We start from the raw sequence: 72,089 nt of genomic DNA on the forward strand, positions 1-72,089 counted from the left end.
CAGAGCAGTGCAGTCAACTCAGCACAGAAAAGATAGGAGACAGATGTGAAACTGAATATTCGTGGATACATTTTAGATGATGCTGTAATTTCACTACAACTTACCAGGTATCTATTTTGAACCTACTTTATTTCAAGCGCAATTTTTTTTGAAGCTTTTGACAAATAATTTAAGCCAAATTAATATTCATTGCAAATGTCAGGAGCAGTTGAGTTTTCTTTTCATAGAGCCTTTGAACCTCTTTGTTTATGGGAAAGATCAAGTGTTATCATGCCATTAGTTCTAATTTTTAATACAGGATAAAGTTGTATATGTCACTGTTATCTAATTACTAATAACTGTAAATACCAGTTAATTAAATAATGCAGGAATAGAATAAATTTACTATTCCATGTTTGTCATTGCTCTCAATCAAGTATTTTTAGAAGATTTTCATATTACCTGTTTTCAGTTTTAATTGCCTCTTAAGAGGACAGAATTGCTTCTGGTATACCTGAAGCAGCCAAGGGGATGGAATTGTTAATGTGTAATGCAACTTGCAGGCATTTGGTTCAGTGTGGAGTCTTGGAGGGTGAAGGTGTAGAATGCCAGATCAAGATTTCAAGCCATGAACTAAGTGTTTGGAAAAGAGCTGGGGAGGGGTATGTTGTGGATGAATCGAGGTATTATAAATAGGAGTGCAGGTTGCAGATTACTGGGAAACCACTGAATAGAACTGTTTGAAGCTATCGTACCTACTCAGTAGCCAGGACAGCTTTTTCAGGCCCATTCAGAGTAGGTTTTGGTCTGGTAATACTGCTTTCACTTGACTTTTTGCTGCTGACTATCATACTGAATTATTTCTCCATTTCTAAGATCATAAGGCCAATATCAAGAGCTATTGCTTTCAGCTCCTAGTCACTAATCACTTCAGTTTTATCATCAGAGATTTTGTTTCTATACTTCCCATGGATTAGTTCAGTTTCTACCTAGGCAGACTATCATGGACCAAAATGTAGGTCCAAATACTGTTCTTCTCTAAGAATGCATGTTAGAAAACATTCTCGTGGTCCTTTTGGTGTTCACCAGCTTCTTTGGAATAATAATTTAAATTGTGTTGATCACTCCACACATCATGTTTTCAGTTAATATAGAAATTATGCTCTAAAATAGTCAATTTCTAAGGTTTGGTTTAATTTCTTTGTGTCTTAAGAGCCTAGGTTGATTTGAATGGTGATATTATCATTATTAGCTATCCTTACATAAGACCACCCAATAAAATTTTTGGTATCTGTAATAAAGTTTGATTTTAATTTTTGCCAAAATATGTGACATAATTCTGGAGTTGAAGACATCCTAAAAAAGAGTCTCAACTTAGATTACTCTATGCCCCAACAAAATTAATGCTTCATGATCACCTATTTCCACCTCTAGACAATTTCATTTATAACCTTGACTTCAAACCTACTTCAAATCTGTTTAGCTCAGAACGTTTTTCTAAATTCAAACTTGCATATACACTTTTTATTTTAGGTACCCCACCCAGCAGTTTAATTAGCACCTCATCTCTAATATGTGCAAATCTGAAATTATTAGTCTTTTTTCACTTCACCAGAACTTCTTTGCCTTCTATATTTCCTGGCAAAGGGATTGATGCCAGCTAGTTGTCCAAGTTCAATATCTGAACATATCCTAGACTTCTACCTCTTCTCCATAACCAATCATGTGCTAAGACCAGCTTCCTAAATACATATTTCCCCTTCTTCGCTATCCTTTTTTTGCTGAAGCATTCATGATGTTTCAGCTGGAACTGCTGCAGTAACTTGCTTACTAACCATTGTCTTAGGGCAGCTTCCACAGAAATGAAACCCTAAGAGGAATTTTTGTGCACAAGTAATTTATGAAGAAATTGCTCCCAGGAGAGACTCCTGGGGAGTGAGAGAAAGTAGGACGGGGGAGGAAGAGAAGTCAAGCAAGGATGAGAACTTGGGCAAATTTCTGCAGAGGGTGGCTTCCATCTTATCCTGCAGGCAGGGCGACATTATGACTTTAGTAGAGTCCTTCCTCAATCAGTCAGTTGCAACTTGGAGTTTCCTGAATACGCTATGCTGCTTCAAGACTCCTGCCTTTTCACCTGCTGGTCCCCAGGCCTGAAATCTTCTTCTGTTCCCTCCTCACTTGACCTCTGGACTAAAGATGACTACAAAGTTTTTATCCTCTCCTTTTGTGACTGTGCCAAGAAGTCTTGAGGTCGTTCTTCTGTTTTGCGAAAACGCCATATATGCAAAGTGAACCCCAAATACAAAAGGAGCTGAGAAACCAAAGAGTAGGGCAAATAAATCCAGTTTGTCAGTAGAGGGTGGTTTATTGGGGAACTCATGGGTAGAAGCATGGTCTTGGGCAGCCATAAGACAGGTAGATCTCCGTACTACTACCCCTGTACCCAGAAAAAGGGTGTATGTGCTTTAGCTCTAGAGGGAATGTGCAGGACAATTAAAGTTGTCATGAAAAGACAAGAACGCTTTGTGCATCATAGCCTGTAATTTGCCAAAGGGCAGAATTTATGGTAAGTATGTGTTTATGATGATAACATCAAGATTGTCCTGGTTTACAAAAGGAACAGTAAATAAAGCAGAAATATTAGAGGCACTTGTGGGGTTGGGGTTAATCTGAAGATGGCGGATTAGCATCCAAGATGGAGTTACTTTAACCTCCTCTTACCCCATGGTGAGCTTCTCCTGGGCTGCCACAGTTCTGTATATTGGCTTGGTTATTTTATTTCATTGCAACTGTTATTTGCATGATTACCTTTCCCTCATGGGGGATGGAAGAGACAAAATCTTTTCATTTTTATCCCTTTGATGTTTAGCCCCACACTTACTAAGCCAATGAAGGAAGTAAAGAAGTGAAAAAAATTGATGAAAGGACTGTGACTCCAGTTATATGTATTAGATCATAAATAATTTAGTTTCTGAGGAGCTTGAGATTCCATTAGAATATGTGATGTAAATAAAACTTATTTTGGATTATTACCTTTTTACTATTGAGTATGATGAGACCTCATGGTAAAAGTTGTATCAATTTTAGAGTCTTTTTGATGTAGCTGTAAGATTTTACATTTCTTTTATGATTCACTGTGTAATGTTTCAAATATGTAGTAGAGAGATTTAAAATGAGCATGAAGTGATGACTAACATGTAAATTTGAGAATTTCAGTGTTAAAATGATAGATTTGTTTTCTCACTTACAAATATTATATTCTTAAATATTAGATAGAACTGATTCTAAAGGAAGTAATCACATTAGCCATATTTTAAAAATTAAACTTGCCCATGAAAGAAAAGCAAAGCTTACATGACACTTTAACTTTTACAACATTTTATTTAAAAGATAAATGTCATTACTCAGTTCACTAAAATGACCTTTAAAAGCCATGATTTTCAAAAAAGAAATGGTTTTCTTTTAAGGGAAACACATTGCACCAATTTGCAAGTTAATGGTTGTATTTTTGCCTTAACAGTGAAGAGAAAGCAGAAATTGAGGCACAAATGATACAAATAGCATGTTTCAATCTTGAAAGACAATATTATTCTTTTTATTCCTTAAATAAGCTTTTACAGAAGCATTCTGACTGATGCTGTATGCAAGAGATTTATGTACATACTTCCATTATATGAGGATATGTCATTAAAATATATGAACATAATAGACATTGTGCACACAGAATGAAACAAAACTATGCTTAGGGCATCTGGAAAATTTCTCCTTATGAAATAAATGAACAATAGCTTTATTTAAATCTATCTAAAACCAAGCTCTGATTTACAATATAGGGCTTAATTTGGATCATTGAATTTCCTTTGCATTGGTTTCTTATGCATGCATTTTGTAGTAATTCTAAATATGTAAACTCATCAGCACAGTTTGTGTGTATGTGTGTGTCTGTATTCTAGGGATCCTTTAGGCTAAATAAATGCAATATGTAAAAGTTTTAGATCACCAATTATTGATTAAGACGTAAATTTCCTATATACAGTCATACCTACCTGCATTTACAGTGTGAACCTGCTTTGTCTTTCCTTGAATAAAATTAAAGTTATTGGATCTTTCCAAGTATCATATTTACAACCAACTTCTCCCTCTGGAGGCTCCCTCCCTTCCCCACCTCCAGCCTGGATTGAACATACAGAAGATGGGGTGTGGTTTTATGATAGAAATCAATGGAAAGGCTGGTCCACCTCACTGGGAGCAGCTTTTTAGATCAGCCTCTTTTGTGCATATTAAAATATATTTATATGTACATAACAACAGAGAAACATTTATGTGGCTTTACTTATTAAATATTTATTTCTAGACAAAAAGATTTTGAATTATTGCTTTATAAAGTAGACCCCAATTTACTACATCGCGTTTTTTCCTTGTCATCATCTATTGTTCTTTTGGATCCTAATTTTTCATTTTTCTCATGTTTTAAACTTCTTATATACAAGGCTTATTTATACTTGTCACTCTCCCATGCCTGTCATAGTCTATATTTATATTTCACTTATTTTAAGAAAATGCACAGAAATCCATGTTAAACAACTAACCACACAAAAACTACATTCTCCTTCAAGATTAAACCCCTGCCTTACTTTGCCCATTCTCTTCCCAGCCTGTCTTTTTGAAAGAGTTACCTGCTTTACTATCTTTACTTCTTCACCTTTTTGTCACCTCTAGGTTTCCGTGAACTTAAAATGCTTCTTGGTATTAAGAACTACTTGGTTGTCCCCTGTGCTCATGTATTTTTAAATGAAATAGGTTGAATTCTGCTTTTAGATTTTACTTTTGCTCTGAATGAAGCACATGGGGGGCTTATTAAAATGCAGTTGCTAATAATTATTGAGCACATACTATAGTCCAGACAGCATGCTAAACTCTACCGGGATTGTCTAATGTATGCATCACAATCACACTGTGAGGTAGGAGTTTTGCCCACCGCCATACTCTGCAGAATAATAATATAGGTCACCCTAAAGTCACCCCAACATTGAATAACTATACATTGCTGAAAATACATCCCCTAAGGTTGGAGTTCTGAAATCAAAAGTCCAGTAGCAGGTGGCGTGGTTCAGGAGATTGATTTCTGAATGTTCTTATATTATTCCTAATAGAATTTAAGTCTAGGCAATAAAGATATATTCAATGACAGTAGAAATGGGGATAAGAAAAACGATAAATCTAAGATGAAATTAGCATATAAAATGTATGCTAGAAATCCTCTACCCTTGGCAACAGGAGCCTAAAACTTGAACTCTGGGTCAAAACGAAGATGAAAACACCATCAGTGACATCATTAACTTTTTCTAAAATCAGAAAACAAACCACTTGTTCAGGAAAAGTTCAGTTCATCTAACAATGAGATTCAGGTCCTCATAGCAATGATCATAAAACATTACACATACATCCCTTTAAAATAGATGTGTCTTTCCAAAATACATTTTTAGATCAATTACGTAATTTTCTTGACTCATATTTTCGTGTAAAAATGAGCAGCCTTTTCTATTGGTTCACCTAAATCCTCCTTGCTTCCATTTTAGTTTACTTAGCTTATGATTCAGTAGGTGTGGAATCTATTAAGTTGGTGCAAAAGTTATTGCGGTTTTTGCCAATTACAAAACCAATGGCAAAAACTGCAGTTACTTTTGCACCAACCTAATATGTGAATGTCCTGTCTTTTTACCTTGCATGTCATCAATAGAAAGTGGCTCCACAGTAGTTAAAATGAGTGACTGCTTCTGAAATGGTCCTTCATCTATTAAATATCTCAGTACTTATAAGAACACTTTCATTTCTCCTTGTTTCTTTTTGGAAGTATTTAAATGTGGTTTATAGAATAGTAGAAATATCCCAAAGAGCCATTTGTTTATTAAGCAAATTTTGTGTCAGAGGGAAATATTGTATAATGAAAGATGTGTCCCAAGTTTGTTTTTTTCCCATCTTTAAACCTTTTTGCTTGCTTTGTTATTCCTCACAAGCTCAAAACAGTTTTAAAATTGCAGTGTGTTTTAGTTGCTGATAAATCCTTTATCAGGGAGAAGATGATGTGGGTGGATAAAAATTAAGACTATTGTGATATGGAATAAATTTGCAGAGCTGGAAAGCAAGGAAAAACTAAAAAAAAAACTTTTACGGAGATCTGTTTAGTGAAAAAACGTAAGTGATAGGACTTCTCTTTGTTAGAAAGGACGATATTCTTTACATTATTTTCTTATACAAATCTCAAGGTTTATTTAGATGAAATAACTATTTAATATATGGTTTTGGAACATCTACAGAAGTGTATTTGGGACCATACAACTTGGAGAGAGGGAGGAAGGCAGGGAGGGAGGGAAGGGGAGAGAGAGAGAGAGAGAGAGAGAGAGGAGAAAGTGAAAAATGCAGACATAATTGAGACAAAGACTTTCTTTCAAGAAGTGTCATTCAGGTAGATGAAATGTGCACAATAAACCTGTATTTGTGTTTGACGATTCCTCAGAAAGCATCCTTAAACATGGTATTACCATATGACCCTGCAATTCCACTTCTAGGTATATACCCCAAGTAATTGAAAACAGATATTCAGACAAATACATGTATACACTACATGTTCATAGCAGCTCTATTCACAATGACCAAAAGGTAGAAACAGTCCAAATGTCCATCAGTGGATGAATGGATAAACAAATGTGGTATATGTAAACAATGGAGTGTTGTGCAGTCATAGAAATGAAGCACTGATACATGCTACAGTATGATGAAGCCCGAAAACATCGTAATTGGAAGAAGCCTAGGCCAGGTGCTGTGGCTCATGCCTGTAATCCCAACACTTTGAGAGGCCAAGGAGGGGTGGATCACCTGAGGCCAGGCATTCAAGACCAGCCTGGGCAACATAGTGAGACGCTGTCTCTACAAAAAATACGAAAATTAGCTAGGTGTGGTGGCACACACCTATAGTCCCAGCTACTCAGGAGGTTGAGATGGGAGGATCGTTTGAGACCAGGAGGTCAAGGCTGCAGTGAGCCAGGATCATGCCACTGCACTCCAGCCTGGGTGACAAAGTGAGACCCCCTTCTCAAAAATAAATTAATAAATAAGAAAAAAGAAGAAGAAAAAGCTGGACATAAAAGGCTATATCTATATGTATCACGCCTGTAATCCCAGCACTTTGGGAGGCCAAGGCAGGCAGATCACAAGGTTAAGAGATCGAGACCATCCTGGCCAACATGGTGAAACCCCATCTCCTCTAAAAATACAAAAAATTAGCTGGGAGTAGTGTTGCATGCCTGTAGTTCCAGCTACTCAGGAGGCTGAGGAGGATTGCTTGAACCTGGGAGGTGGAGGTTGCAGTGAGCTGAGATCGCGCCAATGTACTCCAGCCTGGCGACAGAGTGAGACGCTGCCTCAAATAAACAAAAAGGCTATATAGTGTATGATTACATTTATACGAAATATTCAGAATAGTTTAATCCTAGAGATCAAATGAAGATTGGTGATTGCCAGGGCCTGGGAAGAAGTTGGGGGAAGAATTGCTTAATAGGTAGGGGATTTGAATTTAGTATGATGGAAATATTTTGCAACTAGATAGAGATAGTGGTTGCACAACATTGTGAATGTACTAAATGCCACTGAATTGTATAATTAAAAATGGTTAATTTTATGTGATATGGTTTCCACCACAATAAATTATTTTAGAAGTAAGTGTTTGCCTCCAGGACTGAAGAATGGGGAGTTGGAGAGAGGGGTAGGGAATTGTCATAATATTTTGGTTTTAAACTTTGCAATAACATCTAAATTGTAAAACTATGTGTATCACTTGATAAAATTCATTTAAAATTTTTACTAAATGTTGAGAAAAAAACAATGAAATGTCTAAGTTCAGATAGTATTGAGGGTTTTTTTGAAAAAATCATTTTGTGGGTATTAGTTTTGAGCTGGACTTTTGAGGCTGAGCTGAATAGATTGATAGAATGAATGAGGGTTTGGGAGTGAGTGGCAGAAGAGGCGGGATATGAAGGGGACTGGGAGGTACAGCCTTATAAAAAGACTTCCCCAAAGACGAAAGTAGAGGTCATGGGAATCCAACAATTGGTTACTTCCCCTCCATCTTGTTTATTACATGCATCAAACACTTTGTCTCTCTCTGCTTCAATTTATAATTAAACAAAAAAGACATTGGAATCCCTGTATCATGGAACTACTGTTAAGAATAGTCTGTCCTGGTATAGGAAAAAAATTCTCCTAAATTTTATCGATAAAAATTCAATGTAAGTATATTAACTACTTTAAGCTTAGAATTATTCCACTAGTGTTCACAGGTCACCCATAGGGAAGTGGCTCTTTTTCCCTAAGGGATGAAAAATCTGAGTCTTGGTTTTGCTTAGAAAATTAACATGAAAAGGTATGAATTCCACTGACACCTTTGTAACTTAACAAAAACCTTAAGGATCTTTTTGGATTCATGGCATTCGTAATAGCTTCTACTTACCCAATCCTGTAGAGGCCTTAGTAGTCTTCAAGTCCTGTTTCTTAAAGCCTATTAAAAAAACCATTTTCAGAATATGACGTGTAAGAACTTCATAAAACATTAGGGAAATTAGCCAGTTTCCCTGAGTGTGTGGCCTTGAAAAATCAGATGTAACTTCCAAAGTGACTCTAGGAATTTCAAATTGCCCCTCACAGTGAGAACCCACTCCTTCATCCATCCTGACACTTCTGCCCAAGAAGAGCAACCGCTGGGCATATTTCGGAAAGTGATTTAGGGCTTCTTGCTCCTAGTATTATTTTAATTTAGTGTATTAGAGCTGTCAGCTTTCACCTGACTCTGATGGACCCCATGCATTGCACAATGTATGGGTAAAATAATAGATAAGACATAATTTTTTGAAGTCAAGGTTAAATACTAATGACTACTAATAAATACTAATAACTACTAATAAATACTAATAACATTTTTTCCTTTTTAAAAAAAATCATAAACTTCTACAATTGCTTTCACTGCTGGTGGCATTCCTTTTCAGTGCTTATCAAAGTGTAAGTAAACAAATAACCCATGTTCTTGGTGACATAAACCAACCTAAACTAATAAAGAAAATTAAAGATAGTCTCTGAGTATGGTTACCTTGAATATAAATAAATTGTTAAAAATTTCCAGAAAGTTTTTCTAAGAAAATTTCCCTCATTTAGGAATCATATTTTTTGTCTTCTAAGACAATGAAATAAATTAACATAAGCACACTGGTTCTGAGTTTAAAAGAAATCAACCCAAAAGCCTAACGCACAGAAAGTGAGTACTTCTAATAAAATGTTTGAAATTTCACTGTTCCAGGTACAGAGTTTCCTGTATTTTATCATTTCCTTGTTCCTATCTAGATTTCCTATCTTTCTTGCTTTTACGAGTATTTCCTTATTGCAATCCAAGTGTCCCACTGACAGATGCATGGATAAACAAAATGTGATGTAGACATACAATGGAATATTATTCAGCCCTAAAAAGTAAGGATATACTGACACATATTACAACATGAATGAACCTCAGAAAACTTATGCAAAGTAAAATAAGCCAGGCACAGAAAGACAAATACTGTATGAATCCAATTATATGAGTTACTTAGAATAGTCAAAATCAAAAAGAAAGTAGAATGGTGGTTCCCTGAGGCTGGGGGAAGGGGAAATGTGGAGTTATTGTTTAATGTGTTTAATATGTATAATGAGTTTCAGTTTTGCAATTCAGTTGTGCAAGATGAAGAGTTCCGTGAATGGGTGGGGGTGATGGGAGCATGACAATAAGAATGTACTTGAAGCAATTGAACTGTACAGTTAAAAATGGTTAAGATGGTGAGTTTTATGTATATTTACTACAATTTTTAAAATTAAAAACTTTAAAATAGATATGAAAAGAATGGTTTTAGTAGTTTTCCATTAAGTCTATCGTCAGCTCTTCGATTAGGATAAACACTCAGTGTCTTGTTAAATAAAAAACCTTGCCTTTATTTTTATTTGTAAACTCAAATGATGTTGGTTACAAATATTTTCCATATATATTTAGCTTCTTAAATATAGTCTGTTTTCACTCTTGGTTTTGAAGATGTGCCATCCTTTGAAGGAACAGAGAAAATGGGATATAATATGCTTTATGTCTGTTATTTCATTAAATCCCCACAATTATTGTGAGGAAACTCTTACCAGTGAGGAAACTGATGCTCAAAGAAGTACTTTGCTCCAGGTCACGTAGTGCTAAGTCAGGATTTGGGCTTAGTCTGTGCAATAAGAAGCTCTGGACTGCATGTAACAGAAATCCCACTTCAGACTGCCTTCAGCGAGGAGATAATACAGTTCTCATATTCCAGTTCCTGAGAAGTAGGCTTCAGGTCTGGAACCCTGGGTCCAGCTGTTCCTCTGTTTCTCCCTTGATTCTGCCATATCCTGAGTGTTGGCCTCACTCTCAGATTGGTGGCAAAAAGTAGCCAAAGCCATTCGTGAGTGTCATCAGACAGCCCTTCAATAAGTTTCGTCACGTACCTCATTGGCCAGGCTTGGTCACATCCATTCTTTGACCAGTCACTGGCCAGCAGAAAGTGATGAACTAACATTAGAATTTGGGGCCACATGGATATTGAGAAGCTCATCGCTGTGACCACTTTAGCCTGCTTGACTCTCCTATAGTATGCCCCTTCCTGCAGGGGCCATTAGAAATAATATGCTAAGAATACATAAGGCTCAAGGACAGTATCTCTAGCTAGTTGCACTTTCAATGAACTCCAGTAGTCAAGGACAGTATCTCTAGTTGAACTTTTAATGAACTCTAGTAGGCGCCAAGAAGGCAGACAAAATAAGAAAGAACTGAGAGACAAGGAACTAAGCAGAAGGTTATATCTAGGTGCAGAAAGTTTGTTTTGCATTGTGTTATTTTTGCTGACGTGGGATTTATGGAGTATAAATAAAGTGAGGCGGAGGCTCTAGGCGCGGCCGCCATGTTCTCTGTCTGTCTTTGTCTCTTGTGTCTGTTCATTCTCCACCACCCCCGGCACGGTCCCCAATAAGTGGCACAGCGAGCAGGGTGCACAGGATGAGTAGTGGGGAACAGGAAGGGGAACCCCCTAGGAGCGGGTAAAACCTGGGAATTGTTAAGGGGAACCTTCTTAAGCTTTCATTATGGGGAATTCCAGTTCCTTGGCCTCAGAATATTTAAGATTATTACAAGGGCTTTTACTTTCGATTGGGGTTGATGCAAAAGAGAGAACTTTGTGGAAATTGTTTGCTCATGTGGAACAACATTGCTCTTGGTTTCAATATCAAACTGAAGTACAATTAAATAAGTGAGAGTGGCAACAGGTTGTTAAGACCCTTCGTCAAGCGCATCAGCACGGCGATGTAATGTCAGCACCTTTGTGGGCCCTTTGTGCCTCTATTACTCAGGCTTTGGAGCTCTAGAGACAGACTCTGAAAAGGAGGAAGGCGGGGATGAGGAGTCTTTGAAGTCTCCAATAGCCATTTCCCCTCCTTTAGATAATTCTGTAACTGAAGGAGAAGGTCCTTTGTGTGATAATGTGTCTCAAGAAAAGGAATAAGAAATTCAAAAGGAGCTTCAGCCGGTTGTTCAATTGTTACAACAAATTTTATAATTGCAATTATCTCCCCCTCAACCTTCTCCTCCACCCACTCCTGTTTTTGCTTTTCCCGTGGTTCATCCACCCCTATTAGTACCTAAGGCGGAGGAGGAGGATAGTTTTCCACCACCACCACCACCGGTGGAAATGCTGCCTCGTTCAGGCACGGTTTTTGCTGTTCCCGCTTCTACTGCTAAAGCGGTAATTAAGGTATTGGATTCTCAAGAGGATGAGGATCCTCTACAATTGTTCCCCATTATTAGGCAACCTTTTGGTCCTAATGACCAATTTCCTCAAGGGGGTATAAATGTGCAGTATAATGTTCTTCAATTTAAATTTCTTAAAGAAATGAAGGCAGCTGTTGCTAATTATGGCCCTCAATCTCCTTTTGTCATGGGGCTTCTAGATTCTTTCTCCTCTGAGAATTTGTTTTTGCCTCTTGATTGGGAGACTTTGGGGAAGGCTGTTTTGGACCACTCTCAGTGGCTTCAGCTACGCAGTTGGTGGCTGGAAGATGCCAAAGAGCAGGCCTGCTGCAATGCCGCTAGAAATCCTCCAGGACCAACAGAGGAGCAATTAACAGGCACTGGTCAGTTTGCTACCGTAGCGACTCAATCTGGACTTGAGGACGTGGCATTATCACAAGTTAAAGCACTTTTTTTAAAGGCTTGGTGTAAAGTAGAACCATCAGGAAAAACTGCCTTGTCTTTTGTTAAGATTTTGCAGGGTGCAAACGAACCTTATCCTGACTTTGTGGCTCAGCTCCAAGATGCTATAATAAAGACTGTGGGTAGTGGGGCTGCAGGCCAAATCCTGGTAACCACACTAGCTTTTGAGAATGCTAATCAGGAATGTCAGAGGTTGTTGCATCCTCTAAAGGCTGCTGAAAACTTACAAATAGAAGATTTTATTAGAGCCTGTGCAGGAGTGGGAGGGGCTGCCTACAACGCTCAGTTGTTTACTGGAGCTTTATCTAAGGCATTCATGGGAAAAAAGGGAGTTTGCTTCCAATGTGGAAAGACCAGTCATTTTAAAAAGGAGTGCCGTAAGTTATCTAATAGGAGTGACTCCTCCAAAGTAGAATTTAAAAAGTTTCCTACTGAGCCCTGTCGTCGTTGCGGCAAAGGGCAACACTGGACTAATGAATGTCACTCTAAAGTGGACAAAAACGGTAATTCTCTCACCTCCGGATCGGGAAACTTGCAGAGGGGCCCTTCAGCTTGCGGCCCCAACAACAATTCAAGCTCTCTTCATTTGCAATTTCCAGTCAGCTCAGGGGTCCAGCATCAGCAGGCCAGTCAGCCAATGTTAACCCCCAATTTTCATTAGCTCAGCTTTTCTCTGCTACTTCCGGTAGCGCCGCTGCTGATGTGGCGATTTTACAGGCTGTTGAACTCACCCCAGAAATGGGAGTTGTTAAATTGGCTACAGGTGTTTTGGGGCCATTACCTCCACATACTGTTGGATTGCTTATGGGACGCAGTAGTAGCATTTTACAGGGTTTACAAGTTCATTTGGGTGTTATAGATTCTGATTATAAAGGGGAAATTCAAATTGTGGCTCAGGCTCATAAACCTATATCCCTGAAAGAGGGGCAGCGAATTGCACAACTCCTTGTACTACCCTATTTTCAGTTTCCTTCACAGAGGCAAGAAAGAACCGAAGGTTTTGGAAGCACGGGTAAACATATTTTTTGGGAAACTTTAGTAACTCAACAAAAACCCTTGTTTCCCCTCGAAGTAGAGGGACAAAATTTTCAGGGCTTGGTCGACACTGGAGCTGACATTTCCATTATTGCCTCTAATCAATGGCCTTTGCAATGGCCTAAACAGCCTGTTGCTGTTTCTCTTACAGGATTAGGTTCCGCCTCTGAGGTGTATCAAAGTTCTCAATCCTTAAATTGTCGAGGGCCAGATGGTCAAATGGCCCAAGTTCAGTTTTATATTGTTCCTATTGCCCTAAATTTATGGGGACAAGATTTATTGCAACAATTTGGAGCTTTTGTTCCTATTCCTCATGTCTCTAATTCTGCCAAGACTATGATGTTCCGCATGGGCTACAATCCCCTTGAAAAATCTTTAAACATGTAGCCACTGTTCAGCAGCCTCAAGCCCTTCCCTTGACATGGAAAACTAATATTCCTGTATGGGTTGAACAGTGGCCTTTAATATGTGAGAAGCTTGAGGCCTTGGAAAACTTAGTTCAGGAACAATTATCCCTAGGTCATATAAAACCTAGTACTTCTCCATGGAATTCCCCTGTCTTTGTGATTAAGAAAAAAAACGGTAAATGGAGACTATTGACAGATCTTCATGCTATTAATGCATGTATTCAACCCATGGAATCCTTACAACCTGGCCTTCCTAACCCTTCTATGATTCCTCAAGATTGGTTACTTATGGTTATTGATTTAAAAGATTGTTTTTTTTCTATTCCTTTGGATCAAAAGGATTGTGAGCGTTTTGCCTTCTCTGTCCCTGTTTTTAATAATTCTCAGCCACTTTCTCGATATCAGTGGAAGGTTTTACCTCAAGGTATGTTAAACAGCCCTACCTTGTGTCAAGAATTTGTCCATCGAGCTCTGAATCCTGTTCGAAAATGTCATCCTTCTGTTCTTTTATATCATTATATGGATGACATTCTTCTTGCCGCACCCACCAAAAAAGAGCAGCAAGATGCTTTTACATCCTTACAAACGCAGCTCTCTTTATACTCACTTAATATTGCCCCAGAAAAAATTCAAATAGATTTTCCTATTCAATATTTAGGTTATACAAACAAATCGGCTGTTAGAATGGATTTTTTTATCCAACAAAACATCTAAACGCTTGACTACTTATATCAATCATTTAGCTTAATTGATCATCAAAGGACGACATCGCTGTTGACAACACCGGGGAGGAGATCCTTCCTTCATTATCTCTCAATTCACTCATAGTCAGATTACTTATCTTCTTGCCACTTCTGATTCTTGGCAAGTTGCTTGTGCCTCATTTGTTGGACAGTTTTCTACCCAATATCCTAAGTCTCCGATCTTTTCATTTTTTAGACAACATTCTGTGTTGCCTTTCTCACCAATATCTTTATTTCCTGTTCAAGGCCCTACCTTTTTTACTAATGCTAATAACAATGGTAAAGCTGGATATTGGAGTGTTCATCAATCTTGAGTTACAGTTTATCCTTATCCCTCAGTGCAACAGAGAGAACTGTTTGCTATTCTCATGGTCTTACTTGATTTCCCTTCCACCAGTTGTAACATTGTTAGTGATTCTCAATACGCCGTGTATGTTACTTCTTATATTTCTCAAGCCACTCTACCTCTTTGTGCTACTTCTTCTCTTCAAAAACTCTTTTCTTTGTTGTCTTCTACTTTGAGCCAACGTTGAGCTCCTTTATTCATCACTCATCTTCGTTCTCATTCTCAACTTCCTAGACCATTAGTTCATGATAATGCTCAGATTAATTCGCTTTTAATCAGCCACCTACAGGCTGCAGAACAAGAACATGCTCTACATCACACTAATAGTTCTGGCCTTCAAGGACGATTTCATTTAACTCGTAAACAAGCTCGTTCTCTTATTCGAGCTTGTCCTTCTTGTGCTCCTTTAAACATTCCATCTTTCCATCCTGGAGTTAATCCGCGAGGTACTCAGGTTAATCAAATTTGGCAAATGGACGTCACACACGTTCCTTCTTTTAGACAATTAAAGTATGTTCATCATACCATTGATACTTTCTCTCATTTTCAATGGGCAACTCCTTTGCCATCTGAAAAAGCTGATTCTGTTATTACTCATCTCTTAGCTTGTTTTGCCATCATGGGCATTCCTCTAATACTTAAAACTGATAATGCCCCTGCCTATGTTTCTCGTAAGTTACAAGTTTTCTTACAACAATACAATATTCAACATCTCACCGGTATCCCGGGCACAGTCAAAGTCAAGCCATCATTGAACGTGCAAATTTAACCTTAAAAACTCAATTGCTAAAACAAAAAGGGGGAAATGAGTCCCCCAGAAATCAGATTTTAAAGGTTTTGTTTACCTTAAATTTTTTGAATCAGTGGAGACAATTGCAGGACTCCGCTGCTGTAACTCATCTTTCCTCACCTCCCTCGGCGATAGTCCCCGCCGACAATTTAAAGGTTTGGTATCCTAATGAAGAAGATAAGTATGCTCAGAGACAAGTTCTAAAACAGGGACGGGGCTATGCTGTTGTCCTTACAGGGAGCAGACCTGAGTGGTTTCCTATAAGGCGATTGAAACCCTGTTGAAAAGAAAACTGGACTCAGCATGCATTTCTTCTTTTGTTGGATGTGCCTCAGCAGGGGACTTATTTCCCTTAGTGAAACTTTGTATGAATATTGGACTTATATTCCCTTTCCACCCTTGTATCAGGGAGTTGCCTGGGGGGAGGCGGAAGTTAAGGTTTTCACCAATGACACTACTTGGATGCCATCCCCCTATATGGACAAGGACAACATAGAATGGGAAACGGGAATAATAAACAGCACATACCAATTTGGAGTGGAAGGACTTCCGATTTGCATGAGAAATATTCCTCATTGTCTCCGGAAATCGCATGAAGCTTGGGCTGTTCACTATAATCATAGCCATGTGGCTACCAATACTGTTATTATTATAACTAGAAGTTTTCATTATAATCATACTGTATATATTAATGAGACTATTCCTAGTTCCTTACCTTTTTGTCCTATTCCAGAGGTTTCCCCTAATATTGAGATATTGGAGTGGCAACATTGTTGGAGAACTAAGCCCCGAATTTTATTAGAATATAATGGGCTGCAAGTAATTGATTAGAGTGTGCACGGTGATTTTCAAACAAAATTTAGTCACATACCTTTGAAATGGCACCGGGTAAATAAAAGTATTGCTGCTGACGGTAATGAAACTTTGGTATGGCGTGAAGGAGGCTTGTCGCCACCTATGCCTCATCTTAGATACTCTTTACAAGTACAAAGTCATCTTTGGAAGTTATTAGCTACAGGTGATGCCATTAGTACTTCTGTGGGGAATATGTCCCTTAATCTTTCTAACCTGAATAACCCCTTTCATATTCAATTTCATCGGAATATCTCCCGATATATTATTGCTTGTGTCCGAAAGCCTTGCCTATTGTTAGCGGGGAATTTAACATGGGATAATGATACAGGAATTGTTAATTGTACAGATACGTGTACATTTTTGTCTTGCCTCAATCATTCCTGGTGGCACAACTTTACTGGGGATATTTATATCCTCAGGACTCGTAAGGAAATTTGGCTACCTGTCAACCTTATGTGACCGTGGGGGACATCACCTCTTGAAACTTATATTTGGACTTCCCTCCAGTGGACCCGTCGTGCCCTTGGACTTATAGTCGCCTCGGTAATGGGCCTTGTCGCCATCGCCTCCACTGCAGCCGTGGCAGGACTCGCTCTACATCAAAGCATGCAAAATGCTGAATTTGTGTAGCAATGACATGAGCAATCTCATCAGTTGTGGCTTCAACAATGGAACATTGACTCTCAACTCGCTGAAAGATTGGACAACGTGAAACAAACCTTAACGTGGCTTGGAGATCAGCTCACTGTCCTCAATACTCGAATAACATTGCAGTGTGATTAGAACTCCACTCAATTTTGCGTAACACCTGTGCCTTTTAATGTTTCTCAGAATTAGACCGAAATCTGATTATTAATAGGCCATAAAAATATTAGTTTGGACATCCAAGAACTCACTCAAAACATTTCCGAAGCATTTCGACAACAATTCCATGTGTTGCCTGGGGCCACTACCTTGCAGGAGCTGGGTCAAAATTTTGCTGCCCTTAACCCATGAACCCAGACAAAAACATGAATTTCTACCATCTCTGGAAATATCTTGCTTTGGGCGCTTGGATTGGGTTTACTTCTCAGGGTGATCCGATGCTCCCTCCGTCGCATCCAAAAACAAAGAAAAACACCAAAACAAGTATGGGCTACCTTTCTAGGATTGAGGCAAAACAAAAAGGGGGAAATGCAGGGGCCATTAAAAATAATATGCTAAGAATAGATAAGGCTCAAGGACAGTATCTCTAGCTAGTTGCACTTTCAATGAACTCCAGTAGTCAAGGACAGTATCTCTAGTTGAACTTTTAATAAACTCGAGTAGGCGCCAAGAAGGCAGACAAAATAAGAAAGAACTTAGAGACAACTAAGCAGAAGGTTATATCTAGGTGCAGAAAGTTTGTTTTACATTGTGTTATTTTTGCTGACGTGGGATTTATGGAGTATAAATAAAGTGAGGCGGAGGCTCTAGGCGCGGCCGCCATGTTCTCTGTTTGTCTTTGTCTCTGGTGTCTGTTCATTCTCCACCACCCCCGGCACGGGCCCCAATACCTTCCTTATGGGTATTGATGCTTTTCTTTTCTTTCTTTCTTTTTTTTTTTGAATCAATTAGAAGTTTATTTTGCCAAGGCTGAGAAAATACCCAGGAAAAACAAATATAGCCCATAGTAGAATTTGTGACCTGTGCTTTTTCCAAAGAGAGTTTTGGGAACTTCGGTATTTAAAAGGGAAAGAGCAAGCAAGAGGGAAGAGAAAAAAGTAGGCAATGAGGCAAGTGGTTACATTCTTGTGAGTTTCTGATTAGTGCGTGGTAAATCTACATTTTACACGTGAGTAGAGGAAAAGTCAATTAAGGATTCATCTGGGGCTCAGTAAATCTACATTTTACATCAGCTAAAGTAAGCATGTGAAATTACAGCTATTTGTTTGGGAACAAAAGGAAGGCAGTTTTTATATGACTCAATTTCCAAGCTTAACTTTCTCTTTGGCATAGTGAGTTTGGGATCCCGGGATTCTACTTTCCTTTAACAACAGTTTTGTCCTTCAGTTTTCTACCTGTTTTATAAAGAGCTCTGTCTGTTAGGGAAGCAGATGTCACAGGCAAACTGGCGTGATTTTGCAAGGGTTTATTTACAGAGTGACTTCTTGGGGAGGTATGGACATACAGGAGGCATAAGAGATGGTGCAGTATCCCAGGGCAAATATCAGCAGAGCTACTGTCATCCCTGGAGCTTTAGGGAAGGAAACAGCTACCAGAACCTGGAAGGAGAGTCACATAAAGGAGGCTGCCTTAAGAGAAGATGCTTTTCATCTCTTTCTGCACTGACTGGCCCTATGCTCCTGTGCTTTTGGGATGGTTGTATCTGGCTTGTTACAGTTTCTCTAACTCTCTTTGTCACTATGAGTTGCTTCTTCTGGTTTCTATTAGTGCACTTGTTCCCAGCAATATTCCCATTCCTTCTCTGATTGCTTAACTGTCTGTTGCTTAGCTGCTGTGCCCTGGGAAAAGGAAAAAACATCACCTTATTAGAGATTTTTATAAAAATTTAAAAATAGACTAATAAGAATGGCATAGTGGTCTCTTCTAAGAAAAAAACAAGTGAGTCTTAGTGCATGTATCTTGGAGCACCATTTTTTTGCTGTTCAGATTCATTTTTGCACATTTACTGCTTCAGCTCTAGTTTCCTAATAGTTAAAACTGGTTCATAAGTCATTTCTAATTGTGAGTATTTCATGTTACATAAAAGAGTATATAACTCTTTTATGCTTTTCAAAGCTATTATGAAATTAGCAGAATGAGAATTTTTATCATTTTTAAAGAGATCCTTGCTAAGCAAGTCTTGTAGTTGTGCGTACTAGGTTTGCTGTTGGCTGATTTTTAAAAAAATGTTTTTAAAATTCATATGTGACAATAAATACATTGTGTATTAGGCCTTTGTCACATTGCTATAAAAATATCTGAGACTGGTAATTTATAAAGAAAAGAGGTTTAGTTGGCTCATGGCTCTGCAGCCTGTACAGGAAGTACAGTGGCTTCTGCTTTTGGGGAAGCCCCAGGAAGTTTCCAATCATGACAGAAGATAAAACGGGAGCAGGCATCTTACATGGCAGGAGCAGGGACAAGAGAAAGCAAGCAGGGAGATGCTACACACTTTAAAATGATCACTTCTCCTGAGAACTCACTCACTATCATGAGAATGGCACCAACGGGATGGTGCTGAACCATTCATGAGAAATTTACCCCCACGATACAATCGCCTCCCACCAGGCCCCACCTCCAACACTGAGGGTTACAATTAGACATGAGATTTGGGCAGGGATATAGATCCAAACTGTATCACCTTGGTAGGCCTAAACTTTGCTTCTTATATATATATTTTTAGAAGACTTGATCATTCCTATGTGCTTTCTCTTTCCAAAATGGTAAAAATTCTATCATCTAAATGTTTAACTTTGCATGTTATTTCTGTATATATTTTTCATTGTGTTATTAATTTTAATTTTTCCTTCTGTGAATTTTACATTCTATTTAATTAACAATTTTCTATATTTCTTATGCTTAACTTTTAAATCATGCATTGCCTATCTTTTATCTTTTTAAATAGATATTATCCAAGGTATTTTTTACAATGGTATTAGATGTATCAATAGTGGGAGACAATGTTAAAAGATGGCCAAGATTTTGATGGGCAGACTGGATAACTTAACAGATTCTCTAAAATTTTATCCCTAAATATCCCTAAAGCCAAAAGAGAATGAAGGCTTAATTCTATAATTTGGGTGGCTAGCCCTAAATGGTTCCAGAAAGTCCACCAAAATCTCTTTGAGCTGTTCTGTTTGAACTGAAAGCTTCCTGTACATTTTTTTATTTCTCTCCATAAAAGGTGTGTAATTATTTTAATGTGAGTTATGCTTTGTCATTGAGTTAACTGATATACCAGGAAGACATGGCATGTGTATTTCTGGACTTTGCCTTCATATTGTCCCATTTGCAGGAGGACTTGTATATCTGGTCTGTGACTCTGGCTTTCTCTTAAGCCCTCCCAGTCCCAGTCTATCAGCTGCTTGAAGTCATTGGTTCTATGTCAATTCTACACAGAGGGAGACTCCCTATATCCAAAACTTTATGACTGTGTTTCATACAAGGTGCCCGCCCTCTGGTCTGCCTATATCATGGGTTCTCTTTCCTTCTTATGTCTTCAACTACACCACTTCTCTCTTTTTAGCAGTTTTCTTCCCTTCTAAACCACATTTGGACTCTTGCCATCCTGCCTTCAGCACCCTGGTATAGTTGGCTCAGCTCATTCTGTGGAGCAGGACCTGAAAACGGAAGATTTTAATAAAATAGTGTGACTGATTCAGAGTCTTAATGGAAGTTTGCTCCAAGAGTAGTCTGTGAGAAAAGTTTAAGTGGGAACTACGGAGACAAGCCTACCAGTTAGAATGCACATAGAAGGCGGTTTCTGTAGGAAGACTGGCATGATTTGATGTTATTGTTTAAGGAATACACAGAAACCATGACCTAGGTCTTAAATTATACTTCCCCCACCCTTTACAGGCTGTGATGTGGGTGAACACTGATTCATGTGAAATTTCAGTTATTTTCCTAAGGGTAACATTATGATTGCATTCATGTATCAGATCTATGAGAACATGAAATAATTAAATATAACACAGAAAATGAGCTACTTGCCCCCTTCCTTCCAAGTAGAATAAAATACAGAACGCTGTAGTTAATGGAATAATTAATGTTCCCTGCTGATGAGAGTGAATTCTTTGGCGCAGAACAACACATGTCATTTTGCTTACATGCATGGCTTGTTTATTCCTTGAACTTTTGACTTATGGAAACTAGCATTTTACTGTAATAAACACTTGCTTACATCTGTTATAAATTGAGCACAATTGGTTTTTCCAAGAATAGTAGCGTTCCAATTCTAGACCAAAATTATAAGCAGCTGTCTGCTAATAGATACGTATACCAACGTCCACCCTTGTGCCCTCTTGTTTAAAAATGTTGTCTATACCTTAAAAATCGAGTTAAACTTGATGTAATTTCTTAATTGGAAAACTATGCTTTATGATTTTGTGTTCTTTCCTTTCCTCACTCAAAGAAGGAACCATTCTGTGTGGAAAGAAAATAGTGTTTTATGGTGCTTGCAACTTTTTTCTTCCCATTATCCATTTATATGATTTTAAGGAAGTATTTCTCTTAATTTTTTCTACCATTTGACTCAAATTTAACTTTCAATCTTTCTAAGTACTCATGGGGTTTTAAATTCATCTTTTTACAGTTTTCTTAGTGCTTGCTTTTCTGTCGTATTAACCTGTATAAAGTTTCTAGGATTTGGGGGAGAGTAAAACTAATTTGTAAAAAGCCTAGTATTGGAGCATGAGTTTTGCATTTTCTTACTAACTCTCTTAAATTACAAAGGAAATGTAATTCACATATGAAAATCTTGGCATATATAGAAAAGTAAAGAATTTATTGTAAGCTTACCAAAATCTCAAAACTACTATGATAATTTAAGGGTATTTAATTCCATGCCACTTGTATAGGCCTTTTTTTTTTTGAAGCAGAGTCTTGCTCTGTTGCCCAGGCTGGAGTGCAATGGCGCAATCTTGGCTCACTGCAAGCTCTGCCTCCTGGGTTCACGGCATTCTCCTGCCTCAGCCTCCCAAATAGCTGGGACTACAGGTGCCTACCACCATGCCTGGCTGTTTTTTGTGTGTGTGTTTTTTAGTAGAGACAGGGTTTCACCGTGTTAGTCAGGATGATCTCGATCTCCTAACCTCGCAATCCACCCGCCTCGGCCTCCCAGTCCTCTTTTAAAAAATAAAATTGTTAAACCAGGTGTGGTGGCTCACACCTGTAATCCCAGCACTTTGGGAGGCCGAGGTGGGTGGATCACCTGAGGTCAGGAGTTCAAGAGCAGCCTGGCCAACATGGTGAAACCCTGTCTCTACCAAAAATACAAAAATTACCTGGGTGTGGTGGTGCATACCTATAATCCCAGCTACTTGGGAGGCTGAGACAGGCGAATCACTTGAACCTGGGAGGCGGAGGTTGTAGTGAGCCGAGATCACACCACTGCACTCCAGCCTGGGTGACAGAATTAGACTCGGTCTCAACAAATTAAAAAAAAAAATTGTTGTGATGCATATACATAGTTGTTTTTTTTTTTGTTTGTTTAATATTTATTAATGTTGCTTTTCAAAACATAGACATTTTAAAATTACACTTTAAGTTCTGGAGATACATGTGCAGAATGTGCAGGTTTGCTACGTAGGTATACATGTGCCGTGGTGGTTCGCTGCACTCATCAACCTGTCATCTACATTAGGTATTTCTCCTAATGCCATCCCTCCTCTAGACCCCCCAACTCCCAATAGGCCCTGGTGTGTGATGTTCCCCTTTCTGTGTCCATGTGTTCTCATTGTTGAACTCCCACTTATGAGTGAGAACATGCAGTGTTTGGTTTTCTGATCCTGTGTTACTTTGTGGATAATGATGGTTTCCAGCTTCATCCATGTCCCTGCAAAGGACATGAACTCATCCGTTTTTATGGCTGCATAGTACTCCATGTTGTATATGTGCCACATTTTCTTTATCCAGTCTATCATTGATGGGCATTTGGGTTGGTTCCAAGTCTTTGCTATTGTGAATAGTGCTGCAATAAACATATGTGTGCATGTATCTTTATAGTAGAATGTCTTTATAGCAGATGATATTATAATCCTTTGGGTATATACCCAGTAATGGGATTGCTAGCTCAAATGGCATTTTTAGTTCTAGATCCTTGAGGAATTGCCACACTGTCTTCCAAAATGGTTGAACTAATTTACACTCCTACCAAAAGTGTAAAAGTGTTCCTATTTCTCCACATCCTCTCTAGCATCTGTTGTTTACTGACTTTTTAATGATCGCTATTCTAACTGGCATGAGATGGTATCTCACTGTGGTTCTGATTTGCATTTCTCTAATGACCAGTGATGATGAGCTTTTTTCCATATGTTTGTGGGCCATGTAAGTGTGTTTTTTTTGAGAAATGTCTGTTCATATTCTCCGTCCACTTTTTGATGGGGTTGCTTTTTTCTTGTAAATTTGTTTAAGTTCCTCGCAGATTCTGGATATTAGCCCTTTGTCAGATGGATAGATTGCAAAAGTTTTCTCCCATTCTTTAGGTTGCCTGTTCACTCTTGTGATAGTTTCTTTTGCCGTGCAGAAGCTCTTTAATTTCTCATTTCCCATTTCTCAATACCATTCAGGACACAGGCATGGGCAAAGACTTCATGACTAAAACACCAAAAGCAATGGCAAAATTAGATTTTTTTTAGAGCAGTCTTAAGCTCACAGCAAAACTGAGTGGAATTATACAAAGATTTCCCATATCCTGCCTGCCCTAAGACAAGCACAGCCTCTGCAGTCCTCAATATCGCACACAAATGTATGATGACATGTATCCACCATTTGTGGTACCACACAGAACAGCTTTGCTGCCCTAAAAAATCCTCTGTGCTACATTTATTCATCCCTTCCCCCACTCTCAACCCAACTGACCTTTTTACTATCTCCGTAGTTTTGGTTTCTTTTCAGAATGTCATACAGTTCGAATAGCCTCTTCAGATTGTCTTCTTTTATCTACTCACATGCCATTAAGGTTTCTCCATGTCTTTTCATGGCTTCATAGCTCATTTGTTTTTAGTGGTGAATAATATTCCATTCTCTGGATGTACCACAGTTTGTTTATTCATCCACCTACTGAGGGACATCTGGTTGTTTCCAAGGCTTGGCAATTACGTATAAAGCTGCTATAAACATCTGGATAGAGGTTTTTGTGTGAATGTAAGTTTTCATTTCCATTTGATAAATACTAACGGGCATGATTGCTGGATCATATAGTTAGAATATGTTTTGTTTTATAAGAAACTGCCAAACTGTCTTCCAAAATGACTACACCACTTTGCATTCCCACCAACAATGAATGAGAGTTCCTGTTACTCCACATCCTTGCTAGCATTTGGTGTTGTCAGAGTTCTAGATTTTGGCCATTTTAATAGGTGTGTATTAGTATCTCATTTTTGTTTTAATTTGCATTTATCTGAGGACATATGATGTAGAAAATCTTTTCATATATCTATATTACTTGTTTAGTAGGGTATCTGTTAAAGTCTTCGGTCCATTTTTGAATTGGATTGTTTGCTTTCTTATTGTGGAGTTTTTTTTTTTTTTTTTTTTGAGACGGAGTCTTGCTCTGTCACCCAGGCTGGAGTGCAGTGGCTGGATCTCAGCTCACTGAAAGCTCTGCCTCCCAGGTTTATGCCATTCTCCTGCCTCAACCTCCCGAGTAGCTGGGACTACAGGCACCCGCCACCTCGCCCGGCTAGTTTTTTGTATTTTTTAGTAGAGACGGAGTTTCACCATGTTAGCCAGGATGGTCTTGATCTCCTGACCTCGTGATCCGCCCGTCTCGGCCTCCCAAAGTGCTGGGATTACAGGCTTGAGCCACCGCGCCCGGCCTATTGTGGAGTTTTAAGAGTTTTTGTGTATTTTGGATAAGCTGCCTTATCAGACATGTCTTTTGCAAATTTTTTTTTCAGTCTGTGGCTTGTCTTTTAAATTTCTTGACAGTGTCTTTCAAAGAAGAGAAAGTTTTAATTTTAATGAAATCCAGTTTATTCTTTCTTTCATGGATCATTCCTTTGGCATTGTGTCTAAAAACTAATTGCCAAATCCAAATCCCAAAGTCATCTAGATTTTCTTTTGTTATTTTCTGTGAATTTTAAAGTTTTGCTTTTTACGTCTGTGTCTAGATTCTTTTTTTTTTTCTTGCATGTGGATGTTGTCTCAGCACCATTGTTTCAGCACCAGTTGTTTCAGCATCCAGTTGTTTCAGCACCATTTGTTGAAAATACTCTTTTCTTTTTTTTTTTTTTTCTTATTTGTCAAAGATCAGGTGATACTAGTCTGTTTTATTAATCTAGTTGTCTACTGTTTGGCCAATACCATACTGCCTTGATTACGGTAACATTCCATTAAATCTTGAAGTTGAATAGTGTCAGTTCTTCAATGTTATTTTCTTTCTGAGTATTTTGCCTTTCCATATAAAGTTTAGAATTGGTTTGTTAATGTCCACAAAATAATTTGCTAGGATTTTTATTTTGATGGCATTTAATTTATAGATCTACTTGGGAAGAACCAACGACTTGACAATATTGAATCTTCCTAGTCATGAACATGGAATATTTTTCCATTTTGTAATGTCTTCTTTTATTTTATTCATCAAAATTTTGTAGTTTTTCTTACATAGATCTTGTATATATTTTGTTACATTTATACCTAAGTATTTTATTTTTGAGGAGATGCTAATATAAATGATAATGTGTTTTAATCTCAAATTCTATTTGTTTATTGTTGGTATATAGGAAAGCAATGGACTTTCGTATATGAATCTTGTATTCTGAAACCTTGCTATAATTGCTTGTTAGTTTCAGGAGGCTTTTTGTTCAGTTCTTTCAGATTTTCTTCATAGACTAACATCATCTGCAAACAAAGAAAGTTTTATTTTTTCTTTCCAATCTGTTTACCTTTTAATTCATTTTCTTGTCTGATTGCATCAGCTAGCACTTTCAGTTGAATGTTGAAAGGGGGTGATAAGAGGGAACATATCTTTTATTTCACTTTATGCTTTAATTTGGGAAGGAGAGCTTGATTTTTCACAAGGGTTTGCAGTCTGCAGAATGGCCATCCTGACAAGCCAGGAATCATGGCCTCTGGCCAGAAGCCAGAAATAGATACTTTGAGGGAGGGGAAGGTAGAACAGAAATTTATGCTGAGTGGGATGGCTAAATATACATATTCAGTAAGCCATAGGAAAGTTCATGAATATTTATAAAAGAAATATGCGCATGCACAGTTGAGCTTTATGCCCATTTCTGCGTCCCCTGTACAAAAAAATGGTGATGTTAGCATAATCTGAGGGTGGACTTTTCAGTCCTCTGATGTCAGAAGATGGACCAGAAGACACAAATACCTGTACTGCTCATTCTCTGTGGACTGACCAGGAGCATTTCATGGTCAGTGGTCTCTTATCAGGCGAAAAAGGAGGCACAGTGTCAGTTGCTTGGTCCATGTCAGTGGTGGAGTCTTGAAAGGGCTGGTTTCTGTTAAGTCCTTAGGGAAGAAACCCTAAGCCTGGTTAGCAAGGGAGGGGGTACGACCAGGTATGTATGAACCCCCATCCCATCATTTTTGAGAACTAAGTTTTCATCCTTGCCTTGTTTTTGATCTTGGTAGGAAAGCTTTTAGTTTCTCACCATTAAGTATAAGGTTAGCTGTATGGGATTTTTTTTTAATAAATATTCTTTATCAAGTCAAGAGAGTACTCCTCTATTTCTAGTTTTCTGAGATTTTTATTTTCTAAATCATGAGTGAGTGTTAGATTTTGTCCTGCTCTTTCTGCATCTATTGATATTATGATGCGATTTTTCTTTTTTAGCTTGTAGGTGTGATGGATTTTGTTAAAAGATTTTAAAATATCGAACCAGCCTTGCACACCTGGGATAAATCTCACTTGGTCATGGTGTATAACTCTTTTTATACATTGTTGGATTTTATTTTGTTGAGCAGTTTTACATATATGTTTATGCACAGTATTAGTCTATAGTTTTGTTGTAATATATTTTTCTGGTTTTGGTATTAGGATAATATTGGTCTCATAGAATGAGTTAGAAAGTATTCCTTCTGTTTGTATTTTTTAACTCGTATAATTTCTTCTTTAAATGTTTGACAGCATTCACCAGTGACCCATTTAGGCCTGATGCTTTTGGTTTTGGGAGATTAATAATTATTGATTCAATTTCCTTAAACTTTAATAGGTATATATTTGGCCCGTCATATCTACAGGTTCCACATCCATGGATTCAACCAACCATTGATCAAAAATGTTCAAAAAAACCCAAAACAACAAAAACAGAAATAAAAAATAGAAATTTAAAAATCAATACAGTATAACAACTATTTACATAGCATTTACATTGTATTAGGTATAAGTAATCTAGTGATGATTTATAGGATACAGGAGGATGTGTGCTATTAGTAATTTGTGTTCTCTCTCTTTTTTTCTTAGTCTGCCTACAGGCTTATCAATTTTATTGATCTTTACAAAGAATCTGCTTGGCCGGGCGTGGTGGCTCAAGCCTGTAATCCCAGCACTTTGGGAGGCCGAGACGGGCGGATCACAAGGTCAGGAGATCGAGACCATCCTGGCTAACACGGTGAAACCCCGTCTCTACTAAAAAGTAGAAAAAACTAGCCGGGCGAGGTGGCGGGCACCTGTAGTCCCAGCTACTCGGGAGGCTGAGGCAGGAGCATGGCATGAACCCGGGAGGCGGAGCTTGCAGTGAGCTTAGATCCGGCCACTGCACTCCAGCTTGGGCGACAGAGCGAGACTCCGTCTCAAAAAAAAAAAAAAAGAGAATCTGCTTTTGGTTTCATTGATTTTCTCTATTGATCTCCTGTTTCCAATTTCATTGATTTCTCTCCTAAGTTTAATTTTTTTCCTCAACTTTCATTTGATTTAATTTGCTCTTTTTCTAGTTTCCTAAGGTGGATAGCTAATTGGTTTTTAATCTTTCTTTTTTCCTAATATATGTATTCAGTGCTATAAATTTTTCTCTAACCATTACTTTTGCTGTATCTCACAAATGACATGCAAGTTTTTTACATGCCAGACTGGAAACAAGAACTTTAACATTGCTCTTGTTTTTCCTTATATAATCTTTAAAATGACCAGCTTTAATGCCTTTATGTCATACTTTGGAGAGATACATGATGATTTACCTAATGTATTTCATATTAAACATTTATATCACTTCTCTGTATTCCAAATAAACATACAATATATGTTTTTGTAGTTTTTTTGGAACCAGAGTCTCACTCTGTGGCCCAGGCTGGAGTGCAGTGGCAGTGATGTGATCTTGGCTCGCTGCAACCTCCACTTCCTAGGTTCAAGCAATTCTCCTGCCTCACCCTCCTAAGTAGCTGGTATTACAGGTGCAAGCCACAATGCCCAGCTAATTTTTTGTATTTTTAGTAGAGACAGGATTTCACCATGTTGGCCAGGCTTGTCGCAAACCCCTGACCTCAGGTGATCCACCTGCCTTGGCCTCTGAATGCTGGGATTACAGGCATGAGCCACTGCGCCTGGCCAAGTTTTAAACTTTTTATCATACACTTAATTTCTAAACAATACTTTGATTTTATTATTTTTTGGATTTTTAAAAAATAGTCTTACTCGGCGAACTTCCTCGGCCCCTCCTCGTGCGCGGGACCCAGGAACCTCGCCCGAAAAAAAAAAAAAAAAAGTCTTTATGTGATCTCTGCAACTGGCAACTTCTGCAACTTTGTTTCTGTGAGTCATCCATGTTGTTGCATTTAGACAGGGCTTATTCATTTTTATCATGATAAATTTTCTGTTGAGAGATCATGTCACATTTATTTAGCTTCATTTTAAGTTCAGGGGTATATGTGCAGGCTTGTTATATAGGTGAACTTGTGTCATGGGGGTTTGTTTGTACAGATTATTTAATCACCCATGTATTAAGTCTAGTACCTGGTAGTTATTTTCCTGATTCTCTCCCTCCTCCCACCTGCCACCCTTTCCTTCAATAAGCCCCAGTATGTATTTTTCCCCTCTAAAGTACATATCACAATTTATTTATTTATTGTTGATAAACATTTGAATTTTAAAAAATTGTTATTATTTTAAATAATGCTGTTATGAATATTGCTATAGGTGTCTATATCTACAAATGTACACATCCAAGGATTTCTCTAAAACATGTTCCTGGGAATAGAATTACTAGGGTAATTATAGAGTATACAGAGCTTCAATTTAAAACTATAAAGGTGTATTAATTTTTTTTTGAGACAGACTCTCACTCTGTCTCCCAGGCTAGAGTGCAGTGGCATGATCTCAGCTCACTGCAACCTCGATCTCCCGGGTTCAAGTCATTCTCTGCCTCAACCTCCCGAGTAGCTGGGATTATGGAGTGGCATACCATTTTAATTTTCTCAAGCAGTGTATAAGAATTTCTTATACACTTTGGATCTGCATCCTTGTCTATACTTTATATAGTTAGACTTAAATTTTATAAATCTGTGGAAGTAAAATTGTATAGTATTTTAATTTTAAAATTATATATTTTTCTAATTATTAATAAGAGCATGGCATCTTCTTGTATGTTTATTTGCCATTTTTTGGTCCCTCATCTGTGGAATACCTGTTTGTGTCTTTTGCTCATTTTTTAATTAGGTTATTTGTTTTATTCTTATTGGGCTCGATGAGATCTTTATATATTATGATTACTATTTCTTTGATGGTTATATGTGTTACAGATATCTTTCAGATTTTGGTTTGTCTTTTTACTTTATTTGTGATATCTTATTTAAACACCTTTATTGAGTTATAATTGACATACAATAAATGACACATATTTAAAATGTATAATTAATCGTATTTTGACATATAGACATATGAAACAATCAACCATTAGTATAATCAAGATTGTGAATTTACCCAGCACTTCCAGAAGTTTTCTCATGAACATGTATTTCATTCTCTCTTGATTAAATACCTAGGAGTGGAATGGCTGTGTATATGATAGGCATACATTTACATTTTGTAGTAAGAAATTGGCCAACCCTTTCCAAAGTGGTTGCACTACTTCACATGCCAGCTAGCAGCGTATGAGAGTTTCGTCATGATATATTTTTATGAACACACATTCTTAATTTTAAGGTGGTCAAATATACTAATCATTTATTTCTTTACTTCTTTACATATGTTAAGAAATTCTCCCCTATCTGAGACTATAATGACATTCTCCTGTATGTTTAAGTTTTCTGGGTTTTGACCTTTTGCTCAAATCTTTGATCCTTTGTTGCGGTATGTGTAGTATGGTGAGTGTGGTATGACATACAGATTTAATTTTACTTTTCCTATATGGACAACCAGCTGTGTCAGCACCACCGGTTGAGTAGTCCCTCCCTTTTCATGTGATCTCCAGTGCCACCTTTGCTAAACATCAAGTTTTCCCACATGAGAGACTCAGTGTGTACATCTGTATTCTGTTTCAGTTGTCTATCCTAAGCGAATTTCCTGTATGAGATACTCAGTGTATACCTCTGTGTTCTGTTTCAGTTGTCTATCCTAAGTGAATTTGACACTATGGTAATTAATCACTACACCTTTATGATAAGTTGTTGTTTTTTAGGGATTTTAGAGATAGGGTCTCGCTTTGTCACCCAGGCTGGGGTGCAGTGATGTGAACATAGCTCACTGCAGCCTCAAACTCCTGGGCACAAATGATTCTCCCACCTCAGCTTCCCAAATAGCTGGGGCCACAGGCACACACCACCGTGCCTGGCTAATTAAAAAAAAAATTTATAGAGATAGGGTCTCCCTGTGTTGCCCAGGCTGGTCTTGAACTCCTGGCCTCAGGCGATCCTTCTGCCTCAGCCTCCCAAAGTGCTGAGATTACAGGCATGGGCCACTGCGCCTGGCCTATAATAAGTTTTAAGAGCTGGTGGTGCAACTGCCCCTAGCTTATTTTTCTTCAGCAGTTTCTGGGCTGTTCTTGGCCTTTGTTCTTCCGTATATATTTCAGAATCAGCTTGCCAAGCTCCATAAAAAATGTTTCTGAGATTTTGGGTGAATTCTATTTAATTCAAAGATCAATCTGAAAACAATTAAAATCTGTACAAAATTGAGTGTTCTGACCCATGAACATGGCATTTCTTTCCCTTTATTTGAATCTTTAATGTCCTTCAAAAGACTCCTATAATTTTATTATGCATGTCTTGCACATCATTTGATATATTTATTACCAGATTTTATGTATGGAAGGCAAATAGTGTGTTTTAAATTCTACCAGACTTACATTCACATCTTTCTTTTTTGAGATAGAGTCTCGCTCTGTCACTAGGCTGGAGCACAGTGCACAATCTCGGCTCACTGCAACCTCTGCCTCCCGGGTTCAAGCGATTCTCCTGCCTCAGCCTCCTGAGTAGCTGGGACTACAGGTGTGCACCACCACGCCTAGCTAATTTTTGTATTTTTGTTTTTAGTAGAGACGGGGTTTTATCATGTTAGCCAGGATGGTCTCCATCTCTTGACCTAGTGATCCACCCTCCTCAGCCTCCCAAAGTGCTGGGATTACAGGTATGAGCCACCACGCCCGGCCACATTAACGTTTTAATACTTTAGTCCTTTGCTTTTCTAAATTTTCTCCCATTGCCCCTCTCTTCATTGCCCACAAAGATTACCACTTTTCTATCAGTTTAGTATGGAACTTTACACAAACAATTATTTTCATTCTAAAACAGAATAAAAAACAGTACATGTATTAAAAAAGATGAAATTTTGCTTTCTTTTTTTTCTTTCTGTTACTGTATCACAATAAATAAAATTATTTATATTTGTGAGAATACATTATTTTTCTCATAATGATTAATGAATTTATTTAAGTACTTTTAAGTAGCAAGCTGATTTCAGTGCCCGTTGACAGTTATTTTCTACTAAAATGTCTCCATTTTTTGGATTCACAGTTTTATTAATCTCTTGGTGGTCTGGATAATATTGTTAGCCAATTTGTGTAGAAAACTTACTGTGTGGTAAATTGATAAGACTTTTTCATCTTGTAGCTGATATTTTTGTTTTTTTTTTTTTTTTGAGACGGAGTCTCGCTCTGTCGCCCAGGCTGGAGTGCAGTGGCGCGATCTCAGCTCACTGCAAGCTCCGCCTCCCGGGTTCAAGCCATTCTCCTGCCTCAGCCTCCTGAGTAGCTGGGACCACAGGCGCCCGCCACCGCGCCCGGCTAATTTTTTTTTTGTATTTTTAGTAGAGACGGAGTTTCACCATGGTCTCGATCTCCTGACCTTGTGATTCGCCCGCCTCGGCCTCCCAAAGTGCTGGGATTACAGGCGTGAGCCACCGCGCCCGGCCTGATATTTTTTATAATATTATTCATTTGCAGGGATGATCATTAAACATAAGTCATTCTAACATATAAATAGCACATGGATATTTACAAAATCCTTGAATCATAAACTTCTCCCTCCACGCATAATGCTCTGTCTTGGTTTTAGCATTTATTATCGTAGAGGAGATATGGAAAAGAAAAGTATAGTTGATTTTCCCCCCAACTTTGGTTAATTTTAGGACTCACTGAAAACATTCTTTAAGATTAAAATTTTTATGAGGCTATATTTTAATATTTATTTCTGCTCATTAAGTTTCTCTGAAAGATGTTAAACCATCAATTTCTAATGTCAAATTTGCTTTTTAAGGTCTGGAATGTTTTATTCTCTCATATCTCTGATTATTGCCTCTCACTGATTCATTTGTTCTTGCACTGGGCAGTTTTCTTTCTAAGGTTTGGCATTTAAATATGTCGTTGCCTTATGCGTATTTTTCACAATGTCATCTATTTGGTCTTTACTCTGAAAGTGCTTCTCAAGTTTATTCTCTACAATTATGAATTGATTTTCTGCATGCCTGCTGATTTTATTTGTTGCTACGTATTTCATTTTCTTATATCTTTTTCAACCAGTTCTTGTGTAACACATTATTTTTTCATATTGGGTTCAAAAATTAGATATATTTAGAAATTTTTTTTTCTATTTCTTTAAATCCAAGAGGGAAAATGGTGAGGAGTGCGGAGGCAGATGATTATCCTTTAAGCCATTATTCTTTGTTTTTCTTGGGCAGAAAGAATTGATGGATAGATAATTGAGTAATTAATTCAGCACATGTTTATCAAGCACCTACTGTGTGCCAGGCACTGTTTCAGGTCCTGAGGATATAGTAGTGAACAAAACAGGCAAAAAAAAGTCCCTACTTTCATGGAGGTTATATTATTATACTGAGGGGAATAGGGAATACACATACAAATAAATAAAACATTTGTACATCAGATAGAGGGATGTGCCCTAGAGAAAAACAAAGTAGGGAAAGCAGAGAAGAACTGTTGGATCAGTTGCGTGGGTTGCTTTTAAAGTAAGAAGGTAAAGAATGTTGGACAAAGAAAATATGATATATATGCACAATGAAATACTGATCAGCTATAAAAAGGAATTAAGTCATGTCTTTTGCAGCAACATGGATGGAACTGGAGGTCATTATTTTAAGTGAAACAATTCAGAGATATAAAGTCAAATGCTGCATATTCTCACTTATAAGTGGGAGCTAAACAATGTGTACACATGGGCATAGAGTGTGGAATGACAGACATTGGAGACTCGAAAGGGGCAGGTGATGAGAAATGACTTAATAGATACAGTGCATGTTATTTGGGTGATCAATACACTAAAAGTCAAGATTTGACCACTATGCAATATGAGCATGTAACAAAATTGCACTTGCACCCTTAAATTTACACAATTTTGTTTTTTAAAAAAAGAAGGTAAAGATATAGGAAAGAGAGCATTCCAGGTGGAAGAAACTGTTGCAAAAACCTCTGGTGGGTGCATGTCAGTTGTGTATGTGTAATAAGGAGGGTGTCAGTGTGGCTTGAGCAGAACAAGTGAGGGAGGGTGAGAAGTGATGTCAGAGAGGGACAAGGGATGAGGTCCAGGGAAAAAGTCCAGCAGGGCTTTCTGTCTTTTGTTTTTTTGTACATGCGATGGGAATGCATGGAGGAGGTAGGAGCAGAGGCATGGCATAATCTTACATTTGTTGTTACAAGATTACTCTGGCTGCTGGATTAGGAATTGACTGTAGAGGCCAGAGTAGAGGCAGGGAGACCCAGTAGGAGGCTCCTGAGCAATCCTGTGGATCTCATCTTGTAATTCCAGTGAGACATGCTGGCAGTTACACCAGTTGGGAGCAGTAGTGGAGAAGTGCTGAGAGTTCACCTCTAGATATATTCTGAAGCAGAGCCAACATGATTGGCTGAAACATTAGATGCCAGGTGAAAGAAAGAAGAGTTAGAGATAAGTTCAAGGATATTTGCCTGGGAACCAAAATTGAGTTGCCACCTTCTGAGCAGGAGAAGACTGAGGGGAGATGAGATTTGGTGAAGATGGGGGCATACCATTTTATACATCTTAAATTTAAGATGCCTCTTGAGCATGTAGGTGGAGCTGACATGTAGGAAATTGGATACCCAATCTGAAGCTCAGGGGAGAGGTCAGGCTGGAGAAATGATATGAGATTCATCAGTGGATAAATGGCATTTAAAATCATAATTCTAGATGACAACAAAGGAGGAAGTGCTGATAGAGAAATAGATATGTTGACATTTTCATTTGTATAATTCACTTCTGACTTTGATTTGTTCATTCTTACTTATTTTACACAGTAATCTCATGTGATTGGTTTTAGGGCTCCGTTGGTGTAGGTTATGTGCATGTGAGCACATGTTAGATTGTTTTAGTTTTTGAGACAGGGCATTGTGTTGCCCAGGCTGGAGTGCAGTGATGCAGTCATGGTTCATTGCAGCCTCAACCTCCCAGGCTTAAGTGATCCTCTAGCCTCAGCCTCACAAGTAGCTGGGACTACAGGTGTGCACCACTATATCCAGTTAATTTTTTAAAATTTTTGCAAAGATGGTGTCCTGCTGTATTGCCCAGGGTGATCTTGAACTCCTGGGCTCAAACAATCCTCCCATCTTGGCCTCCCAAATTGCTGGGATTACAGGCATGAGCCATTACACCTGGCCTTTTTTTGATTTTTGAATGTAAAATTTCCACCCAGGTCTGTCTCAGAGGACCCCATCTCGTCCTTGTTGCCATCCAAAAGTTTTCTTCTAGACCAAAAGATTGTATGCAGGTTGAGATTAAAAAAAAAAAAAATTGGGCGCATGCCTGTAGTCCCAGCCACTCGGGAGGCTGAAGCAGGAGAATTGCTTGAACCAGGGAGTCGGAGGTTGCAATGAGCCAAGATCATGCCACTGCACTCCAGCCTGGGGGACAGAGAAAGGCTCCATCTCAAAAACAACAACAACAACAACAACAAATCTTATTTTATGCTTGGGATAAAGCAGACATCCATCAAATGTTAGCTTGTTCTTTTCGGTATGGGTTTCCTACCCTTTCTGTAGTTTAGCTGTCCAGGAATTGGTCCAGTAGTACACATAGCCACAATCTGTGTCTTCCTGGGATGAATTTAAGGTTGCTAGGAGAAAGAAGTCTCTTTCTACTGTATTAACTAATAAATGTAATTCTGGATTGGCAAAAGTCATTCCCTTGCTGCATGGAGGAAGCATGTCTATAAGAAGAGAGAACACAGTCTTCATAAAGAGGAAAAAGTGAGGTGAGGGGTGAGAGAGAATATACACTCTGACAACGTTCTTTAAAGACCCTGAATCCAGCCATGCCTCAAGTCACTGTAGGATGGCTTCTTCCTCCTTCCCTGCCTCTCTTCCTACTTTTCTTCTCTCTTTTCCTTTTTTTCTTTCTTCTTGTGCCTTTTGGAATTGGCTATTTGCAATTGGAATGATTCTGACTAATTTCATACCTGTTCAGTCCTTCAGGCCAAGGCAAAGGAAATAAAGAGACTACAAGTAGTTCACTGAACAAAGAAAGCACATTCAGGTGCTTATTTCACTAACCCCCTTTTCAGCATCTCAGAGATGACATCAGTAGGTTGCTTCAGGAGACGCTGGTCTGTATGCACATAGGCTGTACGTGCAGAGCCTGCTCTAGGTGGCCTGAGCTGCCAGCCACTCCCAGGATGGGGGTCAGTGGTATATGAGTTGGTGAAAGTTCACACCTCCCTCTGCTTAAATTTAGTGGAAGAGCCAAACATCAAACAAATCCATATATAATCTAGGTGATAAAGCAGAATAGGGGGCCAGGGATATAGGCACAGGGATTAGAGCTCTGTTGTGGATAGGAAGAGCAACTCTAAGAGGTGACCTTGAAATGGTACAAGAATGAAACAAGTGATGGAATGAGGCCATCTGGGGATACAGAGTCCCAGCACAGGAAATCAGGAGTCTTTGGGTGATTTATGAGCAGGTGAGTGATGTAATTTGATTTGTATTTTAAAACTATCACTAACCCTCTAGAGAACTGACCTTAGGGGCAGGCAGGCCAATTAGGGGCTAATGTAGTGGTGGCACAGGTAAGAGGCAATGGGACTTGGACTGAGTGATAGTGCCAGGAAGTCATTGTAGAGCTGGAGATCAAGCTGATGGAAGTTGCTGGTGGAGTCACTGTGGGGTTTGAGTGCATGATAAACATAAAAAAATGCATGCAACATTTTTGCCTGAGTCAGTAAGTCCTTGTGCCATCTATTGATAGGGAGAAATGTGAGGGGTAAATGTCTGGAGGGGCCTGCCACTAAGCAGGACGCTAGAAGAGTGTGACATCTTGGAAATCATAGGCATGATTGTTTTCAGGAGAGGAGGGTTGTGTTAGGCTGTTCTTGCATTGCTATAAAGAATTACCTGGGACTGGGTAATTTTTAAAGAGGTTTAATTGACTCACCGTTCTTCAGGCTGTGTAGAAAGCATGGTGCTGGTATCCGCTCAGCTTCTGGGGAAGCCTCAGGGAGCTTCCAATCATGGCAGAAGGCAAAGCAGAAACAGGCAAATCACATGGCAAAAGCAGAAATGAGAGAGAGAGTGGAGGGGGAGGTGCCACACACTTTTTAAGCAATCACATCCTGTGTGAACTCAGAGCAAGAGCTCACTTATCACCAAGGGGATGGCCCAAGTCATTCATGAGGAATCTGCCCTCATGACACAAACACCTCCCACCAAGCCCCACCTTCAACATTACGAATTACAATTCAGCATGAGATGTGGGCAAGGACAAATATCCACACTATATCAGGGGTTGACTCTATCAAACACTGATTAACAGCCAGGTACAATGAGGACTGAGAAATTCCCATTGGGTTGGCCGTGGTCATGATATAACAAAAAGGTTTGGGAGTGTGGAGGTCCGGGGGGAGATCTGATTCTTGACCATATGTACAAGGAGCAGTCCCTTTGCTGTGCCAACTGCTAGAGGAGAGCAGAATGTGCAGAAGCTGCTCAAACCTGTTCCTGCCTCTGCAGAAGGGTTGAAAGTGATGGGTTGGATTGCCTGGGATCAAAGCCAAAACTAGCACCACTGAAGCAGTGTGGGGCAGGGGGGAAAAAAACACAGATTGCTGGGAATTTCTGCAAGATGATTTTGGCATCATCTTTATGGTATGTTTGAATGTGGCCTGCATAGGAAACCAGAAAGCTGAACTTAATACAAAATTGAAACTTGCCTCCTGATGGGCCCCAGGTGACAGATGAACTTTGGAAAAAGAAAAAAAAAATCAGTGTTTATGGTAGTTCTTACCACAGTACGATTGGTAATTCCATCCAACATGTATTTCCATGATTAGTCTGCTTTTCTTATTTCTTTTGCAATTCACCTCTAAGCCAAGCATGTGATATGTACTACAATCAACCTGAGGAGAAAAAATTCTCTGGCATTTAAATGGAGTTCATATGTGCTACTTCTAAAAATTTCCAGCAAGAGGGGACATTTCTATTAAGACATTCCACTGGAATGAACTGATGGCTGCTTGAATTGTACAATTACATTTGCTCTAAGGGATGAAGGATCTAAAGAATAGAGGAAATGAGGGTAGTTAGAATAAACAATTGTAATGATGGAGCTCACACGCTGCTATGTTGAGAGAAATGACCAGCAGCCACTTCACTGATACTGTGCAAGATTTTATGTTTTGGAGTTCTTAAATTTGAGGGTTATTACCCTGACCCTGAGTTACCCAGTGTTATAAACTTTTATTTGCAAATTGCATTTATAAAGACTGGCTATAGAAGGCAGGATAAAATATAGCCAGTAAAATTTGCACTCTCTCATAGTTTTACTAGTTTTCCAAAACAACTTTCATTGGGCTGACATTTAAATGTTTGGTTAATAGGACCATGTTTTTGCGTGTTGTTTTAATTTTCAGAAAAAAAAAAAAAAGAAAGACATGTCTCTGAGAACCCAGGAGAGGGAGTAGTTAATGTTTCCTGATAGGGGTCAGGAAAGACTTCAGAAAAATGCTAACATTTGGCAGGGCTGGAAGGAGAGAGAGTTTTCCAGTAGAAAAGTGGAAGAACACATCCCACGCAGAGGGGAAGCATCCGCAAAGATGAGACCACGTAGAAAGGCTAGATGTGCCTGGATCAGGGCCAAATCCAACAGGAAGATGGCAACCTTGGAATTATGGGCTTTAAAGATAGGGGACAGCCTTAGTGGTGTCTGTAGCCCCCAACTAGCAAGCACGTGAGCTACTAGGTAGCCTGTTGTCCCTGGGACAGAACGGAATGCCATTTCCTCTTGGGTACTTTCCCGCTGCTTTTAACATTTGCATGATCCCAGAAGAGGATCCAAATCGGTGTTTTTCAGGTCTAAACGTCAATTTTTGCTTCTAGAAAGATGTGTAGGTTACCTCTAGAGCCAGCTGAACTGCCTAATTCCTCAGAGGACACACTAGGGGAAAGGAAATTGAGGAGGTGTCAGTGGAAGGTGAAAAAGCTGGGGCTTCCAAAGGGCACACTTTCATTGACCACTGTTAAGCCAGGCAGGGTCGCTTCCCAAATGTATCATAAAGGGTGTTTTGGGAGAGGTAGGCATAACCAGTCTCTCCAGAGGCAGCCCTGGGAAGTACGTGGAAAAGGCATGATGGAAATGATTATGGAAGGGTATGCTGGGACTGGGTAATTTTCCATCAGTCTCAGTTAATAAAAGCATTTATCCCATGTTAGTCAGGGTTTTGCAGAGAAACAAAACCAACAGGATGTACTTGTATGTCGAGAAATTTATTTTAAATAATTGGCTCATATGATTATGGAGGCTCAAAAGTCCATATTCCTGTGATTTTAGACCTGTGAGTTGGAGATAAAGGGAAGAACCAATGTTGTAGTTCAGGTTGAAGGCCAGCTATCTGCTGGCAGAATTCTTCAGGGAGGTCAGACTTGGGTCTATTAAGGCCTTTAACTGATTGGATGAGGCCCAGCTACATTATGGAGAGCAATCTGCTGTATTCAAAGTCCACTGATTTAAATATTAGGATCACCCAAAAAAAGTCCTTCACAGAAACTTCCAGAATAGTGTTTGACGATATATCTGGGGACCATGGGCTAGTCATATTGACATATAAAAAGTTAACCATCGCAGCCTCCAAAGACTGAGGCAGAAGGGGATCCCCCTTTAGAACTTAATGTCTCTTTATTGCCTTTTCTTGCCAACAAAACTTGAATTTTAAAATTATTCTTTCCATGTTGATGTATCCCTAGTGCCTATAATATTACTTGGCATGTAGTAGGTGCTCAATAAATATTTTATAAAAAAACAAATGATAGGATCAATGTTTGAGTTCAATTATTTGAAAGCACATTATATGACACTCTAGGTTATTTCCATTATGGACAGAATGTGCTAATGTAATAAGAACACATCGAGTTGCTCAGTTTGTCTGGCGTGTGTTCCTATACTTCCTAGGCATAAATTGGGCATCTTTAGAAATTGGTCATAACTTTTTCATATTACTGATTATCATGGAGAAATTGGCAATAGACTTCAATACACGGTGGTTCCGAATGTCCTGCTGAGAAGCTCTCGCCCAAGTGAGAAAGCTAATGAACCGTCTAAGGAGTTTTAGCTGTATATGTATTATAGTACATTGAAAGGGAAAGAGAAATGATATATTTTCTTTACCAGCAAAGCTGGTGAAGGCTATTTGTAACTGTACTTGGCCCACCGATAATTTGTAGCCTTGGAAAACATGACGGACAGGTGTGGAAGTACTCATGGAGCCCACGGTAGAGTGAATGATAAATCACAGCCTTGTAGATGGATGGGAGACAGGACTGGCATGAAGTTCATCAGCAGTGGGTGCAAATACAGTGGGCAATGGATAAAATAATAGGCATCTGATTTTGTCTGCAAGCAAATAAAGAGAAGACTAACCCATACTTACCTTCTTTTCATGGTTTGGACTTTCCTGATATTTTATGCCCTTTACAAACACCACTTTTTGAAGGACTGCACTGAATGTCTTTCACCATGTTCCCTGCCCTCCAGTAACTTATTGCTGCCATTTGTTTGTCCCCTACAAATCTCATGTTGAAATCTGATCTCCAGTGTTGGAGGTGGAGCCTAAGAGGAGATGTTTGGGTCATGGGGGCAGATTCCTTACGAATGGCTTGGTGCCATCCAAGCAGTAATGAGTGAGTTCTTGCTCTATTAGTTCCAGTGAGAACTGCCTGTTTAAAAGAATCTGGCACCTCCATCCCCTCTCACTTGCATCCTCTTCCACCATGTGATCTTTGCACACACTGGCTCTCCTTATCTTTCCGCCATGAGTGGAAGCAGCTGAAGCCTCCCTCAAAAGCAGATGCTGGTGCCTTGCTTCTTAAACAACCTGAAGAACCATGAGCCATGAGCCAAATTAACCCCTTTTCTTTATAGATTACCCAGCCTCAGATATTTCTTTTCTTTTTTCTTTTTTTTTTTGAGACGGAGTCTCACTCTATCACCCAGGCTGGAGTGCAGTGGCGCGATCTTGGCTCACTGCAAGCTCCGCCTCCCGGGTTCACGCCGTTCTCCTGCCTCAGCCTCCCGAGTAGCTGGGACTACAGGCGCCCACCACCACGCCTGGCTAATTTTTTGTATTTTTAGTAGAGACAGGATTTCATCGTGTTAGCCAGGATGGTCTCGATCTCCTGACCTCATGATCCGCCCACCTCAGCCTCCCAAAGTGCTGGAATTACAGGCATGAGCCACCGCACCCGGCAGATAATTCTTTTATAGCAGCGTGAATGGACTTAGAGACCTTCTAGATAGAAGTTTGGGTCAGAGGTGTGTATGCACCTTTCCTATCTGGTGGGACAAAATGATTTGTTTCAGCTACAATTTGAGTAGCTTCAAACTTAACAGAAAACAGGGGCCAAGGTAAGGGGCTAATGGGAATAATTCTCTGCCAGCTGCTGTAGGGAAGGAGAGATACAGATGGCAATGGAAGGATTAAGCAAAGTGTGCCAAGGGAATATCTGCTTGATTATAGTGAAGGAAGTAAAAGACTATAGGAAGTAAAGAAGAAACTAGAAAAACTGGCAGTAAGGCTTGAAACCACCAGGAAGGAAGCTAAGACTACGCAGGGCCCGGGGACTATCTCATTTGAAAAAGCACTTTCTAGTATGCATGGCACTCATCTCAGAGGAACGTAATCTGATTTGGCAAGGAAAAATACCTCTTTGAATCTCTGGAGGGGAAACTAGCTAGAAACAAGAAGGCTGCTGGGGCGATGACAGTAGCCAGAGGAGTCTTGAGGAATAAAAAATAAATGAAGGTAATGAAGATGTCCTGGGAAGTATTGGCATTCATTTATTCCAGACTTTGGATGAAGATGGAGATGCATCTTTTGTTTCCTGGGCTTCAGATCCTGGGGCACTGGGGTCTCTCAGAGGTTATATGAAGATGTGGGTTTCAGGAGAGAGATAAAGACTGTGTCTTTGGTGTAAGTCTAGGCAACAGAACAGCTCAAGGAAATATCCTCCCACATAACCACACATGAGCCTTCTGAGTAGGGCCAGGACATGTCAAGAGGGGAATGACTATTGGGACTAAGATAGTTGAGACAATTAAGGAAAGACATTCCTTATTAGCAAGGGATTGAGAATAGATCCCAGAGGGAGCATTCATAAGTACTGGGGGGGAATAATGAAAATGAAGATTTAAAGAAAATACAAAGGTTAGAAAGATACAGAGAACTAAGGTCAGAAGTGGGTTCCTTCAGAAACCCAATCTAGAACTGGCTGGCCTCTTTTCAAAAAGCCCAGCTTCTTGCTGAGCTCCGGGGATTGTTTCCGTGACTGATACGGGATGAATCCATCTCCATGACTCCTGCTGCTGCCCTACACTTAAATTTCCCCGAGAATATAAGCTAACTAGACCTGGGCTGGTTTTGCAATGAGAGCCAGTTTCTCTCCTCCCTTATCCCCCAGAGTGACTGTTGTGCCCTACACCTGGATTCCCTGGGGAAGCTCGGTGCATTTGAAACTGCAGGTGTGGAATCAATTCCATTGGAAACCCCAAGGCCAGTTGGCCAGTTCCTCCAGGATGCACACCTCTGACATTCTCAGGTGCTTCTCAAAATGGAAGCCCCTCCAAGGTAGGTTGTCTGTTCTCTGCAGCCTAACCTGCTCCGTGTGTCCTCCCTTTGGCTCAGCCTCCCTCGCTTCCTCTCTTCAAAACCTACTCACCACACCTTGTGGAGTGCTCGTTTCCTAGTGAACAAAAGTCCTTTCCTTCATCCTCCTCTTCAATAGAAGCTCTTTATCCCTGAGTCTTAACTGATACCTTCCTCTAGCTCAAGAATTTTACTTTTCTATCAGCCTTCCAATTGTAGATTCTATGAGAGCAGGAACCCCGTGTGATTTGTTTACCAAGAATCTTCTTAGCATCTAGCACAGTCCCAGCTCTAGCAGACACCCAAGGAATGCTTCTGGAAGGAAAGGAAGGAGGGAGGGAGGGAGGGAGGGGGGAAGGGAGGGAAGGGGAGAGGAGATGGGAGGGAGGAAGGGGAGGGGAGGGGAGGGGAGGGGAGGGGAGGGGAGGGAGGATAGGAGGGAGGATTTGCTTATTTGCCTACAACCTGTGTTCTCAGAGTCAGGAGTTGGGGTTGAGACCCCTCTATTTTCCCTGTGCCTTTTACAGATAATGTTTCTTCTTCCTCTTATCCATGTTCCTGTGAGGTTCATGCTGCCTGGTTATAAAACCCACTACCCTATCACTGTCAGCACTGCCTTCCTACTTCTGTTCTTCATGTAGTAAAGACTTTGCTCTCGGGCTCCTGTCTCTCCTTTGCCCCAAGTCTAGGGTAATGTCAGTGTCTGAAAAAATGATCCACTCAGCACTCCAGCTTTTTGGTCTCTTGAGTTCCTCAATACTAGTGAACTTCACCATCACTTCTCTGCCACCATCCACCCCTGGCTTCATCCTAGAGCTTGTCATCACCTGCTGTTATACCACATCTAACATTTTTGTTTTTATTGGTGTATATTTCCAGAAGTGGAAAATTAGTGTTCATAAAAATGTTCTCTACACCACTGACTCCAATTCCTCACCACGTAGGCACATCCTGATTCAATCCAATCAAGCATTTATGCTACCAAGATCCCCAACTCATTTGCCATCCGCCTCATTTTTGTTAAATCCACTGTGGTTTTCTACCTTTATTTCAATTGACAACTTGGCAGCATGTACCAATTTTAGCCACTGCTGCCTTCTTGAAATGTTTGTCCTTGGCTTCCTTCACACTTACTCTCTTAGATTCCCCTATGTCTCTTTCTCCAAATCGCTTTGTTCTCTGCCACCTTTACTCATTTCTACATGTTGGTGTCCCTTAATGTTTAGTCTTTTGCTTTTTTTTTTTTTGAGACGGAGTTTCTATTACCAGGCTGGAATATAGTGGCATCATCTTTGCTCACTGCAACCTCTGCCTCCTGGGTTCAAGTGATTCTCCTGCCTCAGCCTCCCAAGTAGCTGGGACTACAGACATGTGCCACCATGCCCAGCTAATTTTTGTATTTTTAGTAGAGACGGCATTTCACCATGTTGGCCAGGATGGTCTTGATCTCTTGACCTTGAGATCTGCCTACCTTGGCCTCCCAAAGTGCTGGGATTATAGGCGTGAGACCCCTCGCCCGGCATTTTGCTCTTTTTTCTTTGAATTCTACACTTTCTACCTGTGCTTTCTGTTGCTCCTTTGGTTTAAGTAATAATTTGCATACAGATGTTTTCCAAATTTAGAGACACCTCAGCCTCGCTTGTGAGGTCTGGACAGTTATCTCACTGCTATATGCTGATTGTACATAAGGGACTAATAATTGACTTCAAACTCAACCTGTTATAAACTAAACACAACATACCAACTATCTCCACAAATTTGCTTTGTCTTGTGTTTTCTTTCTTTCTTTTTCCTTTCTCTTCTTCTCTTCTCCTTTCCGTTCCTTTCTTTTCTTGACCTTCCTCACATATCTTGATTCTGTTTTCTTCTCTCCAACTCCATTCCCACAGCTTCTGGCCATCATCAGCTACTGCCTAGGCCATTGCAATCCTTTCTTAAACTGTTTTCAAGATATCTATTCTTAATTCCATCCAATTTAATATCCAAACTGTCAGCTTTCTAAAATGAAAATCTGATCATGTCATTCTCCTGCTTAATACCCTTCCATTTCTCTGCATTGCTCTTAATAAAAGTCTAAATGTTATGGAATATGCAACCCTTCAAAATGTAACCCAGACTTACTTTTTCTGCTTCAACTCTTGCTGTCCTTCTCTCTACTAAATCCTAACTTAATAGTCCTGCAGTTCTAAGAGTTCAAGAACCTGCCATTCTTTCTGATGCATCTGTTTCAACTGCCTAGAAACAGCCTTTTTCTTACATCCCTTTAACCTTCTCCTCACAGTTTGACTTTTGTGATGTCCTCTAGGTTGGGGTTGGTGGCTCTCCTTTGTGTTCTCACCATCCACAGTCCTTTCTTTCACTGCGTTATTATTGCATGTTGTATTTGTCCCTTTATGCCTCTGTCTCCATCACTAGACAGAATGAATGCCTTTGATGGAAGGCACTCAAATCATATTCTCTGTTAACTCCCCAGGACCCAGGACCCTGGCTCGATATACACTTGTTCAATTAATGAATGACTAATTGAAGAGCTTGAATAAAGGGCTGTGACTGTGTAATGGTGGCACAAATGCAGGAGGCTTCTAATAGCAATATCTTGGCAGAATGAAGTGTTTGTCCTGTTTTATGTAATCATTAATATGGTCAAGTACTTTCCAGCTAGGAAAAATATAAATTTTAGTGGTTCATCACCAGGCATGCACTTTGAATTTTCTACTCATGATGTGCTGACCATGAGAGAATTCCCTTCCCTTCCCTTCCCTTCTTCCCTTTCCTTTCCTTTCCTTTTTTCTTTTTTTTTTGAGATAGAACCTTGCTCTCTCACCCAGGATGGAAGGCAGTGGCATGATCTTGGTTGGCTCACTGCAAGATTCAATCCTCCTTCACCTCCCAGATTCAAGCAATTCTTGTGCTTCAGCCTCCTGAGTAGCTGGGATTACAGGTGCATGCCACCTCGCCAGGCTATTTTTCTATTATTTTTAGTAGAGATGGAGTTTCTCCATGTTGCCCAGGTTGGTTTCGAACTCCTGGGCTCAAGTTATCTGCCTGCCTCGGCCTTCCAAAGTGCTGGGATCACAGGAGTGAGCCACCGTGCCCGGTGAGAATTTTCTGTAGTACCATGTGAGGTGTCCCATGCACCAGGACAAATGTGTTGTCTAGAAAGTTTATTCAATCATGTGTTTTAATAATTTAAATCAGTGAGGATCAGATGTACTGAAGCATTTTTAAAAGTATGCAGAAAATGCATCTTCTAGTTTTCACTTCCCTACATTATGTGTCATGAGGTCGTTACAGGAGCTAAAATGTCTTTTTTTTAAGATGCCATTTATCCAACTCTTCCCTAGTCCCCTTGAACTTACTTTCAGTATTAAAGAAAAGAAATTTCTTCTTATTTTACTGTGATTGACCAAACTAATTTGTGACTGTGGCTAGTGGTCTTGAAAATTAAAATAATTTTCTTCATTTAGCAAATCTGGTTGAAGAAAACTATGAATAAAAAGTTTTTTCTTCCTGGTTTTCTTTACTATATTTTAAGCCATCTCCAGGGGCTTCTTGTGAGATTATCTGTCTTGAAGATATTTGTGACCAATTACAAGCAGTGTAAGCCGGGAGAGAAGCTGTTCAGGCTGAGATTTTGAAAACGAGATGAGAGAAAATTAGCAGACATCTTTTATTATGTCTACTGTCTTTAAAAGTCAACTCTCTGGAAAATTATTTTTATAGGCAAAAAGCAGGTGCGTGTGCAGTATGATGATTTGTTTTGCTTTTAAGGGCAGATTCTGTACCTCACACCATGAGTAGTCTACCCTCAGGTTAAAGGGAAGATGGAGTCATTTCTGGGTATTTGTGAACTCTTGGTAGAGCCAATTGAATGTCAGTTTCTATTATTCTGTGGTGCATGATAACTCAAGTAATTTTCATGAAGAAACACATTGCATTTCACTGTGAACATTTTCATCAATTCCTAGAATCTTGGAATTTCGCTAATTAACGAGTTGGGAGTATTGTATTATGTGGGAGGAGCGATTTAATGAATTAAAACACTATTAACTTTGTCTCTCTTTGTTTTGGTTCCTAAGACATTTACATTTTATTGACTCCTTAGATATGAGCTTAAACAAGTCTCTTTTTAAGTGTGGAAGTCATCAAACAAATTATTTATGAGCTCCAAGAGTAGGTTGATTTTATTTCTTCAAATTGTGTGTGAGGGGAAGCGTACTTTGATCCAAATGTTAAATGGATGCTGAAGAATTGTTTCTGAAAATTTGACTATTTTTAAACACCTTGATATGGCCTCCAATTAAAATAACCACATATGACATTCATTTTTATTTTCATTAACTCAGAATTAATAACTGTGTTATAATTTTCCAATTCATGCAATATTGCACTTTCTCCATTTCCCTCAGCTATCATTTTTGACTATGTTTATTTTGAAATGATGCTTTTTACTCTTGTATCAAAAGCATTAGTTATGACATGTTACTAATGAATGTAAGCATAAATGAATGATATTTTCACTAAATCCTACGCATTATGTTTTATTCAGTGTCTTTAGATTGCTGGTTTAAAAAAAATTCCATCAGAGGCCGGGCGCGGTGGCTCAAGCCTGTAATCCCAGCACTTTGGGAGGCCGAGACGGGCGGATCACGAGGTCAGGAGATCGAGACCATCCTGGCTAACACTGTGAAACCCCGTCTCTACTAAAAAAAATACAAAAAAACTAGCCGGGCGAGATGGCGGGCGCCTGTAGTCCCAGCTACTCGGGAGGCTGAGGCAGGAGAATGGCGTGAACCTAGGGAGGCGGAGCTTGCAGTGAGCTGAGATCCAGCCACTGCACTCCAGCCCGGGGGACAGAGCGAGACTCCGTCTCAAAAAAAAAAAAAAAAAAATTCTATCAGAAACCACAGTGAATAGGTATTACCTAGCACCTTCCATAGGGCAGCCCTGTGCTAAGCTACACAAAATACGATTTATCACATTTAAGCTCTGCAAGAACCTTGTGAAAAATTATCACCCCCAGTTTGCCCAGAGGGAGCTGAGGCACAAAGAAGTTAAATGCCTACCCCAAATTCACACAGATAGCAGTTGGTGGATTTGAGATTACAGGTTTTTTGAATTAGTGATAGATGCTCTGCACACTGGTTCTTCAGTTTCATGCTTCTTATTTTTTATGGGAGCTCAAATCATTGTACAGAAAGCATTCTGCGCCTGGTTACAAAAAGATTTCAGATTTGACAAATAGTGGTGCCAAAAATGGAGCTGACAAACACAAATAGACGGAAAACTGGCTAAGACCAGTGGCACTGGTTATAAGCAGAATATTCACCATCATCGCTTAAAGCTTTATAAAAAGAAAAGATGACATCCTCAGTACAAGGATTAGGAGACCATTTATAAATGATCTCAAGAAGCATGACCATTAAGCTTCTAGCTGTTAATGGAAATAATCTGAGAGCTTTGCACTATACGAAGCTGTATCTGTTTGATTGTTTCATGTGTACATTTGCTTGTGAATATAGTCAGTCAAAAATCAAATAGCTACCTACCTGTTTCTTAGTTGAAGCTGTAACTGTAATAGTTTTATAAGATTTAGGATGCAAGTTAGGAAATGAATTTGGAGCTTTACAGACTGTGTGCAATTGGGTTGACTTAACTTTCTATAATACATTTTCAAAACATTTGGGAATAGGAATCTCACTGATTGAAGCAAGAGTTATCCAGACTTCTAGTTTCTAGATGAATGCTGGAGAACAAAATGGGGGTCTATTTGATAAAAGGAAATTAATCTGTTTTAATAATTAAAAATAACATATATCTAAAACCCAAACTAATCTTAACAGTTTATCAATGAAAAGTAACTAAGAACTTTTGAAGAACCAACACATCTTCTATGATTTTTAAACACTTATTTTTACAACTTGAAGAAAAATCACAGATCTTAAAACTTTGATTCTCACTTTCAACTTTGCCTTAAGATCTTTATTATTCTAACCCTCCTAGTCCTCCTGAGAAATTCCTACTTTCTTGCAAGACCCAGCTCAAAAATGCCCTCACTTATGGATTCTACCTTAACTACATGCCCAATGTCCCCTCCTCCCTGTTCCCACTGGAGTTAACCCTTCCCTGATTCCCCCTGTACGCTATTTAATGACTGACCTTTCTGGGTATCTGCCAGGCTGAGCTGTGAGCACCTGGATAGCAGCCAGTTCTTTTGTCTCAGAATATGGTACAGTGCCTGGCATTTAAGAGACACTCAATATTTGTTAAACATTCATACATTATTAAACAAATGTATGAATAACACAGGGAAGGCAATTCATGGGTGCATCAGAGACAATCACGTCAAAAAAGAGAGGAAAGGAAGGGGACATTTCCCAGAACTTTAAAGACTGAAGGATCTCATCAATGACTCATCTCTGTCCTAAAATAAATCAGGATGACTGTTCAGTGCCCCTCCTGGCACCATAAGACCCACATAAGGAGTGTCTTTAGACCGAAGCTTTACTAGAACTCTGAGTTTTACAGGCTGTGTCCAGGAGCGTCTCTGGCATTTTCCCACATAGTCTAACAGGCAGAAAATCCCTCTTTTCTTTTTGTGATATTTGACGAATATTGTTGGATCTTCTGATCCTGACAGCCTTTAGCAGTGCTCCATTCAGGTCCAGGGCAGCAGATGTCTAGGCTGCTGCCTCCATAGCTTCTCCCACTCTCTCTATCCCTTTCGTCTTTAATGTCCTGCGTCTTGAGGATAAAGTGTCTGCCTCCTGCTTCTGCTGTCCACATTTTCTCTGGGGCCCTTGAATCCTGACACTTAGCTGCTTAGATTCCTAAATGCTCCTTTTCTGCCCTACACCGTGCTTCCTTAATCTCTGGGCATCGCCTGAGAGAAGGAGCTGATAGAGCCACTATACCATTTCCTACAACATTTTTTTTTATTTCCTAAATGAGCCTTGCTAGTTTTTTTCCATTTATGAGCTTCAATAAGTGGTATTTAATTGCTACATTAAAAGGAAGAATAAAATCAAAGGAAAAGGAATTTAAAAAATTGGCAACTGATTTAAAACCACCAAATTATCAAAACAATAATTAAATACAAACTTAATTTCATCTTCATTATACAAATACACAGACAAATCACAGACTGTGTAGTTGTCAGGACTGACACTCACGATCCAGGGATCTATAGCTGTGGCACCCCCGGTGGACGCTTCCAAGCCCAGCTGTCTCCAGCTGTGGCCCAGATTCTTTCCTGAGCTGGAGAGCAAATGGAACAAAAAAGTTTGGAAGAGAAGATAACTTAGATCTTTGGAGCTTATTGAGAGAAATTGAAATCCTAGAGGAATCCTAGGAACATGAATCTGTAGGAAGAGGAAAAATATTTCTAATATATAGGACAGTTCTTAACAATAGATCTTTGGCCATATCCAGGGAATTAAGAGACCTGGTTTAGTGTCAACGCAGTCTCCACGCAGACATAATAATCTTGTCTAAGTCTGTTAACCTCTGTTATCTTCAGTGATCATAAAAGCCCCTAATATTGCTAAAATTCAATATTTCTGTTATATACTCCTATTGGTAAGAGTATATAGAATGTGCAATGTGGAGATGAATGTAAATGATCTTTTCTCCCCAGTGGCCTCGAGTGAGGAGCAAAATACTTATAACTCTGTGAATGCAAAGCAAAAACAAATGAGGAATGACAAGAGAAGAGAAACAGAACACAAGCCTAGAGGGAGAAGACTTAATAGGTTATTGTGGAAGTAGAAGGAAAAAATAGAAATGTCAGTAGTTAAAATAAGAAGTTTGACTGTGCTGTGTATCACTGAGAGCCTGCTGAATGGGTTGAGAGCTAATAATTACAGGAATCCAGTTAACCTCAAGTAAGCATCTACGCCTCATGTTCATGATTGTGAACCAGTATTTTATTTCACTGATACTTTATTTTACTTTCTAATTTTTCACATATATTTATGTGCAATATCACATAATAACCAATGACTTTGGTTATTATGTGATTCTGAGCCCTACATTATTTTTTGAGTTTTTAAATTTTATGGAGACAGGGATTTCACTCTGTCTTCCAGGCTGGAATGCAGCAGTGTGATCATAGCTCACTGCAGCCTCAAACTCCCAGGATCAAGGGATCCTCCCACTTCAGCCTCCCAAGTGTCTGGGACCACAGACATGCACCACCACACCTGGCTAATTTTTATTTTTATTTTTTAGTAGAGCTGAGGTCTCTCTATGTTGCCCAGGCTGGTCTCGAACTCCTTAGCTCCAGTGATCCTCCCACTTCAGCCTTCCAAAGTGCTGGGATTACAGGTGTGAACCACCACACCCAGCCTGAGTCCTATTTTAAAGAAGTAGAAGGTTTATAAAAACAAAAGGAAAACCTGTAAATAGGAATTGATGTAATTAATATTTTAAAAAACAAGTTGGGGCTACTAAAGGTGAGTTTCATGCCCAAATGAAACAGGCTGTTCAAAAACAAAATAACCACATGACGTTATTTTTATTTCTATTAACTCAGAATTAAGAATCATGTTATAATTTTCCAATTCATGCAATATTGCACTTTCTCCATTTCTCCAAACATAGGTACAATGTTTGACTATGTTTATTTTGAAATGATGTTCTTTACTCTTGCATCAAAAACTTATGGCATGTTACTAATGAATGTGAGCATAAAGGAATGATAGTTTTATTAAATCTTAGGGTGTTCGAGCCATTAGGATTTAGTAATTTAAAAATACATAACAGTACTTTCAAAAATAGCTATTTTAGAATTATTAGTGTTTAATTTTTAATCTATTTTTCCAATGATTGTGGTAAAATATGTATAATGTATTTGCAATATTTGCAAATATTTAATTCTGTAGGTGTCTTTTTGCTCATTTGACAGTGCATTTTGATGCACAAAATTTTAAAATTTTGATGGAATCCAATTTGTCTATTTTTTCGTGGCTGTCCCTTTGAGTTATTATATACAAGAAATTACTGCCAAGCAAATGTTGTAAAGCTTTTGCCTCGTGTTTTCTTCCAAGAGTTTTGTAGTTATGGCTGTTACATTTAGGTCTTTGATTCATTTTAAGTTAATTTTTGTATATAGTGTTAGATAATGGTCCAATTTCATTCTTTTGCATGTGAATATCAAAATTTCCCAGCACCATTTGTTTTAAAAGATTTTATTTTCCCCACTGAATAGTTTTGGCACCCTTATTGGAAATTATTTGACCATATATGCAAGGGTTGATTTCTGAACTCTGTTGTATTCCTTTGGTGTGTATGTCTATTCCAGCACCACGCTGTTTCAATTTACTGTAACTTCATAGACAGTTTTGAAATCAGCAAGTGTAAGTCCTCCAGCTTTGTTATTTTTTAGAATTGTTTCAGCTAACTGGGGTTCCTTGAGATTCCACATGAATTTTGGGACAGGTTTTTCTTTCTTCTTTTCTTGAGTTTTCCTTCCTTCCTTCCTTCCTTTTTTTTTTTTTTCTTTTTCTTTCAGAGTTTTGCTCTTGTCACCCAGGCCGGAGTGCAATGGCATGATCTCAGCTCACTGCAACCTCAGACTCCCAGGTTCAAGTGATTCTTCTACCTCAGCCTACCAAGTAGCTGGGATTACAGGTGTCCACCACCACGCCTGGCTAATTTTTGTATTATTAGAGACGGGGTTTCACCATGTTGGCCAGGCTGGTCTCAAGCTTCTGACCTCAGGTGATCCAACTGGGGTGAGATTTTCTATTTACAAAAAAAAAAAAAAAAAAAAAGTCATTGGGATTTGGGATTGTATAATAGGGATTGCATTAAATCTGTAGATTGCTTTGGGTAGTATTGACATCTTCATAGGTTTTTCAATCCATGAATATGGGAAATCTTTCCACTTATTTATTTCTTCTTAGTTTGTTTCAGAAATGTTTTATAGTTTCTATTGTATATCTTTTACCTCCTTGGTTGTATTAATTCCTAAATGTTTTATTCTTTTTGATGCTGTCGTAATGGAGTTGTTTTCTTATTTCTTTTACAGATTGTTAATTTTTAGTATACAAAAATGCAAGTGTTTTTAGTAACTTTGTATGCTACTACTTAGTTGAATTCATTTCTTAGTTCTAACATTTTTTGATGAAATAATTAGGGTTTTTTACATATAAGAGCATGTCATAAGTGAACAGAGATAATTCTGCTTCTTCCTTTCCAATTTGGATACTTTTGAGTTCTTTTTCTTACCTATCTGCTCTGGCTAGGACTTCCAGTACTATGTCAAATAGAAGTGGAAAAGTGGGCATCCTTGCCTTGTTCCTGATCTTAGAGGAAAAGCTTGCAGTTTTTCACCATTGAGTATGATGATTACTGCAGGTTTTTCATATATGGCTCTTTTACACTGAGGTACATTAGTATTTAATCTTGAATATTACAGTTACTCTGAGTGTCTGATTTCAGGGTAAGTAGCTTTATTCTGTAGAAGGCAAAAATAGGAACAACAGAAACACTCTTAACAATTAGATAATGTTGTAGTGAGATGAGAACGATGTCTGACAGACTTTGAGCTGATTCACAAGACTTCTGTTTTCTGGCTATCAGATTTTGAGCAAAGTGCTTAACTTCTGTGAGCCTCCAGTCCCCATGTGTGGAATTGCCCTCCAAAAGTTGTACCTATGCATGCTTTAGAAGTTTCAGTTTGCTTCTATATCCACACCTACATCATGAGTATGAAGAATGCATTATTTTATCCTGTTACTTGCAGTAAAGGGAGGAAGAATAATTTCCTTTGACTTGACACCATAATCCCAATTAGTTCATTTTTTCTATTTACCTAATGTTGTACATATACCGTAGGTAAAGGACTAGCTAATTTTATTTTATTTTTGGATTTTCCTCCATTCTCGGGTTTAGGGAAGTTTTAACTCAGTGCCTAGACCCTCACACATAGTTGGTACATGCAGGTTGGTGGGCATACACAAATCAAATCAAAAGTGTGAAGAGCTGAAAGTGCATTGTACTTGCTAGCATGTACTTGCTAAGAGCTCTGTTTGCTCCTCATGGATCAGTCTCCCTTTCACACTAGGCATGAAGAGTATGAGGATGAGAGTGCTGGCTGGGATGACTACTACAGTGCATGCATGCGGCAGATGGAAGTTCCTATTTTCACCTCAATGCTTATTGAATCAGGCTTTTCCCTTATGCTTTCATACCATCTTAATGGGACTGATAGTTAAGTTAGTCGAGTTTGTGACAGCCTAAGACTGCATCAGTGTGCATTGAGATAGAAAGTTTCAGGAATAAACAAAGCAGGAGGGAGTGGAGTGGACAGTGTGCAGAAGTTGAATTCTAGCAGTCACAGTAGCACATCTGTTTCAGTGTTCAAAGTGTTATTTTGTCAATAATAGGAAGGATAGCAGTAGGATAAAAAATGGATAACAATATAGGGGAATGATTTTAAAAATGAATCAAAAGGTTAATAGTAAGAACAACACAGGTGTGGTGGCTCATGCCTGTAATCTCAGCACTTTGGGAGGCCCAGGTGGGAAGAATGCTTGAGCTCAGGAGTTTGAGACCAGCCTGAGCAACATAGCAAGACCCTGTCTCTGCAAAAAATTTTAAAAGATAAGAAAAGAACAAGTATCAGCATACATTTATGTTGAGATGGTTTACAGCAGGTGAAAAAAAGACAAGTTCAGACAGTTTAACAAATATCCACTTTCCAGGGTGATCTAGTCCCAAATTCAGTCATTAAATCTTAAATGGTGATGTTTTAGAAGTGTAAATGTAACTGGGAAATAGCTGGTCATGGCAGTGCAGGTCTGTAGTTCCAGCTACAGGAAGGATGAGGTGGGAGAACCACTTGAGGCCAGGAGTTTGAGACAGGGCTGGGCAACATCGTGAGATCTTATCTCTGCAAAAAACACATTGAAATGAAGACTAAAAAAGTTAGCTGGGCATGATAGTTCATGCCTGTAGTCCAGTTACTCAGGAGGCTGAGGTGGGAAGACCACTTGAGACCAGGAGTTCAAGTCCAACCTAGTGTGACCTCCATCTCTTAAAAAAACAAACAAACAAACAAACTACAACCCTGATCTGTTATTTCTTATTGTCTGCTAGCTTTTGGATTAGTTTGCTCTTGCCTCTCTAGCTCTTTTAAGTGTGATGTTAGGATGTCGATTTGAGATCTTTCTAGCTTTCCGATATGGGTATTTAGTGCTATAAATTTGCCTCTTAACAGTGCTTTAGCTGTGTCCTAGAAATTCTGGTACATTGTCTCTTTTTTCTCCTTGGTTTCAAAGAACTTCGTGATTTCTACCTTAATTTCATTATTTACTCAGGAGTCATTCAGGAGCAGGTTGTTCAATTTCCATGCAATCGTATGGTTTTGAGTGAGTTTCTTAATCCTGAGTTCTAATTTGATTGCACTGTGATCTTAGAGAGACTGTTTGTTATGATTTCATTTCTTTTGCATTTGCTGAGGAGTGTTTTACTTCCAACTATGTGGTTGATTTTAGAATAATTGCCATGTGGCACTGAAAAGAATGTATAATCTGTTGATTTGAGGTAGAGAGTTCTGCAGACATCTACTAGGTCCACTTGATCCAGAGCTAAGTTCAAGTCCTGAATATCCTTGTTAATTAGTTGGTGGACTTTTTTTTTTTGAAAAAATTAACAGAATAGATAGATTGCTAGCTAGACTAATAATCAAATAGACACAACAAAAAATGATAAAGAGGATATCACCACTGACCCCACAGACATACAAACTACCATCAGAGGATACTATAAACACCTCTATGCACATAAACTAGAAAATCTAGAAGAAATGGATAAATTCCTGGACACATACACCCTCCCAAAACTAAACCAGGAAGAAGTCATATCCCTGAGTAGACCAATAATCAGTTCTGAAATTGAGGTAGTAGTTAATAGCCTACCAACAACAACAACAAAAGGCCCAGGACCAGACAGATTTGCAGCTGAATTCTACCAGAAATACAAAGGGGAGCTGGTACTATTCCTTCTGAAATGATTCCAAACAATTGAAAAAGAGGGACTTCTCCCTAACTCATTTTATGAAGCCAGCATCATCCTGATACCAAAACCTGGAAGAGACACAACAAAAAAGAAAAACTTCAGGCCAGTATCCCAGATGAACATCAATGTGAAATCCTCAATAAAATCCTCAATAAAACTGAATCCAGCAGCATATCAAAAAACTTATCTACCATGATCAAGTTGGCTTCATCCCTGGGATGCAAAGCTGGTTCAACATACACAAATCAATGAATGTAATCCATCACACAAACAGAACCAAAGACAAAAAACACATGATTACCTCAAAAGATACAGAAAAGGCCTTTGATAAAATTCAACATCTCTTCATGTTAAAAACTTTCAATAAAATAGGTATAGATGGAATATATCTCAAAATAATAAGAGCCATTTATGACAAACCCACAGCCAACATCATACTGAATGGGCAAAAGCTGGAAGCATTCCCTTTGAAAATTGGCACAAGACAAGAATACTGTCTCTCACCAGTCCTATTCAACATAGTATTGGAAGTTCTGGCCAGGACAATCAGGCAAGAGAAAGAAAGAAGGGCATTCAAATAGGAAGAGAGGAAGCCAGATTATCTCTTTGCAGATGACATGATTTTATCTTTAGAAAACCCATCATCTCAGCCCAAAAACTCCTTAAACTGATAAGCAACTTCAGCAATGCCTCAGGATATAAAATCAATGTGCAAAAATCACAAGCATTCCTATACACCAACAATAGACAAGCAGAGAACAAAATCATGAATGAACCCCCATTCACAATTGCTACAAAGAGAATAAAATACCTAGGAATACAGCTAACAAGGGATGTGAATGACCTCATCAAGGAGAACTACAAACCACTGCTCAAGGAAATAAGAGAGGACACAAGCAAATGGAGAAACACCCCATCCTCATGGATGGGAAGAATCAATATTGTGAAAATAGCCATACTGCCCAAAGTAATTTATAGATTCAATGCTATTCCCATCAAACTACCATTGACATTCTTCACAGAATTAGAAAAAAACTGTTTTAAATTTCATGTGGAATCAAAGAAAATCCTGTATAGACAAGACAATCCTAAGCAAAAAGAACAAACCTGGAGGTATCACGCTACCTGACTTCAAACTATACTACAAGGCTACTGTAACCAAAACAGCATGGTACTGGTACCAAGACAGGCATATAGACCAATGGATCAGTATAGATACCCCAGAAATAACACCACACGTTTACAACCATCTGATCTTCGATAAACCTGGCAAAAACAAGCAATGGGGAAAGGATCTCCTATTCAGTAAATGGTGCTGAGAAAACTAGCTAGCTATATGCAGAAAACTGAAACTGGTCCCCTTCCTTACAGCTTATAGAAAAATTAACTGAAGATGGATTAAAGACTTAAATGTAAAACCCAAAACCATAAAAACCCTAGAAGAAAATCTGGGCAATACCATTCAGGACACAAGCATGGGCAAAGACTTCATGACAAAAAAGCCAAAAGGTTCATAACAAACCTGCACGCTCTGCACACACGCAAATAAGTCATATAATATCAACATTCTGCTCTGTATTAGTCTGTTTCATGTTGCCATAAAGGAATTCCTGAGACTGAGGAATTGATAAATAAAAGACTTTTATTTGGCTTCCAAAAAATCCCACTAAAATAAGTAAAGTTTTAAAAATGTAGTTGGGAAAGTCATTTAAAAAAGCCAAAATTGACAAATGGGATCTAATTAAATTAAAGACCTTCTGCACGGCAAAAGAAACTATCATCAGAGTGAACAGGCAACCTACAGAATGAGAGAAATTTTTTAGAATCTACCCATCTGACAAATATCTAATATCCAGAATTTACGAGGAATTTAAATATATTTATAAGAAAAAAGACAACCCCATAAAAAAGTGGACAAAGAATATGAACAGACACTTCTCAGAAGATGACATTTCGCAGCCAAGTAACATAAGAAAAAAAGCTGAACATCACTGCTCACCAAAGACATGGAAATAAAAACCACAATGAGATACCCTCTCATGCCAGTCAGAATGGCAATTATTAAAAAGTCAGGAAACAATAGATGCTGGTGAGGCTCTGGAGAAATAGGAACACTTTCACACTGTTGGTGGGAGTGGGAATTAATTCAACCATTGTGGAAGACAGTGTGGCGATTCCTCAAGTATCTAGAACCAGAAATACCATTTGACCCAGCAATCCCATTACTGGGTATGTACTCAAAGGACTATAAATCATTCTACTATAAAGACACATAGTGCATATATTTACTACAGCACTATTTATAATAGCAAAGACATGGAATCAACCCAAATGCCCATCAATGATAGACTGGATGAAGAAAATGTGGTACATATACACCACAGAATACCATGCAGCCATAAAAAGGAATGAGATCATGTCTTTTGCAGGGACGTGGATGAAGCTGGAAGCCATCATCCTCAGCAAACTAGAACAGGAATAGAAAACCAAACACCACATGTACTCACTAATAAGTGGGAGTTGAACAGTGAGAACACATGGACACAGGGAGGGGAACATCACACACCCACACCAGGGCCTGTTGAGGGGTGGGGGCTGAGGCGTGGAAACTTGGAGATGGGTCAGTAGGTGCAACAAACCACCGTGGCACACATATACCTATGTAGCAAACCTGCACGTTGTGCACACACACAAGTAATATAATATCAACATTCTGGTCTGTAATAGTCTGTTTCACGTTGCTATGAAGGAATACCTGAGACTGGGTAATTGATAAATAGAAGAATTTTATTTGGCTTCCCAAAAACGTCACTAAAATAAGTAAAGTTTTAAAAATGTAGTTGGGAAAGTCATTAAGTTACACTTTCTTGTTAATAAACTATAATATTATAATAGATATGATAAACACCATGGGACTCTTGACTGTTGGTTAGAAAATTTTTTCTTTTTTTTCCCCTTTTTCATTCTCTTCTTTATCACCCCTTTGCCATCCCAAAAGTATGCATTGACATAGTTTGGCTCTGCGTCCCCACCCAAATCTCATCTTGAATTGTAATCCCCACGTGTGGAGGGAGGGATATGTTGGGATGTGATTCAATCATGGGGGTAGTTTCTGCCGTGCTGCTCTCATGACCTTGAGTGAGTTCTCACAAGATCTGATGGTTTAAAAGTGTTTGGCGGATCCCCCGACCCGCTCTCTCCTGCTGTCATGTAATACATGCCTTGCTTCCCTTTTGCGTTCCGCCATGATTGTAAGTTTCCTGAGGCTTCCCTAGCCATACAGAACTGGGAGTCCGTTCAATCTCTTTTCTTTACAAATTACCTAGTCTCAGGTAGTTCTTTATAGCAGTGTGAAAATAGACTAATACATCCATTAAACATCAGAATAAAAGTATTAACTTGCTGTACTGCCTAATGTTTGCTCCTTTCAAATTTCCGAGTCTTATCAGTGTTACTCAGTAATTTTAAATGTTTTGAATTATCACAGTAAGGCAGAACTTGAAGGTGATTTGCAGGCAAAACTGGGGCTAATACTAATAACAAGGTAGAGAGTTGCTGAATCTCTTAATTAGCAATGATTTCAATATTATTCTCTAGAAGGTTTGCATCAGATGACAAATTGAAACTCATGTGTTCTAAAAGAAAACTCAGTACTTCCCCCAGGAGAGTTTTATGACTTCTAAGTCAAGTGTGGTTTTATGCCCTGCAGCTGTCACTAGTGGCATGGTAGAGTGGATACAGCAAAAATTGATTTTTGTTTTTGCAATATTTAAAGAATAGCTTTTATTTATGGCAGTCGTCTCAATATCAACACATACAGTTAATAGTGTCCTCAAGTTTGTCGTTATATGATTTCGCTCTGGGCACCACTTAACAGCAAAGAACAATAATTTATTTTTCAGTCTTAATGTTAACTGGATGTTCATTTAACAAATACTTAGGTTTACAAATGTCATTTGACTCCAGAGCTGTTGGTATCACTATGTGCTCAAGTTAGTTGATTCTCTGGGAACAAGAACATGCCATTCTTTCTTTTTTTCTTTGTCCTTTTTTCTTTTTCTTTTCTTTTTTTTTTGAGACAGAGTCTAACTCTGTCACTCAGACTGAAGGGCAATGGCATGATCTCGGCTCACTGCAATCTCTGCCTCCCTGGTTCAAGCGATTCTTGTGCCTCGGCCTCCTGAGTAGCTGGGATTACAGGCATGTGCCATCATACCCAGCTAATTTTTGTGTTTTTAGTGGAGACGGGGTTTCACCATGTTGGCCAGGCTGGTCATCTCGAACCATGACCTCAAGTGATCCGCCTGCCTTGGCGTCCCAAACTGCTGGGATTACAGTCATGAGCTACCATGCCCGGCTGGAACATGACATTCTTATTCTTACCTCTGTTGAGTCATTCGTTTAGCAAACATTCCATCTACCACCTGTCCTGTGCTGAATTAAAGGGATTCAGAGACAGGCACAGGGTCCTACCTCTGAAGGACCTTTTGGATTAGCTGGGTTGTGCAGGAGCATTCAGAATGCTATGGGGACACAGAGAAACAGTGAATTATTAGAATGAATGGTGGGATAAAGTGGTCAGAAATGATGTTCAAAAAGAAATGGACAAAGAAGGCTGTGGATGCAATGGCCAAGAGCTATGAATATGTATAAAGCACATCCTGAGAATCATAGCTGATGGTGGGAGGAAGCAAGACCCATGAGGACTAAGCTGGGCTTTGTTCTGAAAGCTCTGGGGTAACAGAAGGATTTCTCAAAGGAGAATGATGTGATCAGCTTTGCATGTAGACATCAATGTGGAGAAAGAATTGGAGGTGGCTGATCTGAAGGAATGGTGCTGAGGCTCTAGCTTGCAATATTCCAGAAGAGAAATCCTAGAGCCCCAGCTAAAGAGAAAGAAATAAGAAGGACACATTTAGTAGGTCAGGTTCAGTGGCTCATGCCTGTAATCCCAGCGCTATGGGAGGCTGAGGTGGGAGAATTGCTTGAGCCTAGGAGTTTGAGACAAGCCTGGGCAACATAGTGAGAACCCATCTCAGTTTTTAGAAAATAAAAGAAAAAGTAAAAGGACATATTTGAATTCTACTAGGAAAGAATTTGAGGGGCGAGGTAATTGACTGTTGATATGGGAGAAGGAAGAGGCTGTGAACCCTCAAGTTGGGCTGTGGGGAGGTGATGCATTTGCATGGGGGGAGGATTTTCGTGCCTTTCTCCCCTCCGTGATTTCCTAATACAGATGTGTATGCAGAAGGAAGAACTCAAATAAGACATAAAGCTCTACTTTAGGAATAATCAAGTAAGCATCCCATGCCCCCATGCAAGCCCAGAGCTCAGGGTGTAAGCCTGCGAATCCAAGCAGATATTTCTTCTTTCCCCCTCAGTTTGAAATGACTGAATCTGGGTAGCACATGCTGGGTCTTCTACTTCAAGAGACCAGAAGAAGGGGGCTGGCTGATTGCCCTCAGGGACAGGCCCTGCCCAAGCATATCTGGAAGAGAAAGACCTGGGAAAAGTTACCTCCCCGTTAGAAAGTGGGTAGAGTACCATTCTATCTCCAATGAACAGTAATCCCACCCATTCTTAAAATGTAGCCCAGTAAATGGTGCAAGAGCTGGCCAATATGATTTTCAACTTTTCCCTTGGGGAAGTAACAGTGAAGAGGTGGAGCAGTGGGGGCAGGAGCATGATCTCTTTTATGGTCAGAGGAGGGATAGGAATGATGACAGTTGCATATTTACCCCCAATGCTGGCTGACACAGTGACTTTGAAAACTCTGAAACAACTGGGAGGAAACATGAGCAGGGATTCTTGCTGTGGAGAGAGAAAACGATTGGAGAACCATCGGAATGTTGGTTGGAATGAGAGGGGGATCCCGTCTGGCTTTGCTCGTTTTGGTGCTTCTGGTCCTTGGCATGGTGCTAGGTATATATTAAATGCTCAATAAATATTTGTTAAATCCATCAGTGAAATTTCTTGGAACACTCTTGTCTACTAAAAGATACCTAACTCTTAGTTTTACCATTCAGGAACAAAGGTGTATTTGTGAACGCTTCAATGAGGAAAGTAGAAGTTGCCATTTTAAAGACATAGGGGAGAAAATGGGTTTGATGTTTTAAAGGAGCAATTGGGCTTCACTGTGATCAGTATCACAAGAGATGAGGGGTTGAGAAAATACCTGGACTTGTCTCTTTACCATGTAGCACAGCCCAGAGATGGGTTCAAGGATTATTGACTTGCCTGCAGGCACTCGGGCTGAACTTGCCTCATGGGAATGCTTGGAGCCATGAATGATATAGGTTTGTCTGGGTCTTCTGGAGCTGCCTAGGTTCACAGGGGACAACCTCCCAGAACCAGGCCAGAAAGTGTAATAAGCATTGATTTCTATGCTCTGCTGCCCATACTGCTAAGGACTGGGAGTCCTGCACTGAACAATGATGTAACTGCCCAAAAGGTTCACCTTGCCTGCTGCCTAGACAGAGACAATTTATTAAGACAGGGGAATTTCAATAAAGAGTAATCCACACAGAGCTGGCTGTGTGAGAGACCAGAGTTTTATTGTTACTCAAATCAGTCTCTCTGAGCATTCTGGGTTTAGCATTTTAAGGACAGTTTGATGGGTAGGGGGCAGCCAGTGAGTCAGGAGTGCTGGTTGCTTGGGTGGGAGGTGAAATCATAGAGAGTCGAAGCTGTCTTGCAATGAGGCCGTTCTTGGGTGGGGGCCATAGGGTCAGATGAGCCAGTTTATCAGTCTGACTGTTGCCAGCTGATCCATTATGTGCAGGGTATGCAAAATATCTCAAGCACTGATCTTAGGCTTTACAGTAGCGATGTTATCCCCAGGAGCAACTGGGGGATGGGGGAACAGTCAGAATCTTGTAGCCTCTGGTTGTATGACTCCTAAACCATAATTTCTAACCTTTTGGCTAATTTGTTAGTCCTGCAGGGGGTTTGTTTTGGGAAAGGGCTGTTATCCTCTTTGTTCTAAATTGTAAACTATAAACTAAGTTCCTCCCCAAAGTTAGTTCAGCCTATGTCCAGAAATGAACAAGGACAGCTTACAGGTTAGAAACAAGATGCCATTGGTTAGGTCAGATCTCTTTCACTGTCTCAGTTATAATTTTGCAGTGGCAGTTTAAATGGAACTGTACACTCAACCTCACAGAATTTCAAGTCCAGTGAGGACTTAGGGTAATGGAGACCAAATAGGTGAGACAGAAAATGTGTTTTATCAAAGGAGTAGGATTGACTGCTACTACATCATTCTTTCATTCCAACTTTCTCACAGATTTTGCCTTAATGACCTGAGAGGCCAAGAGGCTCTATTCAGAACCCTAGACCACATTTGGCTTCGACATAGGCAATCAGTGCATGCCATGGGGATTCAGTTCCCTTTTAACTCAGAATTAATTATAGGCATTTACATCTTCAGGGACCAAAGTGGGTAATTAGAACTAATTAACTGGTGATCAATGTTTCACTTTCTATCCTTCTCCATGTACAATGGGGCAAGTACATAAAGATAGTCTTGATTCTAGGAAGACTAGAAGCCCTTTGGAGGCTGGGAGAACCATTCTAACATCATGCATGAGGAAACTGATGTGTGGCTTCCAGTTTTGTTAATGATGTTTGGGGAACACATGGCCATCTTTCTCACTGCTCCAAACTTTCCCCTACTTGGTGGTTACCATGTCTTCTACACCAGACACTGTCCTAAAATGTGCAAGCCCCATTCCTCAAGTGGTTGCACACTGGATGAATCTTGATGCTTGCTATCTCTGTTGTTTAGGCTTTAGTGTAGTTTCATTTAGTTCCGTTACATGTTGTCTATGATTGTTTAAAATATCCCTTCAGGCTAAGCTCAATTTCTACCAACTACTCACTGATAGGTAAAGTTCAATGAGTTCATTTGTGGTGCTGGAACGGGAAAAGATGAGAGTTGGTGACACACAACTTCAAAACCAATATCACAACGTTGCTACATTGGCCCCTGAGGATAGAGAAAACCCTGGAAGAGTGATTATATTGTAGCATCGGTCTAAAAAGTTAGTGTCCAATGGTTTTTCTGAGAGAGTGATCATCATTTTCCTCTTATTCACCACTGAGTCAATGTAGGTTTTCTGGCATCTCCATGATGCACGGATCTTCCTAATTTCCCCCAAAGCAATGGAACACAGGAGTAGCTTCTGTGCATGGATTGACCTTTGATCTCCAGTGGCTCTCCAGGCTTCATCTGTTTTTCCAATGTTATGGAACTCAATGAAGTGGGGGGGTCTGATGGAATTAAGGATTATGTTTATGGCTTCCAGTATTAGTGCTGTACATCCAAGGTACTGCTGTCCAAGTTTCAGGCACTCCCTTAATATGACAACATAAATTAGCATGTTATCAACCCAACATTACTCTTTCTTTCTGTGATCAGCCCTTTTCTCCTTTCATCACCTTGATAGAAGTCCTCAAGAGCTTGGAAGTTGTAAAGAAGTGTACTTTGTAAGACCTGAAATATTATTGCAATGATGCCACCAAGAATGATCATGACATGGTTCATGTGCCATTATTAGACCTGCTTCAGGGATGGTTTCCAAAGACACGGCTTTGCCTCCTACATAGTTCAAATTGAATAAAGCTCTCTTCTAATACAAATTACCCAATTTGTAGAGTCTCTGCAGTGAATGTTAGAATGTACTTGTTTTTCTTCCTTATATAGGGTGCTTTTAAACCATTTCCTCTTATGTCCGTGCCTTTGAGCCAAAAGTCATAGGTTTGGATTTAGGAAAAGCCAGCAAAAATTTAATATTAGCATGAGTAAGATAGACTCGGGAAAATGTATGTTTTTGCTGCTCAAAATGTTATTTTGCTCTCTTAAAACATTGTTTCAATCCCAGCCATTCATTTGAGTATCAAGCATAGTGGTAAGTCTTGATGCTATTTTGTGATGTTTATATTAGATATAGTAACCCTGGCCACTGTACAACAGATAAACTTTTAAATGTTAAGGCACAGTAGAAGTTTATTGGTCAGGTACATAATATGTTCTTCTGATTAGTGGGCGGTGCCCCTCCAAGCAATGGTTTGGAGATACAGCTTTCTTTCATCATGTGGCTTTGCCGTTTTTGATACAACACTTCCACCATTACCTCAGAAGGGGAAAGAACATGAGGGATTGCGTGTGTTTAAGGGTCAGGCTTGGAAGTGGCACATATCACTTTTGAGTCAGCTAGAAATCGATCATATGCAAAGAAGCCAAGACCAGAGCCAGTGGTGTACCCAGAGGGACAAGGATACTGCTGTGGTCAACAGCTAGCCCACCTCTGCTGCAGTTGTCTTCTGCATTCCTCTATATCCTCTCCTTTTCTTTGCAATTTGTCTTTTTAACTTCTATAATGTAAAGCTTGGCAGTGCAGCTCAAGTGTTGAACATTTAAGAAAGAATCTAAAAATACACGAGCCCGTCATATTTTATGCATTTTAAATTATGTGAATTTTTAAAGTGTGATTTAAATGTTAGTAAATATTAGCAGAATCTCATTTGATGTGTGAAATTTAAGAAAAGTAAAATATACCAAACTTAAAAATAATCTAAATTGTGTAATTTCAAAGCTGGCTGGCAAAGCAAATAGTAAGGTGTTTATGCTCTTGACACTTGGAGCCTCTGCCTCAGCAGACAGCAGAAATACGCAACATCCTCAGTAAGTACAACATAAATTATAAAAATTTTTATGCATTGGACTCTCTGGTTGTAGTTTTCAATGACCTGGTGTGCTATCCTCTTGACATTCATGGTTATTATACTTTAAATCATGAAGTTGTGGGCAATGTTAAAAATGTACCTGAAAATCAATGCCATTGAAGTGGAAAGGTAATAATAATAATAAAGAAATGGAGAAGGATGAAAAGAAAGAAGAACAACAACAAAAAAAAGATCAGCTGATACTGAGGGGCACTAGGCATTGTTCTAAGCTTTTGGCTGGTATTGACTTCTGAGTTTGGTAGGAAGGTACTGTAGTCACTCACTCCCAGTCTATAAATTCAGAAATGTGATACTCTGCGTGGAAGGCCAGACGTCTCTGTATTACGCGATGCCATGCTGTTCATTTACGAATGAACACTCTGCAAACTATTAGGGATATTGCTGAGACAATTAAAAGGAAAATGCCAGCAATTTTTTCACTCTGCCCCATCCTAGAATTAATTCTATGGGATAATTAAGAAGTATGTGTTGTGACAATATAATTGTTCAGGTACACATCCCTGGCATACAAGCAGCTGCCTCAAACTTTATACACAAACAGGGATAGCTTCTCGGCCTTTTGGCTACAATCAAGTGCAGTACACACAAACAAGGAGACACACCCTTGCCATTTCCTCATAGTTTGAATCAAGGCCCTAATTTTGTTTCTGGTTTCTCTTCCTTCCATGCCCTCCTGTAAACAGCCTGTTGCATTCTTGCATATGGAGTGGGATTTTATTTTATTTTTTCTTTTTGGAACCCCTGATGGATTTAGAAATTCAATAATAAGAATGGACATTGAGGAAGAGAAAAACAGGGATGGGCTGGAGAGAGGGATATGGTTGATTCATTAATGATTATCTTCATTCATCATCAAACTGTTATCAAGAGTATTGTGTACCAAGCATTATTGTACACTCAGGAGATTCAAAGGAGAGGAGAAAACAAAGTCCACTAGGGAAGAAAGATGCGTGATTTGAAAAGGAAATGAACAAAGTAGACAACAAAGATGTGTCTCACTTTCCCTGTGAAACCACTTCATATACAGTTTGTCCAGACAAGAAGAGGTGAAACGACTGGCGAAAGAGGTGAAAGGACCATCAGGTGTTCTGTGTTGCTGTTATGTGGGCTATGCTGGAGACAGTCCTTGAGAGACAGGTACCCCTGTCCTGGGTCCTGTACTTTAGAGGGTGTCACTGTGGCCAGAGGCCTATGGGGCCAAAGAGACCTAAAAACCTAGAATCCCTTATGATCCAGGGGCTTGGTACCCTGGAGTGCCCTGCAGGATGACCTTCGGCCCACTGTCCAGGTCTGTGCAGACCTCCTCTACTGGCAGTTCTCTTGAGGATGGAAATGTATGGTAAATATGAGCATCTCCAGGCTCGAATTGGGCCAAGGGGTGGCTGTTCACAGGGAGGTGCAGTTCAGCTCTAACATCAGACAAGGGTGTCCCCAGGCTGTCCACAAGACTATTCATGGAAGCAAACCAGGGATGGAAGAAAAAGGTGCAGGCTGGGGCCCAGGACCTGCTCTTGTTTGGCTGCTGTTTCCCATGTGGGACTCTGAGGGATCCAAGAATTCTAAAGTCACCCCTGATCTCTAAGTTCTTTAAGCAGTTATATTTGTTAAGATAGAAAGCTTGAACATTTGTTAACAATGGTATAAGCTTGCTCTATAAGTTTTGATCATCATTCATGGGCTATTTGGGTCTCCATTTCTATTCTTGCCTACCCCACGAATGTAAAGGGTGAGCTTCATGGAGAAGATGAAGCTGATGAGATTGGTTGGGTCAAATGATGAAGATCTGAGTGCATCATGCCAAGTAGCAATGGAGAGTTAACAGACATATTTAAGGATAAGGTGCGCATGATCAGATGCATTTTTATAAAGACAGCCTCAGGCAGTGAGTCCATTAAAAGCTGCTACCCTTAGCTCACAGATGACCAGGAACTGGCCTAACCCTGTGGAAGAGACAGTGAGAGTGGAAGGGAGATGAGGAGGTTCAGATTTGAGGGACATTTATGAGTAGTATCAATGGGGTTTCTTGATCGATTAATAGGTTGGCTAATATGCAGAATGATGGAATGAGAAATGGGAAGTCAGAACAGCAGGACTTATAGGAGGAATGGAGATGGGCGTATTTTGTTGTTGTCTGGGAAGCTAAGGATAGCGATGCTATTGATTGACATTAGAAGGCAGGTTTTGGGGGAGAGACAGTGCTTTCAGGTACCCTAAGTTGGAGGTGTCTCCTAAGACAGCCAGGTGCCAGTGTGCACCCGGCACTGAGAAATGAGGTCAGAGCTGTGTCTGGACCTTTGTCACTCCTCTGTCCCCAAGCCACACATGTCTGTTGTAGCATGTGAGAGTTGATTAAAATTTCATACAAAATTAATGGGCAACATTAATTATCCCTTTGGTTAAATTGATTAAATAATTGAGTTAATTCAAGATATGAAACTTCACTTATGATGGACTATACATTTTAGATCATACTAATACTTCACATACATGAGGCTTCTGGGTAATTAACTTCATTGTCCAGAGTATGGCATTAAAATGGGACAAATCTGGATTTTCTTCCTTTGATGTAACAGATTTGTATTGCAAGACATTTCCATCACAGACTTTTTTCCCACTGGTCAGTGCCTTTTTTCTATTTTATACATTCTTAATTTAAGCTATTTTATGTGTAGCTGTGTTAACTTCTATAACTTCTATAACCATAAAACATAATTATCCCATAGACATATCAGATAATGTTATGAAAGTTACATTGAATTAAAATGACTTTCACAGAGTCTCATAAAGAACTCTAATAATTTCCTTTAAAATTATAGGGCAGGTCATGTTCAGAAAAAGAATCAAACATTAAGTAGAGGAATTACACTGGATCAGTGCCCAGATTCTTAAGAGAGACCATTGAAGATGATCACCTAGTTTCCTCTGAACTTGAATGTTTCCTTGTTACAGTGGCCGCTGACAGTAAACCAAAGGATGAGTCTGATCCCTCAAGGACACTGGTAACAGTGTAGTTTATAACTTAATTCCTTTTAAAGTAATTTAATCAATGTTAAATAGATGAACTTTGGAGAACTATTGAAAAAAATATATATATATATTTGTAATTTTTCATCTATGATGATTAAGATAATGATATTCCTATGCCTAATTCATTATTGCTTTATTCAACCATTTGGCTCATATATTTAATCATAATATTCTCCTATGTCAAGCTATGCTTTCAGGTGACAGTTGTATATACCACAACGTGCATATTTGGCTATGGATATTATCTAAGGCTAGAATCTGAATAAAATAATATAAATATTAGTGAAATCTAAAATTAATAAAATCTATTATTTTTACACATATAGATAAAATTACTAGAAAAAGTACGTTGGAATTACTATTATGTGTACTGAGTGTTATTGACTGTGGATACTTTTTTTTTTTTTGAGACAGTGTCTCGCTCTGTCACCCAGACTGGAGTGCAGTGGTGTGATCTCGGCTCACTGCAACCTCTGCCTCCTGGGTTCAACAATTCTTGTGCCTCAACTTCCTGAGTAGCTGGGATTACAGGAGTGCACCACCACACCCGGCTAATTTTTGTATATTTTAATAGAGATGGGGTTTTATCATGTTGACCAGGCTGGTCTTGAACTGCTGGCCTCAAGTTATCTACCTGTCTTGGCCTCCCAAAGTGCTGGGATTACAGGCATGAGCCACAGGGCCTGGGTGACTGTGGGTACTTTTACTTTCTTTAAGCATAGCCTGTGTTTTCCAAAATTTCTCGCATGAACATATCATTCTTATTGTCAGGTCAGCCTGAAATAATCAAAAGGATTAGAATCTAGTTTTAAGAGATTATTTCAGTGAAAAGCTGGGACTAGCCATCTGGGAAACACGAACTCCAGAGAGATGAGATCAGTGCTCTGAAGTTAAAAGTTAAGGTCTTGCTTATATAGGACAGAAAACAAAGAAACTTAGTAGGATTATAACATTTTCCATGCAAGCCTGGTTTATGTGTTACAACAATTTAATTAGTTACCATTTGTTTTCTTTTCCATGCAGCTTTTCTTTTCCTTTCCAATTTAAAAGAGTATATTTAACATTCCATCTTAGACAATGTAATAGTCATGAAGTCTTTGTGTGTCAGAGTTAAGAGGGAAGTTAATCTGTAATGAAGTTCAGCAGTTTAGAGGGAAGGAGTCTTCCCTGGAACCCTTGAGTCATTCACAACATTTTACAAGACAGTGTAAGAAAGGGAAAAGGCTGATCCATAATCAAAGAAACAAAGGTTAGAGCTGCCTAGGTTACAGTTCTCTGCCTATGTGACTTAGGTTCCATAATCACGTTCCCTTATAGCTCAATATGTTTTAAAGGTCCAACAGCTTAGAGTTTGAATTACTTATTTTCATATTATATTTAGAAAAAGCCAATCTGTCATTTAAAAAAAATAAAGATGCATGAGAGCTGAGGAAGAGTGCTAGTAAGATTACAAGGAGTCATATGCAGGCTCATGTGTTCACTCACATATTCACTATAAGGAAAGAATAAAGCCAAGAAAGAAAGAAAAAACTCAATTTCTTGTCATCCTTGTGGGGGTGGAAAGGAAGTCAAGTCACGGAAAATGCTTTCTGTTTACCTCTTTAAAAAGTGGTAACTACCAGTCTTAACTACAGAACTTTTTTTTTTTTTTTTTGAGATAGAGTCTCATTCTGTTACCCAGGCTGGAGTACAGTGGCGTGATCTCGGTTCACTGTAACCTCCGCCTCCTGGGTTCAAGTGATTCTCCTGACTCAGCCTCCTGAGTAGCTGGGATTACAGGTGTGCACCACCACGCTTGGCTAGTTTTTGTATTTTTAGTAGAGACGAGTTTCACCACGTTGGTCAGGCTGGTCTCAAACTCCTGACCTTGTGATCCACCCACCTCGGCCTCCCAAAGTGCTGGGATTACAGGTGTGAGTCACCATGCTTGGCCAACTACAGGTATTTTGGTGGCAGGTAGATGCACCAGTTGCTGGATAAAAACCATTTTTATTTCATAATTTGAATAGTTACCATTACCATTTCTTTTTAGTATCATTAAAGATTTAAGCATGTAGGAAAACATAGAGAAAAATATAATAGCCATATGCCCATGATCCAGCTTTGTCAAAATTTTGCATTTCTGCTAAATTTACTTCAGATATTGCATTGCTGTTGTCAAGTTAAACATTACAGCTTTATGGTGGATAAGAGGAAAGACATCGGGTAGCCCCTGATTGGAGGCCATTGGTGTGGGGAATCTGGAGTCAGGGTAACTAGAAGTGGGACATCTTATGTGATTGGTTAGGGGTACATATTTGGCTTTCTCTGGTGATAAGTTGGAAGCAGGGACAAAAATTAAAGAAGCTGTTAGTAATCAAGTCCTGGTTATTTTGGGCCAATTGCTATAGAAGTCATTGTTTAGCTTTCTGAACTGTCACTAGAGATAGCAATGTGGCTTCCTGCAAGTCTGACATGAAGTAGGCTGGCTTCTGGATTGTTCATGGCAATAAAGGGATTGATTTCCAGGGTAGGTTGCTGCAGGTCATGAGTCAGTGTGCCATTTTTTTTTTTTTTTTTGAGACGGAGTCTTGCTCAGTTGCCCAGGCTGAAGTGCAGTGGCGCAATCTCAGCTCACTGCAAGCTCCGCCTCCCGGGTTCATGCCATTCTCCTGCCTCAGCCTCCCAAGTAGCGGGGACTAGAGGTACCCACTGCCACGCCCAGCTAATTTTTTGCATTTTTAGTAGAGACGGGGTTTCACCGTGTTAGCCAGGATGGTCTCGATCTCCTGACCTCATGATCCGCCCTCCTCGGCCTCCCAAACTGTTGGGATTACAGGCGTGAACCACCGCACCCGGCCCAATGTGCCATTTTTATATATGGTCTGGCCAACAGTCTGTAGATTCGGTCTCCCCTATATGTGAGGCTCAAATTCATTCATTTAGTTGTTGAATGGTATTTCATTATATGACTCTACAACTATTTATTTATTCATTCTCCAGTTGATAAGCTTCGATCTCAGCTTTTCAACATTCTGAACAGTGCTGCCATTAATATTCATGCCTGCTTGTAGAAGACATTTTCATTCAATGTTTTGATAAGATAACTTTCCTGCTATATGGCTGCTTTCTGGTTTTGAACCAGAAAGATATGATGAGTTTCTGTAATTCTTGTCTTTCCCTTTGATCAGAGCTAATGTACTGTAACCATAATAGTGGACTCAAAGATGGCTAGAATTAGTAAACAGTACCCAGGACACCTAGAGCTTACAGAGGAAGGTCAGAAAATCACATTCGCCTAGTTTTTAAATTCTTATGACAAAATGTCATTATTTCTCTTCCTTCTGCAAAAATGCAAGCTCCTCCTTTTCTTTCTCCATGTCCTCTCTTTGTCTGGAGTTAGTCAGGATGGCAACTTCGCCACCCCAGCAGAGTGAAAACCTCTTTAAGGTAGCTATTATAAATAGCCTCCAGTGTTGCTTATTCAGACATTATCACAGAAATCTCACTCAGTGTGAATGTTTTCGGTCAAGGCCAGGTGACTAATAGATACTTAACTGGAAGTTAAATTGACCACAAGTTCTATGATGAACCCTTGGTATTGAGTAATTGTCAGCACTGTTATTTTATGTTTACCCTGTCCTTTAAATGCTCTACTGTATATTGAATATTAATATAGTAATACAT

The sequence above is a fragment of the Trachypithecus francoisi genome, unplaced genomic scaffold (assembly GCF_009764315.1).
Source record: "Trachypithecus francoisi isolate TF-2019V2 unplaced genomic scaffold, Tfra_2.0 Lachesis_group9, whole genome shotgun sequence".
NCBI classification, from domain to species: Eukaryota; Metazoa; Chordata; class Mammalia; order Primates; family Cercopithecidae; genus Trachypithecus; species Trachypithecus francoisi.